The sequence below is a fragment of the Dendropsophus ebraccatus genome, chromosome 13 (genome assembly GCF_027789765.1).
Source record: "Dendropsophus ebraccatus isolate aDenEbr1 chromosome 13, aDenEbr1.pat, whole genome shotgun sequence".
Lineage (NCBI taxonomy): Eukaryota > Metazoa > Chordata > Amphibia > Anura > Hylidae > Dendropsophus > Dendropsophus ebraccatus.
The window spans coordinates 4,877,104-4,949,192 of record NC_091466.1 but is presented as its reverse complement, the minus strand read 5'-3'; the positions used below and the strand labels follow the sequence as shown (position 1 = coordinate 4,949,192).

Genomic DNA, 72,089 nt, shown 5'->3' with positions numbered 1-72,089 from the left:
CCAAATTCATTTCTCGTTGGTCGTTTAATCATTGTCTGCTATTACACTGAACGATTATTGTTCAATGTAACGATTTTTTTAACGATAATCGTCCTAATAGAACCCTAAGACTATCCTCATGGTAGAGTAGTAGGACTGTGTAAAACACATATAGACATGTTCCATTAGTGTGACCAGCAGCTAATATCCAGTTTAGCCGGTGTGTGCAGCACGGACAGCAGATAGATGAGTGTGGGGTGGCTCAATAAGGTCCTGGTAAGTTGTCACAGGTATCTGGAGCAATGCTGACTGCATCCCACAGCTGCTGGAGGGTCCATAGGGCCAACAGCACCATCCAGGTGGTCTCACAGATCCTCAACTGTGTTCAGGTCTGGGGAATTGGGGAGGTAGTAGTACTGGGGAGTCTTGGTCATGCTCTTCCAACCAATGTCAGACATTTCTAGCCATGTGCTATGTTGCACTGTCTTACTGGAAGATCCCATCCGCCCCAGGGAAGACAATCAACGTGTATGGGTTCATATTCTGGATTGGGTAAGCTTCCACATGGATAAGTGGCCAAGAGAATGCCACAAGAACAATCCACAACAATAACCCTGCCTTTACCAGCTTGTGTTTTTCCAGAAATGGCTGCAAGATATTTGTTCTGATTTTCCTCCTCACATGCCAACATCCATCTGTTCAACGAAGCGGAAAACATGACTCAGCAGAGAAGACAGCCCTTTACCGATCAGCAGAGAAGACAGCCCTTTACCGATCAGCAGAGAAGACAGCCCTTTACCGATCAGCAGAGAAGACAGCCCTTTACTGATCAGCAGAGAAGACAGCCCTTTACCGATGATCTGAGAAGACAGCCCTTTACCGATCAGCAGAGAAGACAGCCCTTTACCGATGATCTGAGAAGACAGCCCTTTACCGATCAGCAGAGAAGACAACCCTTTACTGATCAGCAGAGAAGACAGCCCTTTACCGATCAGCAGACAGACGACAGCCCTTTACCGATGATCTGAGAAGACAGCCCTTTACCAACCATCAGAGAAGACAGCCCTTTACCAACCAGCAGAGAAGACAGCCCTTTACCAACCAGCAGAGAAGACAGCCCTTTACCGACCAGCAGAGAAGACAGCCCTTTACCGATCAGCAGAGAAGACAGCCCTTTACCGATCAGCAGAGAAGACAGCCCTTTACCGATCAGCAGAGAAGACAGCCCTTTACCGATCAGCAGAGAAGACAGCCCTTTACCGATCAGCAGAGAAGACAGCCCTTTACCGATCAGCAGAGAAGACAGCCCTTTACCGATCAGCAGAGAAGACAGCCCTTTACCGATCAGCAGAGAAGACAGCCCTTTACCAATCAGCAGAGAAGACAGACCTTTACCAATCAGCAGAGAAGACAGCCCTTTACCAATCAGCAGAGAAGACAGCCCTTTACCAACCAGCAGAGGAGACAGCCCGTTACCAATCAGCAGAGAAGACAGCCCTTTACCGATCAGCAGAGAAGACAGCCCTTTACCGATCAGCAGAGAAGACAATCCTTTACCAACCAGCAGAGAAGACAACCCTTTACCGATCAGCAGAGAAGACAGCCCTTTACCGATCAGCAGAGAAGACAATCCTTTACCAATCAGCAGAGGAGACAGCCCTTTACCAATCAGCAGAGAAGACAGCCCTTTACCAATCAGCAGAGAAGACAGACCTTTACCAATCAGCAGAGAAGACAGCCCTTTACCAATCAGCAGAGAAGACAACCCTTTACCGATCATCAGAGAAGACAACCCTTTACTGATCAGTGGAGAAGACAGCCCTTTAACAACCATTGTCAAATCCTGATACTGATGGGAATACAAACAACACCTATTCTGCCAATGCAACCACTTTATCAGAGGAGCGGTGACCATCTGACTACTCCGGAGCCCCATACACAGTAGGGATCACTGATATCTTGGATTACACGCATCTACTCTGGAGCACCATACACAGTAGGGATCACTGATATCTTGGATTACACGCATCTACTCTGGAGCACCATACACAGTAGGGATCACTGATATCTTGGATTACACGCATCTACTCCGGAGCCCCATACACAGTAGGGATCACTGATATCTTGGATTACACGCATCTACTCTGGAGCACCATACACAGTAGGGATCACTAATCTGTCCAGTTACACGTCTGTAAGCCTTGGTTATTATGGTGATGAGGCGCTTCACAATGTAGTCATTATGGTGCCAATAGATCACAGTAAAAGCCCTAAATTATGGTACAAGAATAAACTGCTTCACTGTGCTACTACTGTTGGGCTCCCTCATCCTGGTTTATCCTGAAAGTCCACTTTTCCTTGGGTAACCCATGTAATTACAGTCTGGTTGGGAAGTTAGTTCTAAAATGAGTTTATAGCATTTACTATTCGGAAACATATGAGCAGGATGTACAGACCACAGAGTCTTCCATTACATGATATAGCTCTGACATAGTCCGAGGCTCTGTACAAGGAATAAACCAGGTGGCAATCATCCAGTGGGAGACTCAGAAGTACAGAGCAGAATTTATAGGACAATTATTGTAGAACGACAGAAAAATGCAGATGGAGGAGTCATGGTGACTGACCAATAAACTAAGAAGCCAAAATAATAGGACATGATTTGTTTTTAGTCATAATCAGTCATAAACTTTCACACACATAACTTTACAGAAATGTTAGACATCCCGTCATTGTACACGAGTCTGGTCTCTGGCGTGTCAGCAGAAAGGGAGGATGGTAGGAGTCCGAACATTCCCAAAAATACTGAGGCTACTGCAGCACAATGTCCATGACGGAAGGTGAAAACCGCACAGGACCTAGGTCACGGCTCGACCAGACAGGAGGGGGTCATCCCTCAGGAATCACATGGTGTAGCCACAGTGCTAGGTGTGTTGTCTAAGCTCTTCTGTGTCTAAAAAAGATTGTTCAGGTGTCAACTTGTCTCTGTCCAATGTGTATAGCCACCTAAGAAAAGCGCAAATCCGAGCCCTACAGATATGGATGTCACCTACAGACACACGTCCAGAACCACTCTCACATCTTAAGGATGCTTTATATTGCCAGACATGGGGCCGTGCAAGGACGTACACAAACACTGATCAGCGACTTTGCAGTGCCTGTAAAAGGCACGCTTTATTGAGGAGCCAGGCCACACGAACGATGCCTGTGTCATTCATGCAGCCATTTAAAGAAGGGAAACTGACAGCAGATATGCATATATCCGCGCTGCCAGTCTCCACATGCCACCACATCAGCAGTGTAAACTTACCACCAAAACTGCTGTGTGATCCGGCATCACCTTCTTCCTGACAGTGTCATAGATGTGTCTTGCTACCGGCCCGCTGTATCTCCAGCCCCTACACCTCCAGCTGTCAATCACTCTGAAGGAGCAGGGGCAGGTGCAGGACGCTTGTGACACTGTCAGTAAGAAGGTGAAGATGCTGGATCACACAGCAGTGCTGACGGTAAGTATACACTGCTGATACGATGGCATCTGGAAACTGGCAACACGGATATCTGCATATCGGTGCTGTCAGATGCATTTTGCTATCGGCCACAAATCTCCTGTTTACATGGGAAGATGTACGGCCATTCACGATAAATTTTGAAGTGAGCTCTAAAGATGCAATAATTTTCCCGCTCCTCAGATCGCTACCACTTTTACACTGGAGGATTATCGGCCAAATGAGCGTATCGAGGAATGCTTGTTGTGGATAATCGGTCTGTGTAAAAGACTCTTATCCCTCCCTACCTGTAACTCTATACCCTACAACACTGCGACAAGTCCAGCACGACCGTCACATCTGAGTCCCCAAAGACCTAACTGTGACTCTACAACCTAGAACACTGCAACAAGTCCAGCACAACCGTCACATCTGAGCCCCCAAAGACCTAACTGTGACTCTACAACCTAGAACACTGCAACAAGTCCAGCACGGTGGTCACATCTGAGTCCCCAAAGACCTACCTGTAACTCTACAACCTAGAACACTGCAACAAGTCCAGCACGATGGTCACATCTGAGTCCCCAAAGACCTAACTGTGACTCTACAACCTAGAACACTTCAACAAGTCCAGCACAACGATCACATCTGAGCCACCAAAGACCTACCTGTAACTCCACAACCTACAACACTGCAACAAGTCCAGCACAGTGGTCACATCTGAGCCACCAAAGACCTAACTGTGACTCTACAGCCTAAAACACTGCAACAAGTCCAGCACAACGATCAGATCTGAGCCCCCAAAGACCTACCTGTAACTCTACAACCTAGAACACTGCAACAAGTCCAGCACGATGGTCACATCTGAGTCCCCAAAGACCTAACTGTGACTCTACAACCTAGAACACTTCAACAAGTCCAGCACGATGGTCACATCTGAGTCCCCAAAGACCTACCTGTAACTCCACAACCTACAACACTGCAACAAGTCCAGCACTGTGATCACATCTGAGCCACCAAAGACCTAACTGTGACTCTACAGCCTAAAACACTGCAACAAGTCCAGCACAACGATCAGATCTGAGCCCCCAAAGACCTACCTGTAACTCTACAACCTAGAACACTGCAACAAGTCCAGCACGATGGTCACATCTGAGTCCCCAAAGACCTAACTGTGACTCTACAACCTAGAACACTGCAACAAGTCCAGCACAACCGTCACATCTGAGCCCCCAAAGACCTACCTGTAACTCTACAACCTAGAACACTGCAACAAGTCCAGCACAATCGTCACATCTGAGTCCCCAAAGACCTACCTGTAACTCTACAACCTAGAACACTGCAACAAGTCCAGCACGATTGTCACATCTGAGTCCCCAAAGACCTAACTGTGGCTCTACAACCTAGAACACTGCAACAAGTCCAGCACAACCGTCACATCTGAGCCCCCAAAGACCTACCTGTAACTCTACAACCTAGAACACTGCAACAAGTCCAGCACAACCGTCACATCTGAGCCCCCAAAGACCTACCTGTAACTCTATACCCTACAACACTGCGACAAGTCCAGCACAACCGTCACATCTGAGCCCCCAAAGACCTACCTGTAACTCCACAACCTAGAACACTGCAACAAGTCCAGCACAACCGTCACATCTGAGCCACCAAAGACCTAACTGTGACTCTACAACCTAGAACACTGCAACAAGTCCAGCACGGTGGTCACATCTGAGTCCCCAAAGACCTAACTGTGACTCTACAACCTAGAACACTGCAACAAGTCCAGCACAGTGGTCACATCTGAGTCCCCAAAGACCTAACTGTGACTCTACAACCTAGAACACTGCAACAAGTCCAGCACGATGGTCACATCTGAGTCCCCAAAGACCTACCTGTAACTCTACAACCTAGAACACTGCAACAAGTCCAGCACAACCGTCACATCTGAGCCCCCAACGACCTACCTGTAACTCTATACCCTACAACACCGCGACAAGTCCAGCACAATCGTCACATCTGAGTCCCCAAAGACCTACCTGTAACTCCACAACCTAGAACACTGCAACAAGTCCAGCACAACCGTCACATCTGAGCCACCAAAGACCTAACTGTGACTCTACAACCTAGAACACTGCAACAAGTCCAGCACGGTGGTCACATCTGAGTCCCCAAAGACCTACCTGTAACTCTACAACCTAGAACACTGCAACAAGTCCAGCACGATGGTCACATCTGAGTCCCCAAAGACCTAACTGTGACTCTACAACCTAGAACACTTCAACAAGTCCAGCACAACGATCACATCTGAGCCACCAAAGACCTACCTGTAACTCTACAACCTACAACACTGCGACAAGTCCAGCACAACCGTCACATCTGAGCCACCAAAGACCTACCTGTAACTCTACAACCTAGAACACTGCAACAAGTCCAGCACAACGATCACATCTGAGCCACCAAAGACCTACCTGTAACTCTACAACCTAGAACACTGCAACAAGTCCAGCACAACCGTCACATCTGAGCCCCCAAAGACCTACCTGTAACTCTATACCCTACAACACTGCGACAAGTCCAGCACAATCGTCACATCTGAGCCCCCAAAGACCTACCTGTAACTCCACAACCTAGAACACTGCAACAAGTCCAGCACAACCGTCACATCTGAGCCCCCAAAGACCTACCTGTAACTCCACAACCTACAACACTGCAACAAGTCCAGCACTGTGATCACATCTGAGCCACCAAAGACCTAACTGTGACTCTACAGCCTAAAACACTGCAACAAGTCCAGCACAACGATCAGATCTGAGCCCCCAAAGACCTACCTGTAACTCTACAACCTAGAACACTGCAACAAGTTTAGCATGGCGGTCACATCTGAGTCCCCAAAGACCTAACTGTGACTCTACAACCTAGAACACTGCAACAAGTCCAGCACAACGATCACATCTGAGCCCCCAAAGACCTACCTGTAACTCTACAACCTAGAACACTGCAACAAGTCCAGGACGACTGTCACATCTGTGCCCCCAAAGACCTACCTTTAACTCTACAACCTACAACACTGCAACAAGTCCGGCATGACTGTCAAATCTGAGCCCCCAAAGACCTAACTGTGACTCTACAACCTAGAACACTGCAACAAGTCCAGCACGGTGGTCACATCTGAGTCCCCAAAGACCTAACTGTGACTCTACAACCTAGAACACTTCAACAAGTCCAGCACAACGATCACATCTGAGCCACCAAAGACCTACCTGTAACTCTACAACCTACAACACTGCGACAAGTCCAGCACAACCGTCACATCTGAGCCACCAAAGACCTACCTGTAACTCTACAACCTAGAACACTGCAACAAGTCCAGCACAACGATCACATCTGAGCCACCAAAGACCTACCTGTAACTCTACAACCTAGAACACTGCAACAAGTCCAGCACAACCGTCACATCTGAGCCCCCAAAGACATACCTGTAACTCTATACCCTACAACACTGCGACAAGTCCAGCACAATCGTCACATCTGAGCCCCCAAAGACCTACCTGTAACTCCACAACCTAGAACACTGCAACAAGTCCAGCACAACCGTCACATCTGAGCCCCCAAAGACCTACCTGTAACTCCACAACCTACAACACTGCAACAAGTCCAGCACTGTGATCACATCTGAGCCACCAAAGACCTAACTGTGACTCTACAGCCTAAAACACTGCAACAAGTCCAGCACAACGATCAGATCTGAGCCACCAAAGACCTACCTGTAACTCTACAACCTAGAACACTGCAACAAGTTTAGCATGGCGGTCACATCTGAGTCCCCAAAGACCTACCTGTAACTCTACAACCTAGAACACTGCAACAAGTCCAGGACGACTGTCACATCTGTGCCCCCAAAGACCTACCTTTAACTCTACAACCTACAACACTGCAACAAGTCCGGCATGACTGTCACATCTGAGTCCCCAAAGACCTACCTGTAACTCTACAACCTAGAAAACTGCAACAAGTCCAGCACAGTGGTGACATCTGAGCCCCCAAAGACCTACCTGTAACTCCACAACCTACAACACTTCAACAAGTCCAGCACAACCGTCAAATCTGAGCCCCCAAAGACCTAACTAACTCTACAACCAGTTGTAGACGACCATCGCATCTGTGCCCCAAAAAACCCAAGTGCAGCTCTACAACAAGCCCAGTATGACTGTCACTTCTGAGCACCTAAAGGAGTTGCCTGAGCAAAGATAAAAAATGTTGGGCAGCAGGGGGTGCCCCTCACCTGTCCTGGGTCATCACAGCCGCAACACTGCCTGGAGAACACCTTTAAAGACATAAGTAACAAGTCCTGGGTGTCTATAACATCTGAACCCCCAAAAAACGTAACTGTAACACTACAACCTAGAACACTGCAAGTCCAGCGCGACCATCAATTCTGGGTGCCCAAAAACCTAAGTGTAGCTCTACAACATGAACATGTCTTGTAGGACGAGGTCGTTGTGAGGAGCTTCTTCCAAAAACCCAAGACTCTACTACACCCTACAGCCCCCGAATACCGAACGGCTTTTTGAGAGACATTGCCACACACGTCACAACACCTGTAGTGTAGTACATGGGCACAGTCTCTGCAGGTTGTACTGACCACGGTCTCTTGATCAAAACCGGACAAAACCTCTAGGTGCCATAAAGCGAGGTCACAGCTAGTGGCCTACAGGGTACAGATCACAGCAATAAGGAATATAAATGTGCGGCTGGGAGTAACTATGTTTACCCCAAGAGCTTACACTCTAAATCTCAGCAGTCAGCAGGTTGCACGGGCCTGGTGTAATCCCCCTGGACCTTCTGCGCTTTTACAGCTATTGCACCATAATCTCTTCAATTCCTTCAATGCCTCTCCCTCTGATCCCTTAACCCAAATCCACTGACAGCTCTCAGTGCTGTATAATTAAGGGGCTCAGAGGAATGTGGGTGAGGAGACTGTACAACCCGCACATTAGTGTAATAATTCACAGCGCACACGTGACCACAGGCTCAGTCTTAGCACGGGGACAGTACAGGCATGTGTCATGTATGTACAGATTCTACCACACATCTTTACCATTGATAGCTGTTCATTCCTGTAGTTATGATACCGTTCCCTCCTCTGCTGTCACCCCCTTCTATACAGCACATTAAAGGGGTACTTCGGGCAGGGGGGCTTTTTTCAGTAACACAGAGGAAGGGGTGGATGAAGACAAAGACGTCCACTTGCCTCGCTGGGACCCCCATGACACTTCTCTGGGCCCCTGGTCTCCGGCTGTTCGCATCTCAGATGGCATCCAAGACACGGCGTTGGCACCACTATAGCCGCTGAATGGCTGTGCGGGCAGGCTAACATCATGCAGGCCTGGACTGACAATCTGGTGGACCAGGCAAATGCCAATTGGGCTGCCCAGATTGCCAGTCAGGGCTGCCAACCTAAATGATGCATTACTACAGCCTCCGATTAGCAGCAGGGCGGCAGGTGGTCGCAGCACTGCTGGGGGGTATTTTTCTGGTGGGGCACTGTACACTGTGGGAAGGTGGGTGACAGGGGTTGAATTGGCTACTATATGTGGCACTACTGGGGGGGATTAGACACCATATGTGGCTCCATTGGGGGGATTAGCTACTATATGGGTCACCTTGGGGGTGATTGGCTACTATGTGGACACTATGGGGGATTGGCAACTATATGAGGCACTATGGGGGGATTGGCTACTATGTGGACACTATAGGGGTTGGCAACTGTATGAGGCACTATTGGGGGATTGGCTACTATATGAGGCACTATAGGGGATTGGCAACTATATGAGGCACTATGGAGGGATTGGCAACTATATGAGGCACTATGGAGGGATTGGTTACTATAAGGGGTGTTATTGGTAGGAATGGCTACTATATGGTGCACTATTAAGGCCTAACTACTATATGGGGCGCTATTGGGGGAGTAACTCGTATATGGGACAGTCATGGGAGTATTAAGCTACTATATGGAGTGCTAATGAGGGGATTAAAAACTATATGAGTTATGGGTCTGATCACTGCTGTATTCTCTATAGTCTGCAGGGTGGTAATACTCTTCAGTACCTGCGTACACCTGGTATATGATCATATCTGAAAAATTTCTGTGAGGTACAGTTGGTGCAGGGAGATTTGTATGTGGACTTGCTGGGTTTGTGTGCCAGGGCTTCTTTTCAGCGCCACTCCAGCCATGATATCATGTCTTAAGCCCCATCTGCAGGTGTTACGCTGATTTCTCTAATTGTGCAGAAGTGTGCAGTTAAATTAGGGCTGTGTTCACACATGTTGGAGTGTCATTGCAGTACTGCAGCGTATTCACAAAAATGATCCAGTAACACAAGTAAATGATGCTAAACGATTAGAGCCTTATTGTGCAGCTCAACTTCAAAGATAACAGATGCTTGATCATCATATGTGCGTGGAGATGAGATGAGATGTGCTGTTACAGGTAGAGAATACAGTGCTGTGTGGTGTTACAGGTAGAGAATACAGCGTGCTGTGTGGTGTTACAGGTAGAGAATACAGCGTGCTATGTGGTGTTACAGGTAGAGAATACAGCGTGCTATGTGGTGTTACAGGTAGAGAATACAGCGCTGTGCGGTGTTACAGGTAGAGAATACAGTGTGGTGTGTGGTGTTACAGGTAGAGAATACAGCGTGCTGTGTGGTGTTACAGGTAGAGAATACAGCGTGCTGTGTGGTGTTACAGGTAGAGAATACAGCGTGCTGTGTGGTGTTACAGGTAGAGAATACAGTGCTGTGTGGTGTTACAGGTAGAGAATACAGCGTGCTGTGTGGTGTTACAGGTAGAGAATACAGCGCTGTGTGGTGTTACAGGTAGTAACTGTGTGCTGTGTGCTGTTACAGGTAGAGAATACAGCGTACTGTGTGGTGTTACAGGTAGAGAATACAGCGTGCTGTGTGGTGTTACAGGTAGAGAATACAGCGTGCTGTGTGGTGTTACAGGTAGAGAATACAGTGCTGTGTGGTGTTACAGGTAGAGAATACAGTGCTGTGTGGTGTTACAGGTAGAGAATACAGTGTGGAGTTACAGGTAGAGAATACAGCGTGCTGTGTGGTGTTACAGGTAGAGAATACAGCGTGCTGCGTGGTGTTACATGTAGAGAATACAGCGCTGTGTGGTGTTACAGGTAGAGAATACAGCGTGCTGTGTGGTGTTACAGGTAGAGAATACAGTGTGGTGTTACAGGTAGAGAATACAGTGCTGTGTGGTGTTACAGGTAGAGAATACAGTGCTGCGTGGTGTTACATGTAGAGAATACAGTGTGCTGTGTGGTGTTACAGGTAGAGAATACAGCGTGCTGTGTGGTGTTACAGGTAGAGAATACAGTGTGCTGTGCGGTGTTACAGGTAGAGAATACAGCGTGCTGTGTGGTGTTACAGGTAGAGAATACAGTGCTGTGTGGTGTTACAGGTAGAGAATACAGTGTGGTGTTACAGGTAGAGAATATAGGGTGCTGTGTGGTGTTACAGATAGAGAATACAGTGCTGTGTGGTGTTACAGGTAGAGAATACAGCGTGCTGTGTGGTGTTACAGGTAGAGAATACAGCGTGCTGTGTGGTGTTACAGGTAGAGAATACAGCGTGCTGTGTGGTGTTACAGGTAGAGAATACAGCATGCTGTGCGGTGTTACAGGTAGAGAATACAGCATGCTGTGCGGTGTTACAGGTAGAGAATACAGCGTGCTGTGCGGTGTTACAGGTAGAGAATACAGCGTGCTGTGCGGTGTTACAGATAGAGAATACAGCGTGCTGTGCGGTGTTACAGGTAGAGAATACAGTGTGCTGTGTGGTGTTACAGGTAGAGAATACAGTGTGCTGTGTGGTGTTACAGGTAGAGAATACAGCGTGCTGTGCGGTGTTACAGGTAGAGAATACAGCGTGCTGTGTGGTGTTACAGGTAGAGAATACAGTGTGCTGTGTGGTGTTACAGGTAGAGAATACAGTGCTGTGTGGTGTTACAGGTAGAGAATACAGTGTGCTGTGCCGTGTTACTGGTAGAGAATACAGTGTGCTGTGTGGTGTTACAGGTAGAGAATACAGCGTGCTGTGTGGTGTTACAGGTAGAGAATACAGCGTGCTGTGTGGTGTTACAGGTAGAGAATACAGCGTGCTGTGTGGTGTTACAGGTAGAGAATACAGCGTGCTGTGTGGTGTTACAGGTAGAGAATACAGTGCTGTGTGGTGTTACAGGTAGAGAATACAGTGCTGTGTGGTGTTACAGGTAGAGAATACAGTGCTATGTGGTGTTACAGGTAGAGAATACAGTGTGCTGTGTGGTGTTACAGGTAGAGAATACAGTGTGCTGTGTGGTGTTACAGGTAGAGAATACAGCGTGCTGTGTGGTGTTACAGGTAGAGAATACAGCGTGCTGTGTGGTGTTACAGGTAGAGAATACAGCGTGCTGTGTGGTGTTACAGGTAGAGAATACAGCGTGCTGTGTGGTGTTACAGGTAGAGAATACAGCGTGCTGTGCGGTGTTACAGGTAGAGAATACAGTGCTGTGTGGTGTTACAGGTAGAGAATACAGCGCTGTGTGGTGTTACAGGTAGAGAATACAGCGTGCTGTGTGGTGTTACCGGTAGAGAATACAGTGTGCTGTGTGGTGTTACAGGTAGAGAATACAGTATGCTGTGTGGTGTTACAGGTAGAGAATACAGCGTGCTGTGTGGTGTTACAGGTAGAGAATACAGTGTGCTGTGTGGTGTTACAGGTAGGGAATACAGCGTGCTGTGTGGTGTTACAGGTAGAGAATACAGTGCTGTGTGGTGTTACAGGTAGAGAACTCAGTGTGCTGTGTGGTGTTACAGGTAGAGAATACAGCGTGCTGTGTGGTGTTACAGGTAGAGAACTCAGTGTGCTGTGTGGTGTTACAGGTAGAGAATACAGCGTGCTGTGTGGTGTTACAGGTAGAGAATACAGTGTGCTGTGTGGTGTTACAGGTAGAGAATACAGCGCTGTGTGGTGTTACAGGTAGGGAATACAGCGTGCTGTGTGGTGTTACAGGTAGAGAATACAGTGCTGTGTGGTGTGTGGGGGTCAGTCTCACACGCAGTCTTTTGATATGAGACCAGCAACAGGTTTAAAGAAAAATAAGTGGTTTATTGTCCACAACAGCCAACAAAACATACATCTTTCTTCAGCCAACACCCAGGTATGGAACAGAGTCCGTGAAAACAGTCATTGGCAGTTATGCAACACAGTCAATTGGTTCACATAGGGCTCTCACCCGGATAGACGCTGCCAGACACCAAACAGCTCCTGGAAGTCTCCTTTGGCCTCAGAGAAGCCACACACAGCTCCTTCTCCCCAGCAGCACACTCTGCAGACTGGAGATACACCCCCCCCTCTCAGCTGGTTCTCCCAGGCTTACAAAGGCCACCCCAAAACCTGGACCTGGAGTGTGGGACCAGCCACCCACCCACTCTTTGGCATGCTCCCATGAAAGACCGTCCCAGACTAAACTGCATTGCAGCCATACTAAATTTTAAATGTGTGCGAGTGGCCTATTGCCGCTGACAACAGTTATCATAGTCTTTCACCTCACCAAGGCCAGGATCCTTTGTGAGACATATCTACCATCTATGACGGTGCCATGCGCCTTCTTACATACCCCCCTCTCTGCCCAAAGCCGGGGTTCTGGGCACCTTCAGCAACCATGCAATGTACCCTCGACAAGGCGTCTGCATTAGCCTGCAATTTTCCCGGCCTATGCTCTACTGTAAAATTGAAGTCCTGTAGTGCCAGGAACCAGCGGGTGACTTGGGCATTTTTTCCTGTTTTCTCCCTCAACCATTTAAGAGGGGCATGATCCGACACCAGCCTAAACTTGCGCCCTAACAAATAGTATCGCAGGGAATCTAGGGCCCACTTGATGGCTAGGCATTCTTTCTCAATAATTGAGTAGTCCTGTTCTGCGGGGGACAGCTTCCTCCTCAAATAACTCACCGGATGTTCTTCTCCGTTTATCACTTGGGATAACACAGCCCCTAGACCTACATCTGATGCATCAGTCTGGATGACAAATTCTCTTTCAAAGTCTGGGGCTACCAGAACCGGCTGTTTACAGAGGGCGACTTAAGATTCTGGAAGGCCTTTTCAGCCTCTGGAGACCACTTAACCATGACTGACTTCCCCCCTTTTGTTAGGTCAGTTAGGGGAACTGCTATCTCTGCAAACTTGGGGATGAATCTTCTATAATACCCCACAATTCCTCGGAATGCCCTGATCTGTTTTTTTGTTAAGTGGGCGGAGCCAGTTTTGAAGCGCCTCTATTTTATTTCCCCTCTTCCCACAATGTACCCCAGGTATCGGGCCTCTTCCATCCCCATAGCACACTTACTTAGATTAATGGTAAAACCGGACTTCCTTAATGAGTTCAGGATGGCTTGAACTTTACCTAGGTGACTATCCCAATCGTGACTAAATATTACTATATCATCCAAGTAAGCAGCGGCATATTCCCTGTTGGGACAAAGGACCCGATCCGTGGCCCTCTGAAAAGTAGCTGGGGCCCCTTGCAAACCGAATGGTGTTCTAACGTATTGGAAAGAACCCTCAGGTGTAGAGAAGGCCGTCTTTTCTCTAGCCTCATTAGACAGTGGGATCTCCAATATCCTTCTGTTAGGTCTAGGGTAGTGATATAGCGAGCCGGACCTAGCCTCTCAATAAGCTCGTCTACCCGGGGCCTGCGGTAAGCATCCACCTTAGGCACCTCATTTAGTTTGCGATAATCATTGCAGAAGCGCCGCTCTCCATTGGGTTTAGGGACAAGCACAATGGGACTGGACCAGCCGCTTTTAGATTCCTCAATCACCCTTAGGTTTAACATTCTCTGAACTTCCCCTGCCACAATTTGCCTACGGGCCTCAGGAATCCTGTATGGCTTTAAATTTACCCTCACATGAGGTTCTGTAATGATTTCGTGTTCCACCACATCTGTTAGCCCTGGTGCATCAGTAAATAAGTCCCTATTTTGCTGCAACAGTTGCCTGCACTGATGTTTTTGGGAGGGGGATAGGGTCTCAGCAATACTCACATTCTCCCAGGTGACCTCTGGTTGGGATAACAGACAAGGGGATTCTGGAGGGTGCCTATCCTTCCACGGTTTGAGCAAGTTGACATGATATATTTGATAGGGTTTCCTCCTACCTGGCTGGTGTACACGATAGTTGACTTCCCCCAGCTTCTCAACTATCTCATACGGCCCTTGCCACTTTGCCAGGAACTTGCTTTCTACCGTGGGTACTAGTACAAGAACCCGCTCCCCTGGACTGAACTGTCTCACCCTGGCTGACCTAGTATATACTCTAGCTTGTGCCTGTTGTGCTTGTTGGAGGTGTTCTCTGACAATGGGAAGTACCTGAGCTATCCGATCTTGTAGCCACATGCTCAATGACACTTTTATGGGGCGTGACTTCACTCTCCCAGGTCTCTTTGGCTATATCTAACAGGCCTCGGGGGTGTCTGCCATACAGCAACTCAAATGGTGAGAAACCTGTAGAAGCTTGGGGGACCTCTCTGATAGCAAACAGAAGACTGGGTAACAGGTAATCCCAGTCCCGGCCATCCTTTTCAACTACTTTCTTCAACATGGCCTTTAAGGTTTTGTTAAAACACTCCACAAGGCCATCTGTCTGTGGGTGATATACAGAGGTGCGGAGTTGGGTGACCTTTAATACCTTGCAAAGATCCTGCATGACCTTTGACATGAATGGCGTCCCCTGGTCTGTCAGGATTTCCTTCGGCAGCCCTGTTCGGGAAAATATGTGCCATAACTCTCTAGCAATGTGGAGGAGGAATTTCTTAGGGGCATTGCTTCTGGGTACCTGGTGGCATAATCTAGGACCACCAGAATATATTGGTGACCCCTCGCTGACTTCACCAGGGGCCCTACCAGATCCATAGCAATTCTCTGAAAGGGGACCTCGATAATAGGTAGTGGTATTAGAGGGTTACGGAAGTTTGTGACCGGGGAGGTTACCGGACATACAGGACAGGACTGGCAGTAGTCCCTCACTTCCCGGTAACACCCTGGCCAATATAAACGCAACAGAATTCTCTCTATGGTCTTATCCGCCCCTAGGTGTCCTCCCAACATATGACTGTGGGCCAGGTCCATTACCATACGTCTGTATGGTTTAGGAACTAGAAGTTGTTCCACCACTTCCTCACGGATTTTTGTTACCCGGTACAATAAGTTCCCATTCATTGCAAAGTGGGAAAACCTTTCATCTGCCCCTAGCTCTTGGGGTACCCCATTAAGTACCACAACTGTATTAAAGGCACCTTTTAGGGTTTTGTCCTGTATTTGGGCAGTCCCAAAGTCTCCTCGAGACACCTCTAGGTCTGGGACCTCCTCCAGGGTCACTTCCTCCTCCCCCTCCCCTACCATGACTGATAAAGGGAATTCAGGGACATCATCATGACCAGTGTTTCCGGGGCTGTCTTGGTACCTGGGACCTTTTTCCAGTACCACACTTTCCCACAGACCCCAGAAGAGAGGACAGTCTCGACCAACAATCATTCTGTGCATCAGTCCCTGCACAATTCCCACAGGGTGTGACACTGTACTGCCCTCTGTTTTTAGGATGACTTTGGCCATGGGGTACACCTTGGTATCCCCATGAATACAAGTGACCCCCAGGGTTTTCCCAGGGATTAACTTATGAGGGACATGGGCTGTCAGAAGGGTGACCAGGCTTCCCGAGTCCAGGAGTCCAGTGACAGGGATGCCATTTACCCTAATGGTACAAAGGGGCAGTCCTTTTTTTCCATTTGGCATAGCCAGTCCAGTGGCTTCTGAGCCGAGGGGGCAATGAGCCGCAATATGACCCGGGGCCTGGCATCTCCAGCAGATGATCACTCCAAGGGTTTGTCTGGTTGACTCAGGCATACTCTTGGCCTTGGGACGTCCATCACGTGGGGTTTGAGAACCCTTCCTTTGGCTTGCAGATACACTCAGAGTACGCCAGTACAGAGAGGGAAGGGGTCCTGGGTCAGCCAGAGAGGTCTCAACAGCATGATATCTCTCCACAAAGCCCACTAAGTCATCCGCATTCTGGGGATTTCCCTGGGCAACCCAGCACTGCACTGGCTTGGGCAGGGCCTGCACGAACCGGTCCATCACCACCCGTTCAACCATTTCTGCTGGAGAACAAACATCAGGCTGCAGCCATTTTTGGACAAGATGCAGGAGATCGAACATTTGGGATCTTGGGGGCTTGTCCCTTTTGTAACCCCAGTGGTGCACTCTCTGAGCCCGGACAGCAACGGTTATGCCCAAACGTGCCAGGATCTCTGCTTTGAGCTTGTGTCACGGCCGCGGCGGCGTCCCGTGCTCCGGGCCGCCGCCGCGACTCCCCACTGCCCCATGCAGCAGCCGGTGTCCGTAGGCAGGGACCCGGCGCTGCTGTCACTTCGGCCCCGGGGGGCGCCTTACCTCTCCACGCTCCTGTCCGTCGCTGTGCCGGCCGGCGCGCGCGTCCCCGCCTCCTAGGGCGCGCGCGCGCCGGCTGTCTCAGATTTAAAGGGGCAGTGCTCTCCTAATTGGTCCATGTGCACAATCACTCCCTATAAATTCCAGCCCTGCCCCACTACAGGTGTTGGAGCCTCTACATGCTTCCCATAGCGTTTGGCCCAGCTCCCTGTTGTTCCTGATTCCTGTCCACTACCTGGTCCCTAGTCCTTGTTCCTGGTTCCTGCTTCCCCGTTACTCTATTGCTCCTGTCTTCAGCCTGTCTCCTCCGGTCACGACTACAGACCTCTGCCACTACCATCTCCTGCCTACTGCTCCTGCCACGCCTCGCCTGCCATCACCAGCAACCAAGCTAGGGGTAGCGACCTGGGGGTCGCCTGCCGCAGCAAGTCCATCCCGCCTTGCGGTGGGCTCTGGTGAAAACCAGCGGCCCCTTAGACTCCGCTCCCTGGTGAGGTTAGTGCCATCGCTGGTGACGGTCCAGTGGATCCACTACTCCAGGCGTAACAGTAGGCTCCAACCATGGATCCCGGCGAGGTGCCTGATCTCCGTGACGTCGCCAGAGTGGTCGCGCAACAGGCTCAACAAATCCAGCAACAGTCGCAGCAAATCCAGCAATTGACTGCCGCCCTACAGCAGCATGCTACAGCCCAGCGCTCACCACCACCAGCAGCCACCTCGAGACTTCGACTGGCCCTCCCGACTAAATATGGAGGCGATCCCAAGTTGTGCAGGGGATTCCTGGCTCAGTGCACCATGCATATTGAACTTTTAAGTAGTCAGTTTCCCACCGAGCGCTCTAAAGTGGCTTTCATCATCAGCCTATTGGAGGGTAGAGCTCTGGCCTGGGCCACGCCGCTGTGGGACCGAGATGACCCTGTTGCTGCCAATCTCCGAACCTTCCTGGCCGAGTTTCGCTCCGTCTTTGAGGAACCTGCCCGTGCTACTTCAGCTGAGACAGCTCTCCTCAACCTCTCTCAAGGGAGCTCCTCTGTTGGTGACTATGCCATCCAGTTCCGCACCCTGGCAGCTGAATTGGACTGGAACGAGGCCGCCCTATTAGCCACCTTCAAGAAGGGCCTTTCCACTCGAGTGAAAGATGTGCTCGCTGCCCGAGACCTTCCTACCTCCTTGAACGAACTCATTCTACTGGCTACCAGAGTCGACACCAGGTTTTCCGAGAGAGAGGAGGAGGTCCGACAAGAACGGCGTCTGAGTCTGCCCCGTCGCCATCCTCGGTTGGCACCGGTATTCCAAAATCCCGTTGCTCCTAAGCCCCAGTCGTCTCCAGAAGTTCCTATGCAGGTGGATCGAGCTCGCTTGACGACTGAAGAAAGGGCCCGTCGACTAGAGCTGAATCTCTGCCTATACTGCGGTGGCGCTGATCACTTTCGGCAGAGATGTCCCCAACGTCCTCAGCGTCCGGGAAACGCTCGCACCTAGGTCCAGTGGGAGAGGTCTCCCTAGGTGTGAATGCCACCTCTCCAAGATTGACTATGCCAGTCTCCATCCAGACACCCTCAGGGCAAGTTCTCCAGACTACTGCCCTCATCGACTCTGGCGCTGCTGGCAGTTTCATTTCTGCTTCGTTGGTCCAAAGATGGCGGCTACCCGTGATACAGCTAGCTCAACCCCGGTCTATCTCTTCGATCACGGGCGAGATTCTTACCGAAGCTGTGCACTGCCAGACTGAACCCCTAGTCCTCCAGGTGGGCGCCTTACATCAGGAGAGGATCTCCTTCTACGTCTTGCGCCATTCCTCTTCCGCCATCTTGCTGGGTCTTCCTTGGCTGCAATTACATACCCCTAAGCTGGACTGGAGAACTGGGGAGGTTCTCAGCTGGGGCCAGGACTGTCCAAATAGGTGTCTGAGACCTCCTCAACCCAGGTGCTCTACGAGGTCACCTGCTAATGCCAAGCCTTTGTCTGGTCTACCGCACGAATACCAAGACTTTATTGATGTCTTCTCGGCCAAGGAGGCAGACTCTCTACCACCTCATCGGTCCTATGATTGCCCTATAGACCTTCTTCCAGGAACTTCTCCCCCACGTGGTCGAGTATACCCTCTCTCTGTGCCCGAGACGGAAGCCATGTCCTCCTACATCCGGGAGAACTTACAGAAGGGCTTCATCCGTAAATCCGCGTCTCCCGCTGGCGCTGGATTTTTCTTTGTGCAGAAGAAGGACGGTTCCCTCCGCCCATGCATAGACTACCGGGGCTTAAATAAGGTGACTGTCAAGAACCGCTATCCTCTTCCGCTAATCCCAGAACTATTCGACCGTCTCCGTGGAGCTAGGATCTTCTCCAAGTTGGATCTCAGGGGAGCGTATAACCTGATCCATATTCGTGAAGGAGACGAATGGAAGACCGCTTTCAACACCAGAGATGGGCACTACGAATATCTGGTCATGTCATTCGGCCTATGCAACGCCCCAGCGGTCTTCCAGGAATTCGTGAATGATTTATTCCGCGATCTCCTCTATGTCTGCGTCATTGTCTATCTTGATGACATCCTGGTCTTCTCCCACGACCAGCAGACCCACGTGTCCCATGTACGACAGGTTCTACGGAGACTACGGGCCAACCGTTTGTATGCCAAGCTGGAGAAGTGCGTTTTCCATCAGCGCAGCCTGCCGTTTCTTGGATACATTGTCTCCGACCAGGGCCTACAGATGGATCCTGCCAAGCTCTCAGCTGTTCTCCAGTGGCCTCGTCCTGAGGGACTTAGAGCTATCCAACGATTCCTTGGATTTGCCAACTACTATCGGCAATTCATCCCTCACTTCTCTACCCTGGTTGCACCCATAGTGGCTCTCACAAAGAAGAAGGCGGATCCTAGACGCTGGCCTCCCGAGGCCGAACATGCCTTCAATAGCCTAAAGTCTGCCTTTGCCTCCGCTCCTGCTCTAGTTCGCCCGGATATCTCCAAGCCGTTTTCTCTTGAAGTTGATGCTTCCTCTGTGGGCGCCGGAGCAGTCCTCTCGCAAAGGGACACATCAGGCAAGACCAGAACCTGCGGGTTCTTTTCTAAGACTTTTTCCCCTGCCGAGAGGAACTATACTATAGGAGATCGGGAACTCCTGGCTATTAAGCTGGCACTGGAGGAGTGGCGTCATCTCCTAGAGGGGGCTAAACATCCCGTTAACATCTACACGGACCACAAGAACCTCCTCTACCTCCAATCGGCTCAACGCCTCAATCCCCGGCAGGCCAGGTGGTCCCTCTTCTTCTCTCGGTTCAACTTCACCATTCATTTCCGTCCAGCCGAGAAGAATATCAAGGCCGATGCGTTATCCCGAGCATCCGATGTTATGGGGCAAGAGGAATCTCCTCGACACATAATACCTCCCGATCGCCTAGTACCAGTTGCCACTTCTACTCTGCGCCCCGCACTCCGTAAACGCATCTTGAAATGGGGTCATTCCTCTATGGTGGCCGGGCATCCGGGAGTTCTAAAGACCGGGAAACTGATCTCCCGCCACTACTGGTTGCCTAGCCTACTCCAGGATGTCAAAGACTTTGTGGCGTCCTGTACCATCTGTGCCAGAAACAAGTCCTCTCATCAAAGACCTGCCGGCCTACTTCAGCCCTTGCCAGTTCCAGACCGCCCCTGGTGTCATATAGGCATGGACTTTGTCACAGACTTACCTCCATCTGCGGGTAACACAGTCATCTGGGTTGTCACGGACCGCTTCTCCAAGATGTACCACTTCGTGGCTCTTCCTGGATTAACATCAGCCCTTCGCCTGGCCCAGCTGTTCTTTCAGCATATCTTCCGCCTCCATGGTCTTCCTCTTCATATAGTCTCTGACAGAGGCTCACAATTTGTCTCCAGATTCTGGCGTGCTCTCTGCTCTCAACTCCAAGTGAAGCTGGACTTCTCTTCGGCCTATCATCCCCAGACCAATGGGCAAGTGGAGAGGGTCAATCAGGTCCTTGGCAATTATCTTCGACATTTCGTCTCCGCTCGCCAGGACAACTGGTCCAGTCTGCTTCCTTGGGCAGAGTTTTCCTACAATCATCTGGACTCGAGCTCCACAGGCAAGTCACCCTTCTATGTGGTCTATGGACGTCACCCTCGTCCTCCTCTGCCTCTCTCTCCATCCTCTGAGGTCCCAGCCGTGGAGGAGTTGTTATCTGACCTGCAGTCAATCTGGGAACAGACTCGACAATCTCTGCTCAAGGCATCTGTCCGCATGAAGGACCAGGCGGATAAGAGAAGAAGACCCGCCATGAATTTTCTCCCTGGTGACAAAGTCTGGCTCTCGGCCAAATATGTCCGACTCAAGATTCCCAGCTACAAGTTGGGTCCTCGTTTCCTCGGTCCTTTCTCGGTGCTAAAACGCCTCAACCCTGTCACCTACAAACTCCGCCTACCCCCTACATTGCGGATTCCAAACGCCTTCCATGTCTCCCTCTTAAAGCCAGTGGTCCTCAACCGGTTCTCCGATAAGGCTTCGCTCTCTGCTCCACAAGCCGTCTCTGATGACGTTTACATTGTCAAAGACATTCTGGCTATGAAAACTGTCAGAGGGAGACGATCCTTCCTAGTGGACTGGAAAGGATTTGGTCCTGAGGAGAGGTCCTGGGAACCCGAGGCTAACATCCTGGACCAAGACCTCATCAAGAGGTTCCTACAGGCCAGAAAGAGGGGGAGGCCAAAGGGGGGGGGGGTACTGTCACGGCCGCGGCGGCGGCCCGTGCTCCGGGCCACCGCCGCGACTCCCCACTGCCCCATGCAGCAGCCGGTGTCCGTAGGCAGGGACCCGGCGCTGCTGTCACTTCGGCCCCGGGGGGCGCCTTACCTCTCCACGCTCCTGTCCGTCGCTGTGCCGGCCGGCGCGCGCGTCCCCGCCTCCTAGGGCGCGCGCCGGCTGTCTCGGATTTAAAGGGGCAGTGCTCTCCTAATTGGTCCATGTGCACAATCACTCCCTATAAATTCCAGCCCTGCCCCACTACAGGTGTTGGAGCCTCTACATGCTTCCCATAGCGTTTGGCCCAGCTCCCTGTTGTTCCTGATTCCTGTCCGCTACCTGGTCCCTAGTCCTTGTTCCTGATTCCTGTCTACTACCCGGTCCCTAGTCCTTGTTCCTGGTTCCTGCTTCCCCGTTACTCTATTGCTCCTGTCTTCAGCCTGTCTCCTCTGGTCACGACTACAGACCTCTGCCACTACCATCTCCTGCCTACTGCTCCTGCCACGCCTCGCCTGCCATCACCAGCAACCAAGCTAGGGGTAGCGACCTGGGGGTCGCCTGCCGCAGCAAGTCCATCCCGCCTTGCGGCGGGCTCTGGTGAAAACCAGCGGCCCCTTAGACTCCGCTCCCTGGTGAGGTTAGTGCCATCGCTGGTGACGGTCCAGTGGATCCACTACTCCAGGCGTAACAGCTTGCCATACTCCCGGGCATCTTGCAAAGACAAGTCATAATAAGCCTTCTGGGGCTCGCCTGTGAGGAATGGAGCTAAAACTTCAGCCCATTGCTCAGTTGGCAGCTTCTCCCGTTCAGCGACCCGCTCAAAAACGGTAAGGAAGGCTTCCACGTCATCTTCTGGAGTCATCTTTTGCAGGGCTTCTCGTACAGATTTTCGGGCTCTCTAACCGTGCTCTGTGCTGGTAGGAGGTGGGGTCTCCTTGACCTGAATGGCTTCTTTCATTATAGCCATCTGCCTGATGAGGAGCTGGTTAGTCTCCTGCTGGACTCGTACAGCTTCAACATGAGCTTGTTGCTGCTGGGTGTTGGCCTGCACAAGATGCTTGATAATGTCCTCCATAGTCTCTGCCTGGGTCTGTATCTGAGCTGCAGTCTTAACCCAGGACATACGATCCACTAGCAGGGATCTGCCCGCATCCGAAGCACCAATTTGTGGGGGTCAGTCTCACACGCAGTCTTTTGATATGAGACCAGCAGCAGGTTTAAAGAAAAATAAGTGGTTTATTGTCCACAACAGCCAACAAAACATACATCTTTCTTCAGCCAACACCCAGGTACGGAACAGAGTCCGTGAAAACAGTCATTGGCAGTTATGCAACACAGTCAATTGGTTCACATAGGGCTCTCACCCGGATAGACGCTGCCAGACACCAAACAGCTCCTGGAAGTCTCCTTTGGCCTCAGAGAAGCCACACACAGCTCCTTCTCCCCAGCAGCACACTCTGCAGACTGGAGATACACACCCCCCCCTCTCAGCTGGTTCTCCCAGGCTTACAAAGGCCACACCAAAACCTGGACCTGGAGTGTGGGAGCAGCCACCAACCCACTCTTTGGCATGCTCCCATGAAAGACCGTCCCAGACTAAACTGCATTGCAGCCATACTAAATTTTAAATGTGTGCGAGTGGCCTATTGCCGCTGACACCAGTTATCATAGTCTTTCACCTCACCAAGGCCAGGATCCTTTGTGAGACATATCTACCATCTATGACGGTGCCATGCACCTTCTTACAGGTGTTACAGGTAGAGAATACAGTGTACTGTGTGGTGTTACAGGTAGAGAATACAGCGTGCCGTGTGGTGTTACAGGTAGAGAATACAGTGTGCTGTGTGGTGTTACAGGAAGAGAATACAGCGTGCTGTGTGGTGTTACAGGTAGAGAATACAGCGTGCTGTGTGGTGTTACAGGTAGAGAATACAGCGCGCTGTGTGGTGTTACAGGTAGAGAATACAGTGTGCTGTGTGGTGTTACAGGTAGAGAATACAGCGTGCTGTGTGGTGTTACAGGTAGAGAATACAGCGTGCTGTGTGGTGTTACAGGAAGAGAATACAGCGTGCTGTGTGGTGTTACAGGTAGAGAATACAGTGTGCTGTGTGGTGTTACAAGTAGAGAATACAGTGCTGTGTGGTATTACAGGTAGAGAATACAGTGTGGTGTTACAGGTAGAGAATACAGCGTGCCGTGTGGTGTTACAGGTAGAGAATAAAGTGTGCTGTGTGGTGTTACAGGTAGAGAATACAGCGTGCTGTGTGGTGTTACAGGTAGAGAATACAGCGTGCTGTGTGGGTGTTACAGGTAGAGAATACAGCGTGCTGTGTGGTGTTACAGGTAGAGAATACAGTGTGCTGTGTGGTGTTACAGGTAGAGAATACAGTGCTCTGTGTGGTGTTACAGGTAGAGAATACAGCATGCTGTGTGGTGTTACAGGTAGAGAATACAGCGTGCCGTGTGGTGTTACAGGTAGAGAATACAGCGTGCTGTGTGGTGTTACAGGTAGAGAATACAGTGTGCTGTGTGGTGTTACAGGTAGAGAATACAGCGTGCTGTGTGGTGTTACAGGTAGAGAATACAGCGTGCTGTGTGGTGTTACAGGTAGAGAATACAGTGCTGTGTGATGTAACAGGTAGAGAATACAATGTGCTGTGTGGTGTTACAGGTAGAGAATACAGTGCTGTGTGATGTTACAGGTAGAGAATACAATGTGCTGTGTGGTGTTACAGGTAGAGAATACAGCGTGCTGTGTGGTGTTACAGGTAGAGAATACAGCGTGCTGTGCGGTGTTACAGGTAGAGAATACAGGAATACAGTGCTGTGTGGTGTTACAGGTAGAGAATACAGTGTGCTGTGTGGTGTTACAGGTAGAGAATACAGCGTGCTGTGTGGTGTTACAGGTAGAAAATAGAGTGTGCTGTGTGGATGGGACCAAATAATTCAGTAACACAATGAAACTGCAATGTGTGAACACAGCCTTGATGTTCTGCAACACATTTGGGCGGGGAATAGGCAGGGTGGGGGACTGTGATGAACAGCTGAGGGAAAGCATTGCATTCTGGAACCTGTAGTACTGTGTATAACTGATAAACCAGGAAGTGCAAAAACACAAAACAGAACAAAACCCCCAAAACAAATGGATATTTGGTAGTGTCAAAAATAGAATAGATATGTAAGTAATGCTTTATGCTTCTGCAGAAGTTTCATTTTTTTAACCTCTACCTGTAGTTTCCCTTTAAAAGTAAGATGAGGCTGGACATGAGTTTGAGAGGGAAGACCCATTTCTCCTAAAGTCTTGTCTGTACAGTGGTATAGATTTAAGAACAGGTGATTTTATATATATATATATATATATATATATATATATATATATATATATATATATTACACATACAGTTTTAGCAAAAATTAGGAGACCACTGCAAAAATTTCAGTTCCGTATATGGGAGCTATATATACACATTTCCAATATACAATGATTGCATAGTAAGGATAAGTGATAGCTTAGGGCGCATCCAGACGCCAGAGAAAAAGGCCAGAACAGGCCACCAATATCAAAAGGAAGCGAAAGAATAGATAGAGGTAAAAGTGGTAAAAAGGAGGAGTGGAGGGGGGAGGAAGGAAGGGGTGTTCACTATCCCACCGCAGGAAGATTGGGATAAGCATCAGAAGATTGAAATTCTGACCAATAGAACTAGGTCTTATTATAGCGGTTTGCATCAGTTGGCATTACGGCAATAAGGTCCTCCATGCGTTGGGTAGGAGAAACTTCGGCTATACTTCCACTTACGTGGCATAACTGTTTTTGCTGCTTGAAGTAGGTGGCGAGTTAAGGACTTAAATTTGGGAACGGGCATGTCAAACATATTGAGTAGGGTGGTTTCAGGGGAGTCGGGAATGACGACCCCAGTGACTGTTTTAATGACATTAAGTACCGATGACCATATGTGTGACATGGTTCCCATGGGAGCCACAGTGCCAACAAGTGTCGGGCACATATGGGTACCAGCTATGAAGCTGCTCTGGGGCCCTATACCATCAGGACACAACCTTGTGGTTAGTCTCCTGAGCCTTGTTCGCAATCACTGATTTATGGGAAAGTGTGAAACACTTGGTCCACTGAGGAGCCGAAAACTGTTTATTCAACTCATGATCCCAAGCAGGGCAATAGTGGGGGAGCGAAGATGACTCACCAAAAAAGAAGTTGGTAGAGTAGAGAGATGGCATGGAGAGGGGAAGGAGGAGAGATGCCCAAGCGTTCAAAGTCGGAGAGTGTTCGGTGTAAGTTATGATGGGTTTTGATGGACGCATAAAAGTAATGGAGCTGAGAATATGCAAGGAAATTGCGGTCTCCGATAGTTGGGTCGGAGAGTATGGAAGAGAGGGGCAACAAACCACTGGGTGATAGGACTTTGGTGAAATGAAGGGGCAAACCCTTAGTGTCTCCCAGGTTAGGTCAGTGGCCGGGCAGGACTGAGAGGAGCGGGCCTTTGGGGTCCACAAGGGACTTTCTATTTGTGGAGCGGAGGGACGAAATCAAGTGGGCTAAAGTAAAAGAGAGGGAGGAAAGTGCAGAGGCAGATGGAGGTCCTGACCAAGGAGGGGTTGAAGTGAATGAGGGTAAATGTCATGAGCTAAGCAGACCCATAGTTTGGCGTCACGGCTGTGCAGGAGTTCAATAAGATGAGCATGCATGGTGGCTAAGTAGTACAGGTGTCAGTTAGGCAAACCTACCCCGCCCGCCGTCTTGGGGCGCGAAAGGATTCCCTGCTTGATTCGAGACCTCTCTGATGACCATACAAAAAGCCCAAACTGACACTGTAGCGAGCGCCAGTAGTACGATTCCACGTGTTGAGTTGGGCAGTAAAGTGAGAAAGGAGAGTTTGAAAATTGTAACGGAATAGTAGTGTGAGATCTGAGGGGATTCATATTCCCACGTATGTCATGTCCGCTGAGGGCCAGGAGAACGGGAAGCTACGTTTCATGGAGTCTACGATGTCCGATGGAAGGAGACATTTAAGGCCTCTAATTTAGTGACATTTAAGGGCCTATTACACGGGTCGTTAAGAGGAGCAAACGAGCGTTCTCAGCGCTCGTTTGATCCTCGTTGCCCGCTCGCTGCCGTGGCTATTCAACGCGGCTGCAGCGAGCGGGTGAGTGCGGGAGGGGGCGGCGGGAAGGGCTGCCCGGGTGATCGCTGATCGTCCAGGCAGCCCATAGGATATAGCGGCGTCTGCTGCCGACGCTCCTATTCAACGGAGCGCCGGCAGCAGATCGCTGCTATATCAGTTGCTTGTTTTTCAACATGTTGAAAAACAAGCGACTGCAACGATTAGCCGACATGAACGATGTCGGCTGATCGTTGCACTCTATTCCACGGGACGATTATCGTCCGTAGCGGCCGATATCGTCCGAATACGGACGATAATCGTTCCGTGGAATAGGGCCTTTAGTCTGGGCCTAATGGATAATGTCTAGGGTTTTGAGGGTGTTGTCACAAGATTCCCGTCCCGGGACAAAGCCCACCTGGTCTGGATGGATAAGACTCTGTAAATGAGGACCAAGCCTATTTGCAATAAGTTTGGCAAAGACCTTCAGGTCCACGTTTCAAAGGGAGATGGGCCTACAACTGGGACAGACCTGGGGGTCTTTGCCCGGTTTGGGAAGGACCGCGACATGGGCCAAGGTGGTATGAGGGGGAAGGGAGAGGAGGGGGATACAGCATTAAAGGCAGATAGTAGCAACAGGGCTATAAGTCCACTAAAAGTTTTGTAGAATTTAGCCGTAAGGCCATCAGGGCCTGGGCTCTTTCCCCCTGCAAGAGAGAACATAGTCTCTCGTAGTTAGTTTTGGGAGAATGGATTGTCTATTTCTGAGGCAATTTCAGGAGCCAGTTTAGGGGAGAACGAATTAGGAAAAGTTCCATGTATAGGACCAGGTGAAAGAGCGGGTAGGTGGTATAATTCTGTATAATAGGTATGGAGGACATTGGCATTCTCCAGAGTGGTGTGGGCCATGGAACCTCCAGGAGATTTAATGCAGGGGATATGAGACTGAGCTATGCGATCCCTAAGAGCCCTGGCCAACATCCAGTCATTCTTGTTCCCATATTTGCTTGGGCAGAGCTGCAGAATGCGCCTATAAGAGGAGTCCAGTAGGTATTTAGCCTCCTGATGAGTACATTGGAGATATCTGAGAATAGGGGTGGAGAGCTTGAGTTTGTGAGCCAATTCGGGGTCTGCTACCTTGCGAAGGGCGACCTTGAGTGCATGAGCTCGCTCCTTCTTGAGGTGGGCCCCATCTTTTATGAAGACACCCCTAAGTACGTATTTGGCCGCCTCCCATTTCACCATAGGGGAGGTGGGATCCTGAGTGTGATCTAAGATAAAGTTGGTGACAGTCTGTCATATGTCTGCAACACAGATTTCGTCCGGTAAGAGGGCTTCATTAAGCCTCCAGTTCCATTCTCCCCTAGTGAGAAAAGGGAGACGTAGTGAGCACACCACTGGGGCATGGACAGACCACAGAATATTGCCAATGGTTGAGGATTCAAGCCAGGAAAGAGCATTATGTTGCACAAGTATAAAATGTCTATATGGCTATATGAGTCATGTGGTCCCTGTCTGCAGGGTGTAATAGGTGCCAAGCGTCATATATCTGAAGGAGAACGAATGATTGTTTGAGTGAGGAGCGACCTGTGGAGTTATCCAGTGTCGGGTCCAGAGTAAGGTTAAGGTCGCCACACAGTATTGTAGTCCCCTGGAGCAAGGGGAGCACCACATCCAAAAACCAAGGAGGTATGGAATCTGGTTCGATCGAATTCGGGAGGTTTACAATAGGCTTCAGGTCTGGAGATTGGGCTTGCTGAAGCATCCTTGCTGAAGCATCCTCACATAATCCCTCACCAAATTTCACAGTGGGTGCAAGACACTGTGGCTTGTACGCTTCTCCAGGTCTCCGTCTAACCATTAGAAGACCTGGCGTTGGGCATAGCTGTAAATTAGAATCATCAGAGAAGATTACTTTACTCCAGTCCTCTATGGTCCAATCTTTATGTCTTTGGCAGACTTCAGCCTGGCTTCTCCTTTGCTTCTCATCGATGAGAGGCTTTTTTTCTAGCTTTACATGACTTGACCCTCTAGAAACTTGTTACGAACTGTCCTTGCCAGGCACATCACCCCAGCTGCCATTTGCCATTCCTTTTGTAGGTCACTTGATGTCATCCTACGGTTTCTGAGTGACGTTGGAATAAGATGACGGTCATCCCGGTAATTGGAGAATCGCTTTTGCCCCCTGCTGGTCTGTAACTTTGTTGTCCCCAATGTCTGCTGCTTGACCTCGTTGTAATGGACTGCAGTCTTTGGAATTTTAAGGATAGACTTGAGTCCTTCTTTTCCTCACTCAAGACTATTCAACTCTTTTGGCAAGGTTAAAAGTTATTTTGTCAAATTACTTTTGGGCTGGTTTTGGGCTTGGGATTGTCCTATTGCAAGAGGATTGTGAAGACCACAGCAGTGTTTTTTATACTTTCCCTCATTAAATAAGATTTGGTTCAGGTGATCAAGAAGCCCATAAAGAAGAATGAGGTGTACTTGTTGAATAAGGTGTACTTGACGTTGGTGGATGAAGCAAGACATGATGTCCCAGCACATGGTCTCACAAGGGCTCTGAGAATCTCATCTCGGTACCTAATGGCAGTCAGGCTACCTCTGGCAGCACATGGGGAGCAGTGCGTCCCCCCAAAGAAATGGCCCCCACACCATTACGGACCCACTGCCAAACCGCTCATGCTGAAGCGTGTTGCAGGCAGCAGATCGCTCTCCATGGCGTCTCCAAACTCATGTGCTCAGTGTGAACCTTGTTTCATCTGTGAAGAGCACAGGGCGCCAATGGCGAATTTGCTAATCCTGGTGTTCTCTGGCAAATGCCAAGCGTCCTGCATGGTTTGTGGCTGTGAACACAATCCCCATCTGTGGTCATAAGGCCCTCATACCATCCTCATGGAGTAATTTTTCTAACCATTTGTGCAGACACATGCACATTTGTGGCCTGCTTGAGGTAATTTTGCAGGGCTCTGGTAGTGCTCCTTTTGTTCCTGCTTGCACAAATGCAGAGGTATCGGCCCTGCTGCTGGGTTGTTGCCCTCCTATGGCCTCCTTCATGTCTCCTGGTGTACTGGCCTGTCTCCTGGTAGCCTCCAGCCTCTGGACACTACGGCCGCCTCCATGTCTCCTGGTGTCCTGGCCTGTCTCCCGGTAGCCTCCAGCCTCTGGACACTACGGCCGCCTCCATGTCTCCTGGTGTCCTGGCCTGTCTCCTGGTCCCCAGCCTCTGGACACTACACTGACAGACACAGCAAACCTTCTTGCCACAGCTCGCATTGATGTGCCATCCTGGATTAGCTGCACTACCTGAGCCACTTGTGTGGGTTGTAGACACCATATCATGCTACCACGAGTGTGAAAGCACCAGCAACATTCAAAAGTGAGCAAAACATCAGCCAGAAAGCCTAGGTAGTGAGAAGGGGTCTGTGGTCCCCACCTGCAGAACCCTACGTTATTGAGGGGGTCTCGCTGCGTATTCCATCGCTCGTCCCCGCACGCGGCGGTGTGCATTTCCACCAGTGCCATAGACACTATTCTATGCACGGGCGGATTCCGCTTTCTGTCGAAAGAATTGACATGTCAAATTAGTGCAAATGAACACATAACAAAGTCATAATCCATGTTCATTCATTATACAATAAACAGTGCAGGCAGCCATCATCCTCTGTGATACTTATGTCACTAGGCAGTCCAGAATACATCACATAGATCATATCTTACTCTTAAGCCACCGATGTTCCCTCACATACATCAGATCTTTATCTATAGCCATCGACATTCCCTCACATAGATCAGATTTTCCTCTTCACCCCCTAACATTTCCTCACATACATCAGATTGTCCTCTTCACCCACTCACAATCCGTCACATAGATCAGATCTTCTTCTCACATAGATCTGCGCTTCCTCTTCACCCATTGACGCATGTGCACATGGATCAGATCCTCCTCTTCAGCCACTGACACTCCTTCACACAGATATTCCTTTTCAGTAATTAATACCCCCTCACATAGACCAGAGCTTCCTCTTCAATTATCGATATTCCCACACAGATCAGATCTTCCTCTGCACCCATCGATGCTCCTGCACAGGGATCAGATCTTACTCGTCACCTATTTATGATCCCTCACATAGACCAGATCTTTCTCTTCCCCCATTCATAATCCCTCACATAGATCAGATCTTTCTCTTCCCCCATTCCTGATCCCTCACATAGATCTGATCTTTCTCTTCCCCATTCATGATCCCTCACATAGATCAGATCTTTCTCTTCCCCCATTCATGATCCCTCACATAGATCGGATCTTTCTCTTTCCCCATTCCTGATCCCTCATATAGATCGGATCTTTCTCTTCCCCCATTCCTGATCCCCCACATAGATCGGATCTTTCTCTTCCCCCATTCATGATCCCTCACATAGATCAGATCTTTCTCTTCCCCCATTCCTGATCCCTCACATAGATTGAATCTTCCTCTTCCCCCATTCATGATCCCTCACATAGATCGGATCTTTCTCTTCCCCCATTCCTGATCCCTCACATAGATTGAATCTTCCTCTTCCCCCATTCATGATCCCTCACATAGATCGGATCTTTCTCTTCCCCCATTCATGATTCCTCACATAGATCGGATCTTTCTCTTTCCCCATTCCTGATCCCTCACATAGATCAGATCTTTCTCTTCCCCCATTCCTGATCCCTCACATAGATCGGATCTTTCTCTTCCCCCATTCCTGATCCCTCACATAGATCGGATCTTTCTCTTTCCCCATTCATGATCCTTCACATAGATTGAATCTTCCTCTTCATCCATCAATGCTCCTGCACATGGATCAGATCTTCCTCTTTACCATTCAATACTCTCTCATATAGATCAGATTATCCACTTCAGTCATTCACTGAGCTACTGTAAAAAACTTCTGGTTATAATTGTCGCCTGCACTGTACGTTCTGTTGCCAACGTTTGTGGTTGTGAACGATTCCAATTATGCTCATTACTGTAATGAATGGTTTGCTGACATGTGATCCCTGTTCCGACTGCATTTTTACTTGCATTAATATCTAATTTTACAGAGCAGCATAACATTTATGTAATATGTTATTAACATTTTATTTACAGTGGATCGGGCTTCGTAATGGCGATGGAATCCAAGTATTATCTGCCCCAGATACAAACTTTGTATTGCTACAAGCGCAGGATGAAGCTGTCAGAATGTTGGTGGGTTCCGTCCTGTCACACATTAGACTGTGATCATTTCAAACAATGATAAATTGAATACACTGCTGTCCTATAGCACAGATTCAACTGGGACTCCCAGATCCCACTCATTTCCATGCCTTTGTCCAATCTCCTACATTTGCAAGGAATACAATTCCTCTGGACAGGAGGGTCCTTCACAGGTTCCCAAGAACAGGGAAGCGGATGGGACCTAAATGGTGTTGACATGTGGTAGCAATTGCCAGAAAATGGGTGGTTAGGGAATGAGGTTGTATGGGACATGGCGGCTGGAGACACTGTGGTGTGGTCAGAAAGGGTGTTGGTCAAATAAGTGGTGGTCGTAAAATAGGTGGTCAGAGAATGTGGAATAGGATGTCACAGAGAAAAGGTGGTCAAAGAAAGAAGTGGTCAGAGAAGTAGAAGGTCGGATAATGAGGTGGTGGTCAAAGACTGAAACGGTCACATAATGTGGTTAGAGAATCCGAAGATCAGAGAAGAGGTGATCGGAGGATGTGATGGTCAGAGAAGAGGTTCTCAAAGAATGGTTGATCATAAAGTGTAATCCCACAGCAAAGGTGGACATACTGGAGGCACAGCCCATAAGACAGGAGACAGCATGGCCTGTTTGCTCCTAGACACACACCTTGAAGTGCAGATAGATTTATGGAGCATGGCTGTACATCCTTAGTTATCATAGTTGGAATGTTTCTTCTATGTACACCACTAGACTATTTTTACAGCCAGGGAGGATCCTTGCTGGTCAGCAGCCAAGCTACAGACATGGAGTTGGCCGGGAATGTTACACAACGAACTATAAACACTAACATATACCCTCAATTGTTCTACCTTTAGTTCTTTACAAGACAATATGTGGCTATACTAGGCTGGAGTCTTCACAGATATCACAGTTCTTGTCATCTACATACACAGACTATGCATATGACCAATAAGAATGTAACTAGAATAAACTAAAGATCATCTGAGAATTATTGTGACCACAACCCAATTGGTTCCAGGTACAAGTGCCTTACTTTAGGCCCAAAAGTAAACCACACCCAATGTTTATAGGTCTTTCTCTACACGTCCGTAACAGCCCTCACTGTCATTATATGTGGCCCCTAAGCGCTAAAGCCCCTACTACATGGGGCAATGAGACAGAGCAAGCGAGCGCTGACATGTAAGGTCAGTGGATGCTTGCTCCTTGTTCCCCACTTGCTGCTGGCGCTATTACACGCCTTGGCAGTGAGCAGGTAAGAGCCAGGGGGGCCGCAGGGGGGCTGCCCGGGTGAACCCTAGATCGTCCAAACAGCCTATAGAAGTTAGAGGCGGTCTGCTGCCGCCACTCCTATGACATGTAGCGATGGCAGCAGGTCGCTGCTATCGGGATTGTTGCCGTTTAAACATGTAGAAAGACAACGATCAGCCGACATCGTGCACAAAGTCGGCTGATCGTTGCCTTCTATTACACTACGCAATTATCGGCTGTAAGAGTCGGTATCGTCCAATTACAGTGGATAACTGGTTTGTGTAATAGGGCCTTAACACCAGTGGCCCCTGTGCAATGTATAGCAATGGATAACTGCTCAGCACCTGTGCATGGCAGAAGGGAGGGTAAGAGGATAGAGCGCAGCTTAAAATGATTTTTTATGGAACCAGTTGTATGGGGAAGATTACTGGTGTCATCTACGCAGCCACCTGAGGGTATAATCAGAGCTTACACACTAATAGTTACATCATCATATGAGTGTGTCACTATGCGTGAAGTAGGCTACAAGATGCTGTATAAATACGGGTAGGAAACTCCAGTCTACACGTATGGTGTACTGCTCCACTGATCGACAATACTTACACACAGGTACGTGCACCCCCTCCATGTTGCCTACATATGGATCCTGCATTCAGGTTTACCAGCTGCAGTAGTTACTTGGGGATATTTCCATAATTTTGGAGAATCTTCTGGCGATGTGTTGGTTGTGGATTTGAAATCAACAATGAAAGGTTACGTTGCCATTGTGGTCATGTATGTATGTTACATGAGGCCCAGGAGGTGGGCATCCTTCAGTGTTAGTGAAATGTACTAATACCCGTGGGCAGCTGCATCGTCATGTGGACCTTCCATCAATCTTATATATATTGGGGCACTATATGGAGTCCTGACGAATGTCAGTAAGACAGAGGGGGGAGGATTGCGGAGGTCTATAGGGCATATAGGATGTATAGAAGATTTGGACTGTGTCACCTCCTATCTGTGACCACGGCCCCTAAATCCTCCTGCTCTTCTATCCACAATTGTCTTCTTGCTCCTTCCAGCATTGTCTGCTCACAAATGCTTGGATATAGTTATCACCTCTCCCTCTATCTTCCATGATTCCCTTTGTTCTCACTTCTTCCCTGGCATATTGTCTTCTGGTTACTATAATTATTATCATACCAGTATGATACTGTTACTGTTTACTGTTGTTTATCTTACTGTTAATGTTTACTGTTATTTATGTTGAGGCAAAAACTGCTCAAAATTGTTTTTATAAAGTCATCATTTACCCCATTTCCTCTCTATAGCACCTTCCATCATTCCCTCTGTTCTTCCTCCTTGTTCTTATACTCATCATTTACCCCTATATCCTCCATATAGCACCTTCCATGATTCCCTCTGTTCTTCCTCCTTGTTCTTATACTCATCATTTACCCCATATCCTCCATATAGCACCTTCCATCATTCCCTCTGTTCTTCCTCCTTGTTCTTATACTCATCATTTACCCCTATATCCTCCATATAGCACCTTCCATGATTCTGTTCTTACACCTTATTCCCATATAGTAATTTACCCCTATATCCTCCTTATAGAACCTTCAACCATTCTGTTCTTACACCTTATTACTATACAGTAATTTACAACTTATCCTCCATAAAGCACTTTCCAAGATTCTCCCTGTTCTTTTATAGTCATCATTTACCCATATATCTTCCATACAGCACCGTACTTGATACCTTTTGTTCTTATACAGTTATCACTTACCCCCATATCCTACACATCCTTCTGTCCTGGCACCTTGATCTTATATTACCATCATATAACCCCATATCCTCCATATAGCACCTTCCATGATTCCCCGTTCTTACTCCTTGTTCTTATATAATCCTTATATAACCCCATATCCTCCATATAGCACCTTCCATGATTCCCCCCATTCTTACTCCTTGTTCTTATATAATCCTTATATAACCCGATATTCTCCATATAGCACCTTCCATGATTCCCCCCGTTCTTACTCCTTGTTCTTATATAATCCTTATATAACCCGATATTCTCCATATAGCACCTTCCATGATTCCCCCTGTTCTTACTCCTTGTTCTTATATAGTCATTGTTTACCCTGATATCCTCTATATAGCACCTTCCATGATTCCCCCCGTTCTTACTACTTGATCTTATATAATTATTATATAACCCCATATCCTCCATATAGCACCTTCCATGATTCCCCCCGTTCTTACTACTTGATCTTATATAATTATTATATAACCCCATATCCTCCATATAGCACCTTCCATGATTCCCCGTTCTTACTACTTGTTCTTATATAGTCATTGTTTACCCTGATATCCTCCATATAGCACCTTCCATGATTCCCCGTTCTTACTACTTGTTCTTATATAGTCAATGTTTACCCTGATATCCTCCATATAGCACCTTCCATGATTCCCCGTTCTTACTACTTGATCTTATATAATTATTATATAACCCCATATCCTCCATATAGCACCTTCCATGATTCCTTCTGTCCTGGCACCTTGATCTTATATAGTCATTATATAACCCCATATTCTCCATATAGCACCTTCCATGATTCCCCGTTCTTACTCCTTGTTCTTATATAGTCATTATTCTCCATATAGCACCTTCCATGATTCCTTCTGTCCTGGCACCTTGATCTTATATAATCATTATATAACCCCACATCTTCCATATAGCACCTTCCATGATTCCCTTTGTTCTTACCATCTTATATCTTATATAAATTATACATTATATTTTTATATTATTCACTCCTATGTCCCAGTGCCTTCCCTTATTCCCTCTGTTCGTACTCCTTGTTCCTCTTCCTCCTTTCTTAGTGCTCACTTCCTTATGGCCACAATTATCACTGCATCAGCCGTTTTACTTTTCCTCCCCTCCACGGTCATCATTTACCCCAATATCTTACATGTAGCTTTGTCCATGATCTTGCTCCTTGTTCCTCTTCCTTCTTCCTTGGTGCTCACTTCCTTGTGATCACAACTATTACTCCACTAAGTATTTTAATTTTGCTAACGTCCACATCTGATAAGGAACTATCGGTGTCTTTACCTCTCTAAAGCTCTATTACACGGGGCGATCTCCGGGAGCAAGCAAGCGATGACCCGTCAGGTCATCTCTTGCTTACTCATCGTTCTCTGCTAGCTGCCACGCTCTGACAGCAAGCGGGTAAGTACGGGGTAGAAGATAGCAGTGGTCTGCCACCGTCGCTCCTGTTACTCGGAACGACGTCAGGCAGCAGATCGTTGCTATCCTCCTTGTTTGTCTTTTAACATGTTGAAAGACAATAAAAGGCAACGATCAGCCGACATCATGCATGTTGGTTGATCATTGTCTTCTATTACACAAAGCGATTATCAACAGTAATGGCCAATAATCGGCCAAATTCGGCCAATAATCACTTTGTAAAATAGGGCCTTAAGACAAGTGGAATGTCTAACGCTATCGTCTCTCTTGTTCCTTTTTACATTACTCCTTCCTATTGTCCTTGTTTCTCATGTCAATGATGAGACAGACCTGAACCCAGATAACATATAATGCTGTCAGAGTCAGCTGAGGTTCTTGGTTCACCATACATTGGGTCATTTGTGTATTTACTGTCCTTATATTACAGCCTTGAAGAACATCAATCAAAATGTCCGACCTCATGCAAGCAATCCACAGTATTTTAGAAATCTACAAGAAATATTCCCAGTATCCATGTCCCGGCCAAAGTCTAAAACCAGCAGAAATGGAGCATCTCATACAGGTGGAGCTGTCTGAGGCCATCAAGGTAAGTTAGAGACGAGGGCTTAGCTTTATAGTGGTGTCTATTCTGGGTAGTGGGGGGTGTCTCAGTAGCGGCCACCGAAACGATAAACATCTCCAGTCCTCAAAAAGAGCCTGATCTATTAATCCAGGCAACATGTAGAAATTCATGGACTATGCCCATTGATACGTGATCGTCGTCAGGTTAAGGTTGTGTCACAGATATACACATAACTAAGCAATTACTGTTATTACAGAACACAGAAGATCCAGAAACCATTAACTTGGTAATGAGAGCCGTGGACCGAAATCGGGATGGGGAAATAAGCTTTAAAGAATATATCACTCTGGTGTGTGTCGTGGCCAAGGCTTACTACAAGCATGTGCTGAAAGAGAGGAGCTCCCAGCAATGTATTTTACAGCAAGCAACGAGAGCTCCAACCCAACAACCCAACTACCAAGTAACATCTCAAGTACCCCCCACAAATCAACAGACAAACATATATATCCCAGCAACTACTCAGACCCCACAAACTGCACCTCACCTACCAGCTCAGCAAGCACCATCTCAAGAACAAATAACCACTATTCAAACACCATCCCAATTGCCTACATACAGTCAAGTATCTGCACATCAACCAGCTCAACAAGCATCACCTCAAATGCCTGTTCCGGGACAAATAGTTACTGTCCCCACTAAAGTGCAGTCACCTGTTTCTCCAGTTCAAGCTGTGACAGCTCAGATACCTCAGTACCACGTTCAAGTGCAAAACCAACCTACAACTCAAGTAGTTCAAACCCCACTGCAATCAGGTTACACATGCTCATGGTTAGCATTACAATCTCCTGCCACTGTAGCACCACAATTAACATCAACTCAAGTATTAACTCAACAGCCAGTTCAAAATTATCAAGTGGTACAAGGCGTACCTTACACTCAAGTCCAAGTACCACCAATTGTACAAACTGCTCCACTTCAGCAAGCAGTGCCAGCTCAACAACTAACTGCAGTCCAACAAGTAGTGCCAGCTCAACAACCAACTGCAGCTCAACAAGTAGTGCCAGCTCAACAACCAACTGCAGCTCAACAAGGAGTGCCAGCTCAACAACCAACTGCAGCTCAACAAGGAGTGCCAGCTCAACAACCAACTGCAGCTCAACAAGGAGTGCCAGCTCAACAACCAACTGCAGCTCAACAAGGAGTGCCAGCTCAACCAACTCCAGTTCAACAACCCACTCCAGCTCAACAACCAACTGCAGCTCAACAAGGAGTGCCAGCTCAACAACCAACTGCAGCTCAACAAGGAGTGCCAGCTCAACAACCAACTTCAGCTCAGCAAGGACTGCCAGCTCAACAACCAACTGCAGCTCAACAAGGAGTGCCAGCTCAACAACCAACTTCAGCTCAGCAAGGAGTGCCAGCTCAACAACCAACTTCAGCTCAGCAAGGAGTGCCAGCTCAACAACCAACTCCAGCTCAACAACCCACTCCAGCTCAACAACCAACTGCAGCTCAACAAGCTGTGCCAGCTCAACAACCAACTGCAGCTCAGCAAGGAGTGCCAGCTCAACAACCAACTGCAGCTCAACAAACAGTGCCAGCTCAACAACCAACTGCAGCTCAACAAGGAGTGCCAGCTCAACAACCAACTGCAGCTCAACAAGGAGTGCCAGCTCAACAACCAACTGCAGCTCAACAAGGAGTGCCAGCTCAACAACCAACTGCAGCTCAACAAGGAGTGCCAGCTCAACAACCAACTGCAGCTCAACAAGGAGTGCCAGCTCAACAACCAACTGCAGCTCAACAAGGAGTGCCAGCTCAACAACCAACTGCAGCTCAACAAGGAGTGCCAGCTCAACAACCAACTGCAGTTCAACAAGGAGTGCCAGTTCAACAACCAACTGCAGCTCAACAAGGAGTGCCAGCTCAACAACCAACTCCAGTTCAACAACCCACGTCAGCTCAACAACCAACTGCAGCTCAACAAGCATTGCCAGCTCAACAACCAACTGCAGCTCAACAAGGAGTTCCAGCTCAACAACCAACTTCAGCTCAGCAAGGAGTGCCAGCTCAACAACCAACTGCAGCTCAACAAACAGTGCCAGCTCAACAACCAACTGCAGCTCAACAAGGAGTGCCAGCTCAACAACCAACTGCAGCTCAACAAGGAGTGCCAGCTCAACAACCAACTGCAGCTCAACAAGGAGTGCCAGCTCAACAATCAACTGCAGCTCAACAAGGAGTGCCAGCTCAACAACCAACTGCAGCTCAACAAGGAGTGCCAGCTCAACAACCAACTGCAGCTCAACAAGGAGTGCCAGCTCAACAACCAACTGCAGCTCAACAGCCAACTCCAGTTCAACAACCCACTCCAGCTCAACAACCAACTGCAGCTCAACAACCAACTGCAGCTCAACAAGGAGTGCCAGCTCAACAACCAACTGCAGCTCAACAAGCATTGCCAGCTCAACAACCAACTGCAGCTCAACAAGGAGTGCCAGCTCAACAACCAACTTCAGCTCAACAAGGAGTGCCAGCTCAACAACCAACTGCAGCTCAACAAGGAGTGCCAGCTCAACAACCAACTTCAGCTCAGCAAGGAGTGCCAGCTCAACAAACAACTCCAGTTCAACAAACCCCTCCAGCTCAACAACCAACAGCAGCTCAACAAGCATTGCCAGCTCAACAACCAACTGCAGCTCAACAAGGAGTGCCAGCTCAACAACCAACTTCAGCTCAGCAAGGAGTGCCAGCTCAACAAACAACTCCAGTTCAACAACCCACTCCAGCTCAACAACCAACTGCAGCTCAACAAGCATTGCCAGCTCAACAACCAACTGCAGCTCAACAAGGAGTGCCAGCTCCACTTCAGCGAACAGTTGCAGCTCCACCACCAACTTCAGTTCAGCAAGCAGTGCTTGCTCAACAGCCAGGACAGATCCCGCAAATATCAACTCAACAACCAAATCAAGGTCAAGTGACACCCGTAGTTCAGACACTACCATTTCAGACATACTCATGGCAAACCTTACAATCACCCGTTTCAATGCCACCTGAACCAACAACACAGGCTCAAGAACCAACAACACAGGCTGAAGTACCACCACAAGCATCCCAGAATCCAGTTGTAACAGTGCCAGCTCAACATCCAGCTCCTGCCCAGCAAGCAGTGCTACCTCAACAACCAGCTCCTGCTCAGCATTCAGTACCAGCTCAACAATCAAATCAAGGTCAAGTGCAACCTGTAGTTCAAGCACTACTACCAGGCTATACATGCTCATGGCTAGCCCTACAATCACCTGCTCCATTGGCACCTCTACAAACACAAGTTGTTACTCAACCACCAGTTCAAACTTATCAAGTGGTTCAAACCATACCACAGACCCAAGTTCAAATAACTTCTCAGCAAACAGCTGCAGCTCAGCACGCAGTGCCAGCTCAGCAACCAGCTCCTGCTCAGCAAGCAGTGCCAGCTCAACAACCAGCCCCTGCTCAGCAAGTCATGCCAACTCAACAAACAGTTCCTATTCTGCAAGCAATGCCAGCTCCACAAACAACTCCTTCACAGCAAGGAAAACCAGCTCAACAAACAGTGCCACCTCAACAACTAACTCATCAGCAAGCAGTGACAGCTCAACAACCCGTTCCTACTCAGCAAGCAGTGCCAACTCAACAACCAGCTATGGCTCAGCAAGCAGCGCCAGCTCATCAGCCTGGACAGATGCAACAATTATTTATGCAACAAACAAATCAAGGTCAAGTGCCATCTGTAGTCCAAGCACCACTCCTACCAGGCTATACATGCTCATGGCTAGCCTTACAATCACCTGCTCAACTGACAGCTCAGTCAACATCTCAGGTTCAAGTACTACCTCAAGCAACTCCGTCAACTTTCCAGGCAGTCCCTCAACAAGTGGCACCTCATGCAACAACCCAGGTTGTTCCTAAACAACTGGGTTACCACATAGCTCCCCAGGTTGTTCCTCAGCAACTAGTATCTCAGGTTTCTTCCCAGGATATATCCCATCCAGCTCTCCCAACACAAGTTCTAACTCAACCACCGTCTCAAAATTATCATCTGGTTCAAGCCATACCTCAGACCCAGGTTCAAGGACCTGCTCAGCAAACCCCTCCTGCTCAGCAAGCAGTGCCAACTCAACAACCAGCTCCTGCTCAGCAAGCAATGGCAGCTCAACAACTAGTTCCCACTCTGCAAGCAGAGCCAGCTCAACAAACAGTTCCTACTCTGCAAGCAGTGCCAGCTCAACAAACAACTCCTTCACAGCAAGGAGTGCCACCTCAACAAACAGTGCCAGTTCAACAACCAGCTTCTGCTCAGCAAGCAGTGCCAACTCAACAACCAGCTCCTACTTTGCAAGCAGTGAAAGTTCAACAACCAGCTCCTACTCTGCAGGCACTGCCAGCTCAGCAAAAAGTTCAATCTCAACAAGCAGTGCCAGTTCAACAACCAGCTTTCGCTCAACAAACAATGCAATCTCAACAACCAGCTTCTGCGCAGCAAGCTTTGACAGCTCAACAAACAGTCCCATCTCAACAAGTAGAGCCAGGTCAACAACCAGCTCCAGCTCAGCAAACAGTGCCAACTCAACAACCAGCTCCAGCTCAGCAAGCAGTGCCAACTCAACAACCAGCTATGGCTCAGCAAGCAGTGCCAGTTCATCAGCCTGGACAGATCCAACAATTATCTACCCAACAAACAAATCAAGGTCAAGTGCCATCTGTAGTCCAAGCACCACTCCTACCAGGCTATACATGCTCATGGCTAGCCTTACAATCACCTGCTCAACTGGCAGCTCAGTCAACATCTCAGGTTCAAGTACTACCTCAAGCAACTCCGTCAACTTTCCAGGCAGTCCCTCAACAAGTGGTAGCTCATGCAACAAACCAGGTTGTTCCTCAACAACTGGGTTACCACATAGCTCCCCAGGTTGTTCCTCCGCAACTAATATCTCAGGTATCTTCCCAAGCTTTATCCCACCCAGCTCTACCAACACAAGTTCTAACTCAACCACCATCTCAAACTTATCATGTGGATCAAGCCATACCCCATACCCAAGTTCAAGAACCTGCTCAACAAACAGCTCCTGCTCAGCAAACAGTTCCTACTCTGCAGGCAGTGCCACCTCAACAAACAACTTCTTCACAGCAAGGAGTGCAAGATCAACAGACAGTGCCACCTCAACAACTAACTCATCAGCAAGCAGTGCTAGCTCAACCAGATCCTACTCTGCAAACAATGTCAACTCAACAACCAGCCCCTACTCTGCACGCAGTGCCAGCTCCACAAACAGTTCCGTCTCAACAAGCAGTGCCACCTCAACAACCAGCTTTTGCCCAGCAAGCATTGCCAGCTCAACAAACAGTCCCATCTCAACAAGCAGTGCCAGCTCAAAAACCAGCTCAGCAAGCAGTGCCAGTTCATCAGCCTGGACAGATCCAACAATTATCCACGCAACAAACAAATCAAGGTCAAGAGCCATCTGTAGTCCAAGCACCACTCCTACCAGGCTATGCATGCGCATGGCTAGCCTTACAATCACCTGCTCAACTGGAAGCTCAGTCAACATCTCAGATTCAAGTACTACCTCAAGCAACTCCATCAACGTTCCAGGCAGTCCCTCAACAAGTGGTACCTCATGCAACAAACCAAGTTGTTCCTCAACAACTGGGTTACCACATAGCTCCACAGGTTGTTCCTCCGCAACTAGTATCTCAGGTATCTTCCCAAGCTTTATCCCACTCACCTTTACCAACACAAGTTCTAATTCAACCACCAGTTCAAACTTATCATGTAGTTCAAGCCAAACCCCAGACCCAAGTTCAAGGACCTGCTCAGCAAACCGCTCAGGCTCCGCAAACAGTGCCACCTCAACAAACACCTCCTGCTCAGCAAGCAGTGCCAACAAAACAAACAGTGCCAACACAACAACTAACTACTCAGCAAGCAGTGCCAGCTCAACAACCAGCTGCAGCTCAACAAGCAGTGCCAGCTCATCAGCCTGGACAGATCCAACAGACCCAGGTTGTTACTCAACAACTGGGTTACCAGATAGTTCCCCAAGTTGTTCCTCCGCAACTAGTATCTCAGGTATCTTCCCACTCAGCTCTACCAACACAAGTTCTTACTCAACCACCATCTCAAACGTATCATCTGGTTCAAGCCATACCCCAGACCCAAGTTCAAGGACCTGCTCAGCATGCAGTGCAAGCTCAACAACCAGTTCCTGCTCAGCAAGCAGTGCCAGCTTCACAAACAACTCCTTCACAGCAAGCAGTGCCAGCTCCACAAGCAACTCCTTCACAGCAACAAGTGCCAGCTCAACAAACAACTCCTTCACAGCAAGGAGTGCCAGCTCAACAAACAGTGCCACCTCAACAAGTAGTGTCAGTTCAACAAACAGTGCCACCTCAGCAAGCAGTGCCAGCTCATCAGCCTGGACAGATCCAACAGACCCAGGTTGTTCCTCAACAACTGGGTTACCAGATAGTTCCCCATGTTGTTCCTCCACAACTAGTATCTCAGGTATCTTCCCAAGTTCTTACTCAACCACCATCTCAAACTTATCATCTGGTTCAAGCCATACCCCAGACCCAAGTTCAAGGACCTGCACAGCAAGCAGTGCAAGCTCAACAACCAGCTCCTGCTCAGCAAGCAGGGACAGCTCAACAGACACCTCCTGCTCAGCAAGCAGTGCCAGCTCCCCAAACAACTCCTTCACAGCAAGCAGTGCCAGCTTCACAAACAACTCCTTCACAGCAAGCAGTGCCAGCTCCACAAGCAACTCCTTCACAGCAAGGAGTGCCAGCTCAACCAACAGTGCCACCTCAACAAGCAGTGCCAGCTCATCAGCCTGGACAGATCCAACAGACCCAGGTTGTTCCTCAACAACTGGGTTACCAGATAGTTCCCCAAGTTGTTCCTCCACAACTAGTATCTCAGGTATCTTCCCAAGTTCTTACTCAACCACCATCTCAAACTTATCATCTGGTTCAAGCCATACCCCAGACCCAAGTTCAAGGACCTGCTCAGCATGCAGTGCAAGCTCAACAACCAGTTCCTGCTCAGCAAGCAGTGCTAGCTTCACAAACAACTCCTTCACAGCAAGCAGTGCCAGCTCCACAAGCAACTCCTTCACAGCAAGGAGTGCCAGCTCAACCAACAGTGCCACCTCAACAAGTAGTGTCAGTTCAACAAACAGTGCCACCTCAGCAAGCAGTGCCAGCTCATCAGCCTGGACAGATCCAACAGACCCAGGTTGTTCCTCAACAACTGGGTTACCAGATAGTTCCCCATGTTGTTCCTCCACAACTAGTATCTCAGGTATCTTCCCAAGTTCTTACTCAACCACCATCTCAAACTTATCATCTGGTTCAAGCCATACCCCAGACCCAAGTTCAAGGACCTGCACAGCAAGCAGTGCAAGCTCAACAACCAGTTCCTGCTCAGCAAGCAGGGACAGCTCAACAGACACCTCCAGCTCAGCAAGCAGTGCCAGCTTCACAAACAACTTCTTCACAGCAAGCAGTGCCAGCTCCACAAGCAACTCCTTCACAGCAACAAGTGCCAGCTCAACAAACAGTGCCACCTCAACAAGCAGTGTCAGTTCAACAAACAGTGCCACCTCAGCAGGCAGTGCCAGCTCATCAGCCTGGACAGATCCAACAGACCCAGGTTGTTCCTCAACAACTGGGTTACCAGATAGTTCCCCAAGCTGTTCCTCCGCAACTAGTATCTCAGGTATCTTCCCAAGCTGAATCCCATTCAGCTCTACTAACACAAGTTCTTACTCAACCACCATCTCAAACTTATCATCTGGTTCAAGCCATACCCCAGACCCAAGTTCAAGGACCTGCACAGCAAGCAGTGCAAGCTCAACAACCAGCTCCTGCTCAGCAAGCAGAGACAGCTCAACAGACACCTCCAGCTCAGCAAGCAGTGCCAGCTCCACAAACAACTCCTTCACAGCAAGGAGTGCCAGCTCAACCAACAGTGCCACCTCAACAAGCAGTGCCAGTTCAACAAACAGTGCCACCTCAGCAAGCAGTGCCAGCTCATCAGCCTGGACAGATCCAACAGACCCAGGTTGTTACTCAACAACTGGGTTACCAGATAGTTCCCCAAGTTGTTCCTCCGCAACTAGTATCTCAGGTATCTTCCCACTCAGCTCTACCAACACAAGTTCTTACTCAACCACCATCTCAAACGTATCATCTGGTTCAAGCCATACCCCAGACCCAAGTTCAAGGACCTGCTCAGCATGCAGTGCAAGCTCAACAACCAGTTCCTGCTCAGCAAGCAGTGCCAGCTTCACAAACAACTCCTTCACAGCAAGCAGTGCCAGCTCCACAAGCAACTCCTTCACAGCAACAAGTGCCAGCTCAACAAACAGTGCCACCTCAACAAGTAGTGTCAGTTCAACAAACAGTGCCACCTCAGCAAGAAGTGCCAGCTCATCAGCCTGGACAGATCCAACAGACCCAGGTTGTTCCTCAACAACTGGGTTACCAGATAGTTCCCCATGTTGTTCCTCCACAACTAGTATCTCAGGTATCTTCCCAAGTTCTTACTCAACCACCATCTCAAACTTATCATCTGGTTCAAGCCATACCCCAGACCCAAGTTCAAGGACCTGCACAGCAAGCAGTGCAAGCTCAACAACCAGCTCCTGCTCAGCAAGCAGGGACAGCTCAACAGACACCTCCTGCTCAGCAAGCAGTGCCAGCTCCACAAACAACTCCTTCACAGCAAGCAGTGCCAGCTTCACAAACAACTCCTTCACAGCAAGCAGTGCCAGCTCCACAAGCAACTCCTTCACAGCAAGGAGTGCCAGCTCAACCAACAGTGCCACCTCAACAAGCAGTGCCAGTTCAACAAACAGTGCCACCTCAGCAAGCAGTGCCAGCTCATCAGCCTGGACAGATCCAACAGACCCAGGTTGTTACTCAACAACTGGGTTACCAGATAGTTCCCCAAGTTGTTCCTCCGCAACTAGTATCTCAGGTATCTTCCCACTCAGCTCTACCAACACAAGTTCTTACTCAACCACCATCTCAAACGTATCATCTGGTTCAAGCCATACCCCAGACCCAAGTTCAAGGACCTGCACAGCAAGCAGTGCAAGCTCAACAACCAGTTCCTGCTCAGCAAGCAGTGCCAGCTTCACAAACAACTCCTTCACAGCAAGCAGTGCCAGCTCCACAAGCAACTCCTTCACAGCAACAAGTGCCAGCTCAACAAACAGTGCCACCTCAACAAGTAGTGTCAGTTCAACAAACAGTGCCACCTCAGCAAGCAGTGCCAGCTCATCAGCCTGGACAGATCCAACAGACCCAGGTTGTTCCTCAACAACTGGGTTACCAGATAGTTCCCCATGTTGTTCCTCCACAACTAGTATCTCAGGTATCTTCCCAAGTTCTTACTCAACCACCATCTCAAACTTATCATCTGGTTCAAGCCATACCCCAGACCCAAGTTCAAGGACCTGCACAGCAAGCAGTGCAAGCTCAACAACCAGCTCCTGCTCAGCAAGCAGGGACAGCTCAACAGACACCTCCTGCTCAGCAAGCAGTGCCAGCTCCACAAACAACTCCTTCACAGCAAGCAGTGCCAGCTCCACAAGCAACTCCTTCACAGCAACAAGTGCCAGCTCAACAAACAGTGCCACCTCAACAAGTAGTGTCAGTTCAACAAACAGTGCCACCTCAGCAAGCAGTGCCAGCTCATCAGCCTGGACAGATCCAACAGACCCAGGTTGTTCCTCAACAACTGGGTTACCAGATAGTTCCCCAAGCTGTTCCTCCGCAACTAGTATCTCATGTATCTTCCCAAGTTCTTACTCAACCACCATCTCAAACTTATCATCTGGTTCAAGCCATACCCCAGACCCAAGTTCAAGGACCTGCACAGCAAGCAGTGCAAGCTCAACAACCAGCTCCTGCTCAGCAAGCAGGGACAGCTCAACAGACACCTCCAGCTCAGCAAGCAGGGACAGCTCAACAGACACCTCCAGCTCAGCAAGCAGTGCCAGCTCCCCAAACAACTCCTTCACAGCAAGCAGTGCCAGCTTCACAAACAACTCCTTCACAGCAAGGAGTGCCAGCTCAACCAACAGTGCCACCTCAACAAGCAGTGCCAGTTCAACAAACAGTGCCACCTCAGCAAGCAGTGCCAGCTCATCAGCCTGGACAGATCCAACAGACCCAGGTTGTTACTCAACAACTGGGTTACCAGATAGTTCCCCAAGTTGTTCCTCCGCAACTAGTATCTCAGGTATCTTCCCACTCAGCTCTACCAACACAAGTTCTTACTCAACCACCATCTCAAACGTATCATCTGGTTCAAGCCATACCCCAGACCCAAGTTCAAGGACCTGCACAGCAAGCAGTGCAAGCTCAACAACCAGTTCCTGCTCAGCAAGCAGGGACAGCTCAACAGACACCTCCTGCTCAGCAAGCAGTGCCAGCTCCACAAGCAACTCCTTCACAGCAACAAGTGCCAGCTCAACAAACAGTGCCACCTCAACAAGTAGTGTCAGTTCAACAAACAGTGCCACCTCAGCAAGCAGTTCCAGCTCATCAGCCTGGACAGATCCAACAGACCCAGGTTGTTCCTCAACAACTGGGTTACCAGATAGTTCCCCATGTTGTTCCTCCACAACTAGTATCTCAGGTATCTTCCCAAGTTCTTACTCAACCACCATCTCAAACTTATCATCTGGTTCAAGCCATACCCCAGACCCAAGTTCAAGGACCTGCACAGCAAGCAGTGCAAGCTCAACAACCAGCTCCTGCTCAGCAAGCAGGGACAGCTCAACAGACACCTCCTGCTCAGCAAGCAGGGACAGCTCAACAGACACCTCCTGCTCAGCAAGCAGTGCCAGCTCCACAAACAACTCCTTCACAGCAAGCAGTGCCAGCTCCCCAAACAACTCCTTCACAGCAAGTAGTGCCAGCTCAACCAACAGTGCCACCTCAGCAAGCAGTGCCAGCTCATCAGCCTGGACAGATCCAACAGACCCAGGTTGTTCCTCAACAACTGGGTTACCAGATAGTTCCCCAAGCTGTTCCTCCGCAACTAGTATCTCATGTATCTTCCCAAGTTCTTACTCAACCACCATCTCAAACTTATCATCTGGTTCAAGCCATACCCCAGACCCAAGTTCAAGGACCTGCACAGCAAGCAGTGCAAGCTCAACAACCAGCTTCTGCTCAGCAAGCAGGGACAGCTCAACAGACACCTCCAGCTCAGCAAGCAGGGACAGCTCCACAAGCAACTCCTTCACAGCAAGCAGTGCCAGCTCAACAAACAACTCCTTCACAGCAAACAGTGCCACCTCAACAAGCAGTGTCAGTTCAACAAACAGTGCCACCTCAGCAAGCAGTGCCAGTTCAACAAACAGTTCCACCTCAACAACTAACTCCACAGCAAGCAGTGCTGGCTCAACAACTAGCTCAAGCTCTACCTCAACAAGCAGGATATCAGGTAGCTCCTCAGGTTAGTCCTCAGCAAGTGGAGTACCAGGTAGCTACACAATCTGTTCCTCAGCAAGTGGAGTACCAGGTAGCTACACAATCTCTTCCTGAGCAAGTGGAGTACCAGGTAGCTACACAATCTCTTCCTGAGCAAGTGGAGTACCAGGTAGCTACACAATCTCTTCCTCAGCAAGTGGAGTACCAGGTAGCTACACAATCTGTTCCTCAGCAAGTGGAGTACCAGGTAGCTACACAATCTCTTCCTGAGCAAGTGGAGTACCAGGTAGCTTTCCAGTTTGTCCCTCAACCAATTTCATCTCAAGGAGCTCTTTATGATATTCAACAATGGCTACCCCAGTCAAATTATCAAGCTTACTACTCCACAAAATCAAATGAAGTGTCTTTCTGCCCATGTGTATGTAGCCCGGGGTACAAATTTTGGTCACCTTATGCATTATACTATTACTAAATAATAAGTGTGGCTGTGTATGTTAACAGACCTCCTGTCTTCTGCTTCACGAACTGTTCTGTGCAAAATCTTCTTCCAATCTAAATGTCGATTAAATTCCCTTATACCTGTATGACCAGATGACCGTAATAAAGTACACTGTTATAGCTTCACTCGCTGTGCGCCTCTTTGTAATAGTCGGATTATTTTATTTTTTTTACTATTTACCTAATCTTGTTCCAAACTGCACCATTATAATTCGTGGCAGATCTGCTCCAGGTCAATGGGTGATACTTGTTGCCAGTGAGTCTCAGGTAACTGAGGTGCGGACTGGGACTTTTCTCCCCGTTCTGCTGGAAGTTTAAGGTGAAATGTACCAATTTGCTTAGATTTTTTTACACTACCTGGTCAGTGCTAGTGCAGAGATTTATTTTTTAAAAACACCAGGCGGTTCCCGCGATTGTCTAAATTGGACTGAAGTGCACATGAAGAAATCTGCGCCAATGCTAATGGATCATGGCACCAGGATCTACGTGTCCGTGCCGACTAGATGTGTAAAAAGTGTAGAGTGTAGAGCAGGGGTACTCAACAACTTTTAGTGATGGTGGACTTACCGGGGTCTATTGTCAGGTGAACATCATTAGTAAACGTGTTGCGCTCCCCCAGTAAAATATAGACCCCTGTGCACTCCCCCAGTAGTATATAGTCCCCCTGTGCATTCCCCCATTAGTATATAGCCCCCCTGTGCGCTCCCCCAGTAGTATATAGACCCCTGCTTTGTGCTCCCCAGTAGTTTATAGACCCCTGTGTGCTCCCCCTCCCGTATAGCATCCCCGGGGCTGCTGGCACTTGTTATGCGGATGGGGCGGCCAGGATGGGGTAGTTTGGGGGTCTTACGGAGGGGGGTGTTGCAATGGGGGCTGCTGGCCTGGGTTGAGACCTGAAAGGGGGACCCGCCGCACAACAAGTGGCAGCAGCCCCATCCTATGTGCACTGGACAGGGCTGCTGGCACTTGTGATGCATTTGGGGGGGCCCAGGGGGGAGTTTGGGGGTCCTTGGGGGGTTTAGGGGTTACACTACAGGGCAGGGGGAGGTAGTGCTCCCCAAATCTACCATAATGAAGGTGGCTGGCAGCCTTTCACCAACTATTAAGGCTACCTTGCATATATGGCAATTGGCTCCCTTTAAGCTAGACATTCTTTCGCTTAGACTCTACAACCTACCTTTGGCAGTTATACAACGCACTATTCCGGACGCTGATTACAGGGAGTGGATACGGTCGGGCATAACTACTTTGGGTCAGCTGTATGATGTTGATGGTCTCATGTTTACCTTCTCCCGTCTCTCTCACACCTACCACATGTCCCATAGGGAATTCTTTAGATTCCTCCAGATCCGCCACTTCGCAGGGTCTTTACCACCACTTGAACAGAGGCCCAGTTCCCTATAGGAATTATACTTTTATAATGATAAAAAAACAACTAAAGGAACATCCATGGCCTACAGACATTTAATAGAACAGACTGAATGCCCCACATCTAGACATGCAATGTTTTTTTTACACTCCGGTTGGAGCTTATTCCTGTTTTCTCTGTTTAGAGCGCGTTATACTTGTCTGTTGTTTCTCTCTTTCCTGAAAAATTTATAAAAAATCTTGAATACAGGGCGGGGGGAGGTTGGGGGGGGCACTATAGGTGTAATTTGTGAATAAAAGCAGAGTAAATGCCCCATGGACACCATGAGAATTACACCTGATTTGTGACCACGTTTTTTAGAGAAATTGAACCCTGCCCGATCTACTAAATTGAGGAAAATAGCAGTATAAGTGCAGTTCCCATAATAAGTGTATATTAGGAATTCGTCTAACTTTGCTTATGTAATAACATATTAAAAAATACGTTTTATCCAGAGTTGTCCTTTAAAAATTTAAAATATTACAACAATAAACAATTGTTCCAGAGATCGTCAATGCTGTGCACAACTTCATACTGGAGAATCAGTGAATTGCAGACATCATGGGGATTTCTCGTGAACGTGTTTGTGTCATTATCCATGAACATTTGAACATGAAGAAGCGATCTGCAAAGTGGCTCCCCAAATGTCTGACAACAGATCAGAAAAGTATGCGAGCGACGACTTCCCAGTCCATTTGTCAGCATTTCCGGACTGATAGCAGCTTCCTGGAGTGACTGGTCACTATGGATGAGACCTGGATTTATTTGTATGACCCTGAAACCAAGGAGCAGTGAACTTCTTTGGACCAGTGGTTCTCCTGGTTCAGGGTGCCAAAGCCAGCCACTAAGGTGATGGCGTCTGTGTTCTGGGATAAGGAGGGTGTGCTGCTGGTGGACTACCTTCACAATGGTTCCACCATAAATGCAAGGTATTACATTGAGCTTTTGGACCAATTGAAGGCAGCTCTGAAGGTCAAAAGGCGCAGCAAGCTGTCCAAAAGAACCTTGTCCCTGCAAGACAAGACAACGCCACCGCTCACACTGCACAAGCAACAAGAGCAAAACTGGTGGAGCCAGGCTTCCAGATGGTTGACCACCCACCAGATTCACCAGATCTAGCTCTCTCGGAACATCTGTTTCCAAACCTGAAGAAACGCCTCAAGGGAACCAAATCTCACACCATTTCTGATGCCATGACTGCTATGGATAACTGGTTTGGGCACAACCCAAATCCTTCTTTTTGCTTACAGAACTTGGAATACGGATGTAAGAAGTGTGTGACATCAGTGGAGAGGATGTGGGATACATGGAAGGTTTCATCTTCCTATCTCATTTCTTTTTGGGCAAAGACAAAGACTTCTCAGCAGCCCCTCGTACACATAAACACACTAATAATATATACAAAACAATATAACAAACATACACAGCAATCCATAGTGAGGCTTCTCAGCCCCACACAGCCCGAACGCCCAAGGTCAGCCCCACACACAGCTCGAAAGCCCAAGATCAGCCCCACACACAGCCCGAAAGCCCATGATCAGCCCCACACACAGCTCGAAAGCCCAAGATCAGCCCCACACACAGCCCAAAAGCCAATGATCAGCCCCACACACAGCCCAAAAGCCAATGATCAGCCCCACACACAGCCCGAAAGCCCAAGATCAGCGCCTGCAGGCCCTATATTCCTATACAGCTACAGCACAAAACAAAAGACTAATGTGCCAGCATCAGCCACCACCAGGAGAGGAGACGCAGGATAAGGCCCCTTACAGGTAGAGCCCCTCCAAAAACAAAAGGCCCTAGCAGCAACCAGCCATTCGGGCAGTGCAGTGCCTGTATATACGAGGGCACTGTCTGTATTTTCTGGGACAGTGCAGTGTCTGTATATACTGGGGCAGTGCAGTGTCTGTATATACTGGGGCAGTGCAGTGTCTGTATATACTGGGGCGGTGCAGGGTCTGTATATACTGGGGCGGTGCAGGGTCTGTATATACTGGGGCGGTGCAGGGTCTGTATATACTGGGGCAGTGCAGTGTCTGTATATACTGGGACGGTGCAGTGTCTGTATATACTGGGGCGGTGCAGTGTCTGTATATACTGGGACAGTGCAGTGTCTGTATATACTGGTGCAGTGCAGTGTCTGTATATACTGGGACTGAGCAGGGTCTGTATATACTGGGGCAGTGCAGTGTCTGTATATACAGGGGCCATGCAGTGTCTGTATATACTGGGACGGTGCAGTGTCTGTATATACTGGGACAGTGCAGTGTCTGTATATACTGGGGCAGTGCAGTGTCTGTATTTTCTGGGACAGTGCAGTGTCTGTATATACTGGGGCAGTGCAGTGTCTGTATATACTGGGGCAGTGCAGTGTCTGTATATACTGGGGCGGTGCAGGGTCTGTATATACTGGGACGGTGCAGTGTCTGTATATACTGGGACGGTGCAGTGTCTGTATACACTGGGACGGTGCAGTGTCTGTATATACTGGGGCAGTGCAGTGTCTGTATATACTGGGGCAGTGCAGTGTCTGTATATACTGGGACGGTGCAGTGTCTGTATATACTGGGGCAGTGCAGTGTCTGTATATACTGGGGCAGTGCAGTGTCTGTATATACGAGGGCACTGTCTGTATTTTCTGGGACAGTGCAGTGTCTGTATATACTGGGGCTGTGCAGGGTCTGTATATACTGAGGCAGTGCAGTGTCTGTATATAATGGGGCGGTGCAGGGTCTGTATATACTGGGGCAGTGCAGTGTCTGTATATACTGGGGCAGTGCAGGGTCTGTATATACTGGGACGGTGCAGGGTCTGTATATACTGGGACGGTGCAGTGTCTGTATATACTGGGACGGTGCAGTGTCTGTATATACTGGGGCAGTGCAGTGTCTGTATATACTGGGGCAGTGCAGGGTCTGTATATACTGGGACGGTGCAGGGTCTGTATATACTGGGACGGTGCAGTGTCTGTATATACTGGGACGGTGCAGTGTCTGTATATACTGGGGCAGTGCAGTGTCTGTATATACTGGGGCAGTGCAGTGTCTGTATATACTGGGGCAGTGCAGTGTCTGTATATACTGGGACGGTGCAGGGTCTGTATATACTGGGGCAGTGCAGTGTCTGTATATACTGGGGCAGTGCAGTGTCTGTATATACTGGGGCAGTGCAGTATCTGTATATAATGGGGCGGTGCAGGGTCTGTATATACTGGGGCAGTGCAGTGTCTGTATATACTGGGACGGTGCAGGGTCTGTATATACTGGGGCGGTGCAGTGTCTGTATATACTGGGGCGGTGCAGTGTCTGTATATACTGGGGCAGTGCAGTGTCTGTATATACTGGGGCGGTGCAGTGTCTGTATATACTGGGGCGGTGCAGGGTCTGTATATACTGGGGCAGTGCAGTGTCTGTATATACTGGGGCAGTGCAGTGTCTGTATATACTGGGGCAGTGCAGTGTCTGTATATACTGGGACGGTGCAGTGTCTGTATATACTGGGGCAGTGCAGTGTCTGTATATACTGGGGCAGTGCAGTGTCTGTATTTTCTGGGACAGTGCAGTGTCTGTATATACTGGGGCAGTGCAGTGTCTGTATATAATGGGGCGGTGCAGGGTCTGTATATACTGGGGCAGTGCAGTGTCTGTATATACTGGGACGGTGCAGGGTCTGTATATACTGGGGCGGTGCAGGGTCTGTATATACTGGGACGGTGCAGGGTCTGTATATACTGGGGCAGTGCAGGGTCTGTATATACTGGGACGGTGCAGGGTCTGTATATACTGGGGCAGTGCAGTATCTGTATATAATGGGGCGGTGCAGGGTCTGTATATACTGGGGCAGTGCAGTGTCTGTATATACTGGGGCAGTGCAGTGTCTGTATATACTGAGGCAGTGCAGTGTCTGTATATAATGGGGCAGTGCAGGGTCTGTATATACTGGGGCAGTGCAGTGTCTGTATATACTGGGGCAGTGCAGGGTCTGTATATACTGGGGCAGTGCAGTGTCTGTATATACTGGGGCAGTGCAGGGTCTGTATATACTGGGGCAGTGCAGTGTCTGTATATACTGGGGCAGTGCAGGGTCTGTATATACTGGGGCGGTGCAGGGTCTGTATATACTGGGGCAGTGCAGGGTCTGTATATACTGGGGCAGTGCAGGGTCTGTATATACTGGGGCAGTGCAGTGTCTGTATATACTGGGGCAGTGCAGGGTCTGTATATACTGGGGCAGTGCAGTGTCTGTATATACTGGGGCAGTGCAGGGTCTGTATATACTGGGGCAGTGCAGTGTCTGTATATACTGGGGCAGTGCAGGGTCTGTATATACTGGGGCAGTGCAGGGTCTGTATATACTGGGACGGTGCAGGGTCTGTATATACTGGGGCAGTGCAGTGTCTGTATATACTGGGACGGTGCAGGGTCTGTATATACTGGGGCGGTGCAGTGTCTGTATATACTGGGGCAGTGCAGGGTCTGTATATACTGGGGCAGTGCAGTGTCTGTATATACTGGGGCAGTGCAGTGTCTGTATATACTGGGGCAGTGCAGTGTCTGTATATACTGGGGCAGTGCAGTGTCTGTATATACTGGGGCAGTGCAGTGTCTGTATATACTGGGGCGGTGCAGGGTCTGTATATACTGGGGCAGTGCAGTATCTGTATATAATGGGGCGGTGCAGGGTCTGTATATACTGGGGCAGTGCAGTGTCTGTATATACTGGGGCAGTGCAGTATCTGTATATAATGGGGCGGTGCAGGGTCTGTATATACTGGGGCAGTGCAGTGTCTGTATATACTGGGGCAGTGCAGGGTCTGTATATACTGGGACGGTGCAGGGTCTGTATATACTGGGACGGTGCAGGGTCTGTATATACTGGGGCAGTGCAGAGTCTGTATATACTGGGGCAGTGCAGTGTCTGTATATACTGGGGCAGTGCAGGGTCTGTATATACTGGGGCAGTGCAGTGTCTGTATATACTGGGACAGTGCAGTGTCTGTATATACTGGGACGGTGCAGTGTCTGTATATACTGGGGCAGTGCAGTGTCTGTATATACTGGGGCAGTGCAGTGTCTGTATATACTGGGGCAGTGCAGTGTCTGTATATACTGGGGCAGTGCAGTGTCTGTATATACTGGGGCAGTGCAGTGTCTGTATATACTGGGGCAGTGCAGTGTCTGTATATACTGGGGCAGTGCAGGGTCTGTATATACTGGGGCGGTGCAGGGTCTGTATATATAGGGACGGTGCAGTGTCTGTATATACTGGGGCAGTGCAGTGTCTGTATATACTGGGACGGTGCAGTGTCTGTATATACTGGGGCAGTGCAGGGTCTGTATATACTGGGGCGGTGCAGTGTCTGTATATACTGGGGCAGTGCAGTGTCTGTATATACTGGGGCAGTGCAGTGTCTGTATATACTGGGGCAGTGCAGTATCTGTATATAATGGGGCGGTGCAGTGTCTGTATATACTGGGACGGTGCAGTGTCTGTATATACTGGGGCAGTGCAGTGTCTGTATATACTGGGGCAGTGCAGTGTCTGTATATACTGGGACGGTGCAGGGTCTGTATATAATGGGGCGGTGCAGTGTCTGTATATACTGGGACGGTGCAGGGTCTGTATATACTGGGGCAGTGCAGGGTCTGTATATACTGGGGCAGTGCAGTGTCTGTATATACTGGGGCAGTGCAGTGTCTGTATATACTGGGGCAGTGCAGTGTCTGTATATACTGGGGCGGTGCAGGGTCTGTATATACTGGGACGGTGCAGGGTCTGTATATACTGGGGCAGTGCAGGGTCTGTATATACTGGGGCGGTGCAGGGTCTGTATATACTGGGACGGTGCAGGGTCTGTATATACTGGGACGGTGCAGGGTCTGTATATACTGGGGCGGTGCAGGGTCTGTATATACTGGGACGGTGCAGGGTCTGTATATACTGGGGCTGTGCAGTGTCTGTATATACTGGGACGGTGCAGGGTATGTATATACTGGGGCGGTGCAGTGTCTGTATATACTGGGGCAGTGCAGTGTCTGTATATACTGGGGCAGTGCAGTGTCTGTATATACTGGGGCGGTGCAGGGTCTGTATATACTGGGACGGTGCAGGGTCTGTATATACTGGGGCAGTGCAGTGTCTGTATATACTGGGGCAGTGCAGGGTCTGTATATACTGGGGCGGTGCAGGGTCTGTATATACTGGGACGGTGCAGGGTCTGTATATACTGGGACGGTGCAGGGTCTGTATATACTGGGGCGGTGCAGGGTCTGTATATACTGGGGCAGTGCAGGGTCTGTATATACTGGGGCGGTGCAGGGTCTGTATATACTGGGACGGTGCAGGGTCTGTATATACTGGGACGGTGCAGGGTCTGTATATACTGGGGCGGTGCAGGGTCTGTATATACTGGGGCAGTGCAGGGTCTGTATATACTGGGGCAGTGCAGGGTCTGTATATACTGGGGCAGTGCAGTGTCTGTATATACTGGGGCAGTGCAGGGTCTGTATATACTGGGACGGTGCAGGGTCTGTATATACTGGGGCAGTGCAGGGTCTGTATATACTGGGGCGGTGCAGGGTCTGTATATACTGGGGCAGTGCAGGGTCTGTATATACTGGGGCGGTGCAGTGTCTGTATATACTGGGGCAGTGCAGTATCTGTATATAATGGGGCGGTGCAGTGTCTGTATATACTGGGGCAGTGCAGTGTCTGTATATACTGGGACGGTGCAGGGTCTGTATATACTGGGGCAGTGCAGTGTCTGTATATACTGGGACGGTGCAGTGTCTGTATATACTGGGGCAGTGCAGTGTCTGTATATACTGGGACGGTGCAGGGTCTGTATATAATGGGGCGGTGCAGTGTCTGTATATACTGGGACGGTGCAGGGTCTGTATATACTGGGGCAGTGCAGTGTCTGTATATACTGGGGCAGTGCAGTGTCTGTATATACTGGGGCAGTGCAGTGTCTGTATATACTGGGGCAGTGCAGTGTCTGTATATACTGGGGCGGTGCAGGGTCTGTATATACTGGGACGGTGCAGGGTCTGTATATACTGGGGCAGTGCAGGGTCTGTATATACTGGGGCGGTGCAGGGTCTGTATATACTGGGACGGTGCAGGGTCTGTATATACTGGGACGGTGCAGGGTCTGTATATACTGGGGCAGTGCAGGGTCTGTATATACTGGGACGGTGCAGGGTCTGTATATACTGGGGCGGTGCAGTGTCTGTATATACTGGGACGGTGCAGGGTATGTATATACTGGGGCGGTGCAGTGTCTGTATATACTGGGGCAGTGCAGTGTCTGTATATACTGGGGCAGTGCAGTGTCTGTATATACTGGGGCAGTGCAGGGTCTGTATATACTGGGGCAGTGCAGGGTCTGTATATACTGGGGCAGTGCAGTGTCTGTATATACTGGGGCAGTGCAGTGTCTGTATATACTGGGGCAGTGCAGTGTCTGTATATACTGGGACGGTGCAGTGTCTGTATATACTGGGGCGGTGCAGTGTCTGTATATACTGGGGCAGTGCAGTGTCTGTATATACTGGGACGGTGCAGTGTCTGTATATACTGGGGCAGTGCAGTGTCTGTATATACTGGGGCAGTGCAGGGTCTGTATATACTGGGACGGTGCAGGGTCTGTATATACTGGGACTGAGCAGGGTCTGTATATACTGGGGCAGTGCAGGGTCTGTATATACTGGGGCAGTGCAGTGCCTGTATATACTGGGGCAGTGCAGTGTCTGTATATACTGGGGCAGTGCAGTGTCTGTATATACTGGGGCAGTGCAGGGTCTGTATATACTGGGGCAGTGCAGGGTCTGTATATACTGGGGCGGTGCAGGGTCTGTATATACTGGGGCGGTGCAGTGTCTGTATATACTGGGGCAGTGCAGGGTCTGTATATACTGGGGTGGTGCAGTGTCTGTATATACTGGGACGGTGCAGGGTCTGTATATACTGGGGCAGTGCAGGGTCTGTATATACTGGGGCAGTGCAGTGTCTGTATATACTGGGGCAGTGCAGGGTCTGTATATACTGGGGCAGTGCAGTGTCTGTATATACTGGGACGGTGCAGTGTCTGTATATACTGGGGCAGTGCAGTGTCTGTATATACTGGGACGGTGCAGTGTCTGTATATACTGGGACTGAGCAGTACGTTGTCACTGCACATAGTATGATGTCCCTGCACACACAGATACTATAGTATGTCACTACACAGATACTACAGTATGATGTCACTATACAGATACTACAGTATGATGTCACTATACAGATACTACAGTATGATGTCACTATACACACAGATACTACAGTATGATGTCACTATACACACAGATACTACAGTATGATGTCACTATACAGATACTACAGTATGATGTCACTATACAGATACTACAGTATGATGTCACTATACACACAGATACTACAGTATGATGTCACTATACACACAGATACTACAGTATGATGTCACTATACAGATACTACAGTATGATGTCACTATACAGATACTACAGTATGATGTCACTGTACAGATACTGCAGTATGATGTCACTATACAGATACTACAGTATGATGTCACTATACAGATACTACAGTATGTCACTACCCAGATACTACAGTATGATGTCACTATACACACAGATACTACAGTATGATGTCACTGTACAGATACTGCAGTATGATGTCACTGTACACACAGATACTACAGTATGATGTCACTACACAGATACTACAGTATGATGTCACTACACAGATACTACAGTATGATGTCACTACACAGATGCTACAATATGATGTCACTACCCAGATACTACAGTATGATGTCACTATACACCCAGATACTACAGTATGATGTCACTACACAGACACTACAGTATGATGTCACTATACACACAGATACTACAGTATGATGTCACTATACACACAGATACTACAGTATGATGTCACTATACAGATACTACAGTATGATGTCACTATACAGATACTACAGTATGATGTCACTACACAGATACTACAGTATGATGTCACTACACAGATACTACAGTATGATGTCACTATACACCCAGATACTACAGTATGATGTCACTATAGTATACACACATACTACAGTATGTCACTACCCAGATACTACAGTATGATGTCACTGCACACAGTATGATGTCACTGCACACACAGCTCCCTATAGGGCCTGTACCTGCAGGTGGGCAGTGACCTGGCTCCTCATGGGCTCCTCACACTGGCGGCTCCCGCTTCCTGAGTTTCTCTTCTCATTCAGAAGCAGCCAGAGCGGCTCTCTCCACCCCCAAGCACAGCTGGCCTATGATTGGCTGAGCAGCCTTCTCCATGTGACCCATACAACCAATAGGAAGAGAGCACCCTGACCTCTGCCACACCAAGAGACCCGGGCCTGGTTACCATAGCAACCAATCACTGCAGTCACGCTATCAGCACTTCACTGAAATGGAGTCCCACTATCAGCACTAGGAATTACAGTGCTCCTATATACCATGTGTTACGGTAATAGCCAGGACTAGTTAGTTCCAGGCTTCAGAATGTGCCAGGAAGACCACAGGGTGACACCTACATGGGAGACTAACTAAGGAATGCCAACTCTTAACCCCTTCAGGTCCATTCACCCACTGTTAACCCCTTCAGATCCACAACTGTTCAATTCCCCCACTGTTAACCCCTTTAGATCCACAACACTTCAAGTCATCCACTTTTAACCCCTTGACATCCACCGCAGTTTAATTCATATACTGTTTTCATATACTTTTCTAACTATATGTAATTTTTAACACCTGAAAACCCGTCTCATTGTAATTTATTTCTCTTATTTGTCTTAGATATAGAAGAATCATTGTTACTGTAGGGATTCGGAGTAATGTGATGGTAAAGTGTCTATTTGGGGCTATATGTCGCCTATTTGAAGTCCAATAAAATCACGAAATCAGGTTGTTATCCAATCACACTACCATATCCTAGAAGAGCGCTTACCCTCGTCCAGGTTCTGTGATTTTCTGACATTTTTACTGTAGGGATTTGGAGTAATGTGATGGTAAAGTGTCTATTTGGGGCTATACACCTCATAATTTGAAGTCCAATAAAATTACGAAATCCAATAGTTCTCCATCTTGTTCTTGTTGTTGGACGCTCTTGGTAGACGACTTCCAATCCCAGGAGGGACCAGCTTCATGGCTGATGGAGGAGAACCATTAAGAGACTTTTCAGGACTGTTCTTCTATTCTAGTTTAATAAGTCTATGTTCCTTTTAGGTTAGGGACTGGCAGGAGAATGAGGACCCTTGATGTGGCTTGCGAGATTACCATATTTCTTGCCTATTTTTTTCTTCTAGTTTTCAATGGTAAAAGATATCTACTAATACCTCATTGAAGATTGGACATGGAGCCATCAAGGAGCCCCACTAGACTAAAGCTGCTTTCACATGCTGCAGATTTTAGGCAGATTTTCTGCAGCAGATTGTCTGTTGCCAAACCAAAGTCAACCTGAAGTTTCAAATCTGCTGTAGAAAATCTGCATCAAATCCGCAGTGTGTGAAAGCACCCTTACTATTCTGCAAGTCTTCCCCAGTGCATTATAGGGCCATGCAGCTGCCACTGACTGACAGCTACTTACCACCCTAGCGGTCTTGTCTCTGCCACCTAATAAAGAGTGCTGACGGGCCTGTGTGAGCTGCTGGCGCCTGCTGATGCCCCTCCCCCATGCCGACTTCTATGCTTTTATAGAAGAAGTCTGGCTAAAACATTTTTGTATTGTTATTGTATTGTCACCCAAAAGTTATACAAATCCCCAATATACACCTATTACGGGAAATACTTATAAAGCGCTTTTTTTCCCTGCACTTACTACTGCATCAAGGCTTCACTTCCTGAATAACAAAGTGAGGTCACTTCCTGGATAACAAGGTGATGTCACTTCCTGGATAACATGGTGACGTCACTTCCTGGATAACATGATGATGTCACTTCCTGGATAACATGATGATGTCACTTCCTGGATAACATGATGATGTCACTTCCTGGATAACATGGTGATGTCACTTCCTGGATAACATGGTGATGTCACTTCCTGGATAACATGGTGATGTCACTTCCTGGATAACATGGTGATGTCACTTTCTGGATAACAAGGTGATGTCACTTCCTTGATAAATATGGTGATGTCACTTCCTGGATAACATGATGATGTCACTTCCTGGATAACATGGTGATGTCACTTTCTGGATAACATGGTGATGTCACGACCCGACTCCCAGAGCTGTACGGGCTGTGGCTGCTGGAGAGGATGATGGCAGGGGGACACTGAGGGACACAGGGCACTGGAGGGACACTGAGCATCCCCCTGCCATCATCCTCTCCGGCAGCCACAGCCCCCACAGCTCTGGTAGTCGGGTCGTGACATCACCATGTTATCCAGGAAGTGACATCCCCATATTATCAAGGAAGTGACATCACCTTGTTATCCAGAAAGTGACATCACCATATTATCCAGGAAGTGACCTCACCATATTATCAAGGAAGTGACATCACCTTGTTATCCAGAAAGTGACATCACCATATTATCCAGGAAGTGACCTCACCATATTATCAAGGAAGTGACATCACCTTGTTATCCAGAAAGTGACATCACCATATTATCCAGGAAGTGACCTCACCATATTATCAAGGAAGTGACATCACCTTGTTATCCAGAAAGTGACATCACCTTGTTATCCAGGAAGTGACCTCACTTTGTTATTCAGGAAGTGAAGCCTTTGCAGTGTCCCAGAACAGCCCTTCTTATGCTCACACTTTCATTATGAACAGTTCTGTTCTAGAAAGCTATGGTCCACTGCAAACTGCGTGTATTGTGTCCCCCTTCTCAGTATTTAGGTCTGCCATTTCAGTCATTTATTGCATGTGTATTCAGGTATCAGCGTCTAAAGGTATTATGTCGCCTCCTAGTGTTCAAGGATGGTACTCCTCATGTATATTCCTCTGTATATGCCTAATGGTGTGATGATGCAATGGCTGGATGTCACGTGACTGTGCCCTGCTTCCATGGTAACACCAATGGTCATCGAGCTTTTGGCTGGGGTTACCATGTGACTTCCTGTGCTACCTCAGTCTTGTCCTCCACCTTCAGGAGACAAGTTGTTTTTGTCCTCTCTCCCTGCTAAGAGAGAGGCCTGCGTGTGCTCTGCTGCTCCAGTCCGCTGGCTGTGTTCCTGTCTCAAGTCTCAAGATTCTCATCTGGGTGTCGATTCTTCAGTCATTCTTCAGTTCCTCTCATCATCATCTTCTCTAATCATCAACAGCAAGTATTCAATTCAAGTCTCATTCCACCCAGCATCTCTGCTTCAGTATCACTACTACTCCCATTATTCAGCACGCTACTCTCACAGCCTATTGCAGCATCACCCATTACTCTGCTTTATTCAAGATTGCCTTATTCCCGGTTGCATCCGGAGAGACTGTTACTACTAGTTACCACCGTTACAATAAATACACAACTACCGTTGTTTCTGAACCTTGGCATTGGTGTGTTCATTGGTGCCCTGACTAAGGACAACGAAGAATCGCATGCCCAGTATTCCCGCATGGTCAGGAGCCCGGCTTCCAGCTGTAGCACCCTCGTGCCTAAACCGTGACCACTACTTCCTACAGCTGCCCCGATTCCTGCACCCTCACAACATCTGTATAGCGGAGTGGCCCCCAGGGGCCAGGGCACCGCATTTGGCGTCACGAACAGGATTACGTTTACATTGTGTGCCCCAAGACTGTGCCGCAACCCCCAAAGAGACTTTGCTATATCACTATGGGGGTAATCGAGGCCCTCAGGGCCCTAGACTGTACACAAGATGGCCGCCGTGTTCTTCAATTTCTGGCTGCGCCATACCCCGGAGAGGAGGGGGTTAATTGCCATGCTGCCAAAGCGCGGGAATCGCCCGGCGCCATAGACTTTGCATTGACTGCTCCTGATTGGCTGCCTGCGCCAGATGACATCACTGTTACCGGGCAGACTCTGGAACCTGATCCTCCAGCCCTCTGCTCCTCCCCTTCCTGCTACAAGATCCGGTCAGAGAACAGCAAGATGGCGACCCGCAAGGACGGTGCGTGTGTGGCTGCTACCGCTACTCTGCCTATGCAGCCTGCAAGTCTGCCTGAACTGGATCCGGCCTGCCTACTGGTCCCACTCCCGTCCGATGACGACTCCAGCTGGGGGTCCGCCGCATCAGACCCTGCCGGTCCCAGTCGAGCTTCCAGCCCGGATCTCGGCCAGCAAAGCGAGGACTCCTCTCCGAACCCCAGCCTCTCCCCGGAGCTAGGGCGCTCCAGCGACTCGGACTTGGCCTTCTCGACTGGGGGATCCACTTCGCCTGACTGCGATTTCAGAGTGAGTACTGACACTCCGTGGGCCCCTGTCCCCGTCCCTAACAAGGGAAGAAACTCCAAGGCCTCCTGCTTCACAAGCCCCTGGCGGCTCCCGGGACCTAGGTCACCTCCCTTACCTCAGTGGGTGTTTCGGGATGAGCCAGCCATCCTTAAGTTGGCCGAGGAGATCCGACAGGCGCTGTCCCTGCTGCCGCCTGTTACTAAAGCTGCGCCCGCTATGGCTACCCCGGCGCCTGCAACAGCTACCACCGCCCGGCAGTTCACTGCAGCTCCTACTGCCGGTGATACCTTCTCTCCCCAACGCGGCCTAGCACCGGAACCACCTCCATCTGTGCCTTATCCAGATTATGCCCCGCTGTGGGGTCACCCATATACCCCCTATCTGGAATCTCACGCTGCATCTGAGTGGTTGTTCATCCGCAAGTTGGAAAAGCCCCGACCCGGTGCTGCCCCCCTAGAAAGGAGGAGAGGAACCGTGACCAAATTTGACAAGCGACGGGGGTACGGCCTGGTCATGGATTCGTACACCGGGTTACTAGTGCTGGTGAATAGACGAGCTGTAATGCGGGACTACCAACCCGCCTATCTCAATAACCTTGTTCCTGGAGAAGTGATTGAGTATACCCTGGTGGGATCCCCGAAGGGTCCATGGGCTGCAGCAGTCACCCGGCCTAAGAATCCGGTACAGCGGCCCTTCCTACCAACTCCCTCAGAGGACTGGAACGAAGATTGGCAGGATTTTAAACCGTTGGGTTCTATCACTGCTGTTTCCAGGGCTCCAGGTTCAGCTACCATCGCAGCCTGCTCCGTTGCCTCTGCTGCTGTGGCTAAAGCCGCTTGCTCCACCACTACGGTCACCTACCATGTGGCGCCCATCATCTCCCCCGTCACCACAGTGACCCTCAGCGTTGTGGTTACCACCGCGTCTGCGGACGCCTCTGCTCCATTGTTCCCACGCTTCTATTATCCGTGGGAGAAGGAAAAGCAGAGGAAGGAGAAGGGGCCTAATGAGGTTCCTCCTGCCTCTTCCCAGTAAACAGAGACCAAAGTCCTTAACTGTTCCTGTTCTGTTGTTGTTTCCTGTGTGATTAAAAAGGTTGCAACGTTCAAGGTTCGTGCCTGGTCCTCCTGACCAAGTCCCTGTACTAACCAGCTATGTGCTGATGGACACTCCCTGACCAAACTGTTCTCTAGTGCCTGTCCCAGAGCCTTTACATGGACGATGTCCTATATTGCCTAGAGACTCTACCACACAGAGACACTTATCCATTCCTTCCTAAAGCATTTTCCAGATTATGTGATTGTCAGAAGTTTATTATTGTACTTCAGTATTGCACTTCAGCATTGCACTTCAGTAGTCAAAAGTCTATTTTCATGTCAGAGTCTTATATATATATTTTCCTACCTCTGAGTAAGCAGACAAGTCATTTAGATAGTCTCAGAGTAAAGTGTGTCTTTTGAAAAAGTATTTCTTCTCACAGTGTATATTCTCATGTCAGAGTCAGACAGTTTCCTCCTCCTCTGAGTAAAGAAGTCAGTCTACATATTTATATCTATAGCCTCAGAGAAAGTATATTTTCTAAGAAGTGTATTTTTCAGAAGAGTCTTCTAGTTTCTCCATGCATAATCTTATTGTGTATTATTATTATATCTACAGCTGGAAAGATTTATTTGAGCCAGTTTTCTTCAGATGTCTTCAGAGTTATGTGAGCCAGTTCTCCTCAAGACCTTGCAGTATTTGTTGTCTTTTGTATTTCCCTTCCTTTTGTCTCCAGTGTTTGTTCACCTCTGTCTTGTCCCAACACAGTAGTTGCTACACATAGTCATACCTAACATTCACACTGGTCCATACATATTGCACCTTGGATACCCTTTCGTGTGTTTGGCCTATTGAGTAATTGTGTTGTATGATTGACCCGTATGCATGGGCGCCCAGATGTATGCTTGCTTTTATTATTTTGTTCTATTCTCTTCCAGGTATCCAAGACATTTCACAAACACGCCAAGGGAATACACAGGTCTTCACAGTTCTCCTCCAGTAGGGTAACACTTTATACAGGAAACCTACTGTCAAACTGTCTGGAATATGGAGGGTCGCCCGCCAGCAGTTAAGTTGTCCTGGCTTCCATGTCAGATGGTCCACGCACTAACTACCTGTAACCAGAGTACGTTAGGCACCCCTAGGTGAAGTCCTGCCACTAGGGTTTTCTTTTTCTTCATATTTCTCTTGTCACCTGTGCCTTGAGCGTGGGAAACACACATCTACAGATTCACTCACACTAACATTCCTTCCTCTTGTCTTGTTGTCCTGGTCCTCTATGTTCTTTCGGCCACATCTACCTCAGCTTGTGGTTCGCCGAGGTCGGCTCATTTCTAGTAGGGAGGTATGCAGTGTCACAGAACAGCCCTTCTTATGCTCACACTTTCATTATAAACAGTTCTTTTCTGGAAAGCTATGTCCACTGCAAACTGCGTGTATTGTGTCCCCCTTCTCAGTATTTAGGTCTGCCATTTCAGTCATTTATTGCATGTGTATTCAGGTATCAGCGTCTAAAGGTATTATGTCGCCTCCTAGTGTTCAAGGATGGTACTCCTCATGTATATTCCTCTGTATATGCCTAATGGTGTGATGATGCAATGGCTGGATGTCACGTGACTGTGCCCTGCTTCCATGGTAACACCAATGGTCATCGAGCTTTTGGCTGGGGTTACCATGTGACTTCCTGTGCTACCTCAGTCTTGTCCTCCACCTTCAGGAGACAAGTTGTTTTTGTCCTCTCTCCCTGCTAAGAGAGAGAGACCTGCGTGTGCTCTGCTGCTCCAGTCCACTGGCTGTGTTCCTGTCTCAAGTCTCAAGATCCTCATCTGGGTGTCGATTCTTCAGTCATTCTTCAGTTCCTCTCATCATCATCTTCTCTAATCATCAACAGCAAGTATTCAATTCAAGTCTCATTCCACCCAGCATCTCTACTTCAGTTTCACTACTACTCCCATCATTCAGCACGCTACTCTCACAGCCTATTGCAGCATCACCCATTACTCTGCTTTATTCAAGATTGCTTTATTCCCGATTGCATCCGGAGAGACTGTTGCTACTAGTTACCACCGTTACAATAAATATACAACTACCGTTGTTTCTGAACCTTGGCATTGGTGTGATCATTGGTGCCCTGACTAAGGACAACAAAGAATCGCATGCCCAGTATTCCCGCATGGTCAGGAGCCCGGCTTCCAGCTGTAGCACCCTCGTGCCAAAACCGTGACCACTACTTCCTACAGCTGCCCCGGTTCCTGCACCCTCACAACATCTGTATAGCGGAGTGGCCCCCAGGGGCCAGGGCACCGCACCTTGATGCAGTAGTAAGTGCAGGGAAAAAAAGCGCTTTATAAGTATTTCCCGTAATAGGTGTATATTGGGGATTTGTATAACTTTTGGGTGACAATACAATAACAATACAAAAATGTTTTAGCCAGACTTCTTCTATAAAAGCATAGAAGTCGGCATGGGGGAGGGGCATCAGCAGGCGCCAGCAGCTCACACAGGCTCGTCAGCACTCTTTATTAGGTGGCAGAGACAAGACCGCTAGGGCGGTAAGTAGCTGTCAGTCAGTGGCAGCTGCATGGCCCTATAATGCACTGGGGAAGACTTGCAGAATAGTAAGGGTGCTTTCACACACTGCGGATTTGATGCAGATTTTCTACAGCAGATTTGAAACTTCAGGTTGACTTTGGTTTGGCAACAGACAATCTGCTGCAGAAAATCTGCAGAAAATCTGCAGCATGTGAAAGCAGCTTTAGTCTAGTGGGGCTCCTTGATGGCTCCATGTCCAATCTTCAATGAGGTATTAGTAGATATCTTTTACCATTGAAAACTAGAAGAAAAAAATAGGCAAGAAATATGGTAATCTCGCAAGCCACATCAAGGGTCCTCATTCTCTTGCCAGTCCCTAACCTAAACCTAACAGGAACATAGACTTATTAAACTAGAATAGAAGAACAGTCCTGAAAAAAGTCTCGTAATGGTTCTCCTCCATCAGCCATGAAGCTGGTCCCTCCTGGGATTGGAAGTCGTCTACCGAGAGCGTCCAACAACAAGAACAATATGGAGAACTATTGGATTTCGTAATTTTATTGGACTTCAAATTATCAGGTGTATAGCCCCAAATAGACACTTTACCATCACATTACTCCGAATCCGTACAGTAACAATGTCTGAAAATCACAGAACCTGGACGAGGGTAAGCGCTCTTCTAGGATATGGTAGTGTGATTGGATAACAACTTGATGTCGTGATTTTATTGGACTTCAAATTATCAGGTGTATAGCCCCAAATAGACACTTTACCATCACATTACTCCAAATCCCTACAGTAAAAATGTCTGAAAATCACAGAACCTGTATGAGGGTAAGCGCTCTTCTAGGATATGGTAACGAGATTGGATAACAACTTGATGTCGTGATTTTATTGGACTTCATATATTGGCGACATATAACCCCAAATAGACACTTTACCATCACATTACTCCGAATCCCTACAGTAACAATGATTCTTCTATATCTAAGACAAATAAGAGAAATAAATTACAATGAGACGGGTTTTCAGGTGTTAAAAATTACATATACTGTAGTTAGAAAAAAATAAAATGTTCCTGGAGCTGAAGGGGTTAACAGTATATGAATTAACCTGTGGTGGATGTGAAGGGGTTAAAAGTGGATGACTTGAAGTGTTGTGGATCTAAAGGGGTTAACAGTGGATGAATTCGATTGTAGTGGATGTGAAGGGGTTAACAGTGGGGGAATTGAACAGTTGTGGATCTGAAGGGGTTAACAGTGGGTGAATGGACCTGAAGGGGTTAATAGTTGGCATTCCTTAGTTAGTCTCCCATGTAGGTGTCACCCTGTGGTCTTCCTGGCACATTCTGAAGCCTGGAACTAACTAGTCCTGGCTATTACCGTAACACATGGTATATAGGAGCACTGTAATTCCTAGTGCAGATAGTGGGACTCCATTTCAGTGAAGTGCTGATAGCGTGACTGCAGTGACCAATCACTGCGCTGCTTTATCAGAACACTATAAGAAGTGAAAGCTGCGCTCTAATTGGCTGCTACAGGCAGGATGGAAATGTCCCCTGCAGATTATTACACCCCTGACCCCTCCACAGATCTGCAGAACATCGCTCTGTCCTCTCTACCTCCTGATACATAGTGATATATCCTGCAGATTATTACCCCCCTACAGATCTGCAGAACATCGCTTTGTCCTCTCTACCTCCTGATACATAGTGATATATCCTACAGATTATTACCCCCCTGACCTCTCTACAGATCTGCAGAACATCACTCTGTCCTCTCTGCCTTCTGACATGTAGTGATATAAATGCTGCAGATTATTACACCCCTGACCTCTTGCCAGATCTATATATGAGGGACCTATATACTATATGAGGACACATAGGGGGGCTAACACTACATGGGGGCATATAGGGGAAGTAACTAGCATTTCGGAGCCTAGAGAGGGGTGACTACTATATAGGAGCATAGTAAGGGTATATATATATATACAGGTGGGATGTATACAGTGTATAGAAGGATAAATATATACACAGGTGGGACGTATACAGTCTATAGAAGGATATATATATACAGGTGGGATGTGTACAGTCTATAGAAGGATAGATAGATATATATATATATATACAGGTGGGATGTGTACAGTCTATAGAAGGATAGATAGATATATATATATATACAGGTGGGATGTGTACAGTCTATAGAAGGATAGATAGATATATATATATATACAGGTGGGATGTGTACAGTCTATAGAAGGATATATATATATATATATACACAGGTGGGATGTGTACAGTCTATAGAAGGATATATATATACAGGTGGGATGTGTACAGTCTATAGAAGGATATATATATATATATATACACAGGTGGGATGTGTACAGTCTATAGAAGGATATATATATACAGGTGGGATGTGTACAGTCTATAGAAGGATATATATATATATATATACACAGGTGGGATGTGTACAGTCTATAGAAGGATATATATATATATATATATACAGGTGGGATGTGTACAGTCTATAGAAGGAGATATATATATATATATATATCTATATATATATATATATATATACAGGTGGGATGTGTACAGCCTATAGAAGAATTATATATATATATACACACTACCGTTCAAAAGTTTGCGGTCCCCCAAACAATTTAGTGTTTTCCATGTAGTCGCACTTCTTCACCCCCAGACGTTGTGAAATGAATAGAAAATAGAGACAAGACATTGACAAGGTAAGAAATACTGATTTGTATGTGAAATAACATTGTTCTTCCATCACACTTTGCTTCCGTCCCAGAATCCTCCTTGTGCACCAATTCCAGCATTGCACACCTTTGGCATTCTAGCTATTAATCTGTTGGGGTAAGCTGGAGAAATTGCCCCCCACGCTTCTAGAAGCAGCTCCCACAAGTTGGATTGGTTGGATGGGCACTTCTGGCGTACCATACGGTCCAGCTGCTCCCACAATGGGGTGGTGATCTGGTGACTGCGCTGGCCACTCCATTACCTATGATAGAAGACCAGCTGCCGCTTCTGCTGGAAATAGTTCTTGCACAATTTGGAGGTGTTTAGGGTCATTGTCCTGTTGTAGGATGAAATTGGCTCCAACCAAGCGCTGCCCACTGGGTATGGCATGGCGGTGCAGAGTGATAGCCTTCCTTATTCACAATCCCTTTTACCCTGTACAAATCTCCCACCTTACCAGCACCAACCCCAGACCATCACATGACCTCCACCATGTATAACAGATGGCGTCAGGCATTCTTCCAGCATCTTCTCATTTCTTCTGCGTCTCACAAACCTTCTTCTTTGTCACCCAAACACCTCAAACTTGGATTCATCCGTCCACAACACTTTTTTCCAGTCTTCCTCTGCCCAATGTCTGTGTTCTTTTGCCCATCTTAATCTTTTTCTTTTATTGGCCAGTCTCAGATATGGCTTTTTCTTTGCCACTCGGCCCTGAAGCCCAAAGTCCGGCAGCCGCCTCTTCCCTGTAGATGGTGACACTGGTGTTTTGCGGGTCCTATGTAATGAAGATGCCAGTTGGGGACCTGTGAGGCGTCTGTTTCTCAAACTAGAGACTCTAATGTGCTTATCTTCTTGCTTAGTTGTGCAACGCGGCCTCCCACTTCTTTTTCTACTCTGGTTAGAGCCTGTTTGTGCTGTCCTCTGAAGGGAGTAGTACACACCGTTGTAGGAAATCTTCAATTTCTTAGCAATTTCTGTCATGGAATAGCCTTCATTTCTAAGAACAAGAATAGACTGTCGAGTTTCAGATGAAAGTTCTCTTTTTCTGGCCATTTTGAGCGTTTAATTGACCCCACAAATGTGATGCTCCAGAAACACAATCTGCCAAAGGAAGGTCAGTTTTGTAGCTTCTGTATTGAGCTAGACTGTTTTCAGATGTGTGAAGATGATTGCACAAGGGTTTTCTAATCATCAATTAGCCTTCTCAGCCAATGAGCAAACACATTGTACCATTAGAAGACTGGAGTGATAGTTGCTGGAAATGGGCCTCTATACACCTATGTAGATATTGCACCAAACACCAGACATTTGCAGCTAGAATAGTCACTTACCACATTAGCAATGTATAGAGGGGATTGGTTTAAAGTTAGGACTAGTTTACAGTTATCTTCATTGAGAAGTACAGTGCTTTTCCTTAAAAAATAAGGACATTTCAATGTGACCCCAAACTTGAACGGTAATGTGTGTATATATATATATATATATATATATATATATATATATATATATGTGGGCAGATTTAGTAGAGACGGCTGGTGAAATCTTTATGATGGCCGGGGGCCAGATGGAGAAGAAGAAAAAAGCGAATAACTGTGATTCACTCAGAGAAGAGGCCCCCTATGAGTCACTGGATGTAACTGGAAAATGGAGGTACAATTAGATTATGGGGGGGCCCAAGCACAATTTTGTTAACAGGGGCCCTCCGCAGTCTGTGTCCGCCCCTGACTCAGCCTGTGATGGGTGAACAGCTAGAGGTGACCAGAGGGGACCAGGGAGGACAGGCTCGAGTGGGCCAGGACCAGGGAGGACAGGCCTGAGTGGGCCAGGATCAGGGAGGACAGGCTCGAGTGGGCCAGGATCAGGGAGGACAGGCTCGAGTGGG

General features: G+C 48.4%; 2 protein-coding genes across 4 annotated transcripts; both read left to right on the top strand.

Annotated features, from left to right (window-relative positions):
• The first annotated feature begins 33,842 nt into the window (after nt 1–33,842).
• LOC138771358 (putative uncharacterized protein DDB_G0271606) lies at nt 33,843–40,051 on the top strand. The gene is made up of 4 exons (XM_069951006.1): nt 33,843–33,879; nt 36,936–37,094; nt 37,327–38,199; nt 38,261–40,051. Exons 2-4 carry the CDS (start codon nt 36,957–36,959, stop codon nt 40,049–40,051), a joined length of 2,802 nt encoding a protein of 933 aa, XP_069807107.1. The 5' UTR covers nt 33,843–33,879; nt 36,936–36,956.
• Nucleotides 40,052–40,056: 5 nt separating this feature from the next.
• Nucleotides 40,057–49,184, top strand: LOC138771265 (uncharacterized). 3 transcript variants are annotated; one of them, XM_069950859.1, is made up of 2 exons: nt 40,057–47,608; nt 48,461–49,184. In XM_069950859.1, the coding sequence occupies exons 1-2, from the start codon at nt 40,117–40,119 to the stop codon at nt 49,030–49,032; spliced, it is 8,064 nt and encodes a 2,687-aa protein (XP_069806960.1). In that variant the 5' UTR covers nt 40,057–40,116; the 3' UTR covers nt 49,033–49,184. The 3 variants fall into 3 exon arrangements, with proteins under 3 accessions (XP_069806960.1, XP_069806959.1, XP_069806958.1); XM_069950858.1 differs by having other exon boundaries at nt 40,057–47,911; nt 47,948–49,184; XM_069950857.1 differs by having other exon boundaries at nt 40,057–49,184.
• Nucleotides 49,185–72,089: the final 22,905 nt, after the last annotated feature.

Excerpts from the sequence above, each read along its gene's own strand:
- LOC138771358 (XM_069951006.1), top strand. The coding sequence starts at position 36,957 with ATGTCCGACCTCATGCAAGCAATCCACAGTATTTTAGAAATCTACAAG. Across the intron at positions 37,095-37,326 it reads AGCTGTCTGAGGCCATCAAG|AACACAGAAGATCCAGAAAC; the intron begins GTAAGTTAGAGA and ends CTGTTATTACAG. Across the intron at positions 38,200-38,260 it reads CAACTGCAGCTCAACAAGGA|CTCAACAAGGAGTGCCAGCT; the intron begins GTGCCAGCTCAA and ends AACCAACTGCAG.
- LOC138771265 (XM_069950857.1), top strand. The coding sequence starts at position 40,117 with ATGCCACCTGAACCAACAACACAGGCTCAAGAACCAACAACACAGGCT.